A 72,089-nucleotide genomic window follows, 5' to 3' on the forward strand; every position below is an offset into this window, starting at 1 on the left:
CAGTCTTAGGAACATATTAAAATATGTCAAATAGAGACACATCTAGAAACGAGTTTTGTAAAGGATATCTGCATATGAGATCACATTTATCAGTGTGTTATTTACAAGTTGCTCAGTTGGCTATTGCACAGTTGGTTATTTTATCTTTATTTCTCTACTAGAGTAATGTTTGGTATTTGAGAACCATTCGAGACTACTACTTGCAGTATAGATTTGTCTTTAGGTTTTAGACTAAGGCCCCACATTGTGGAAACACAGAATTTTGACTGCCGTGGAAACACAGTGAAAAGAAATAATGCTTTTAGAGTAGAGCGACTTTTTGTAGGATACAAAAAATTGGAGTTAATGGAGTTGCTGAAATGTCCATCATTACATATCTTAATTTTGGATAAGGACTTGAATTTCTCATGAAAACATGGTTACAAAACCCTTGACAGGCTACATGTTATGAGAGAGCAGAAGATAAAAGATAGAAGGTTATGGGAATATAAACTCATGACAAACTTTGACACACTCCAAGGGGGGTTAAATCTGTCACATGGTTTTATGTCCTTTTACAACAACTAGACACCATGTCACTAATCAAAGGGACCATAAACTCAGAGAACCTTCCTGTAAACTGATATTTTTTTTTAACTTATCTATTTATTTGTATGGACTGCTTTCCATCAATTGTGCATCAAACACTCTATTCCTGTATAAATGTGCATGCCTTCAGATATTGTGTTATACCAGCCTGATGAAGGGAACTGAGTAGTCTCGAAAGCTTGCAATCTGTCATCATTTTTGTTAGCCATTAAAAAAGATATCAACTACTGAGGAATCTTTACATTTCTTATCCGCTGGCTAATACGGTACAAAGATATATTTTTCTTATATAGACATACATGTAACATTTACTTTAACATAACTTTGCCTGTGATGCCTTAGAGAGCTAGAAATTGGATTGATAGGTTCCTAGGAGACTTGACAGTGTTGTACACCATGTTTTAAGCCAATTTAAGCTGTGATTCATAACAAACTTGTTTGACCCAAAATGAGTCTTGGAAATGAACCACCTAAGCCCAAAGTTAAATGAATATTGAGAGGTTTGCCCATCTCTAGTCATAATCCCCACTTGCAGAGCAGTCAAGATTAGGGTTGAGCGATCGTGTTCGGAAAAAATCGGATTCTGATCAGCGATCAAGAAAAATTCATGATTGCGATCGGAATCCCGAACACAATCTTTTTAGGTGGGATCAAGATCGGTGATCATTTCCCACAATGCTTTGCTAGCTAGTCTCCCATTTATTCTAATGGGAGACTAACTAACATCTCTAGTAGCTACTTACCTGAAGAGATGGCTGGTCCGGTGCTTGGTCTTCTCGTTCTTCTTCACCTCGCTGTTCCCTGCCTCCCAGGTTAGGAGAGTGTGGGTGGGTTAGGAGAGTGTGGGTGGGTACTGGGAGGGGAGACGTCACGGCTCCCTGCCCTGTTCTCGCCCACACTCTCCTAAGCTACAAGCCCCGCCTTCCTAGCTCTTTAAACACTAACCTGGGAGGCGGGGGCAGCGAGACAAAGAAGACCGAGAACACCGAGCACCGGACAAGCCATCTCTTCAGGTAAGTGGACACCAGGGGGGACTAAGTAGCCAGAGGATTAAAAAAAAATCCTCTGGCTACTTAGTGATTAAAAAAATTCACTACAGAGCATGGATTCTAACAATTAAAGCGTTCAATTGTTAGATTCCATGCTGTATAGTGAATAGGATTGCTTTTAAAATCCAATCTCCGATTAGTAAAAAAATCCCATTGACTTGCATTGGGATTGAGATCGGGTTAGAATAAAAAATGATCGGAAATTGGATTTCAAAATCGATCCTGAAAAGTCAAGATCGGCTCAACCCTAGTCAAGATGTTCCTGTCATTGCTCAATTGTAATTGACAGGGAGTCATCCAGCAGGAAGTGTATTGCTTAATGCAGAACAGTAACTGACCCACTATGTGATTGCTCTCGCTCAGGCCAATAAGGTGTAACAAAGCATGGCAACATTTCAATTTACAGATATGAAGGTGAGAAGAAACAACATTCTGCCCTGTTGCCGTTGGAGATTGGAAGATGTCCATTGAAGAGAATGTGGAGTAACCCGTTTGGCTATTTTATAAGAATATGGCTCACTGACTGAGTCATCAGTGCCTCATAGTTGGCTGTGGTAGAGGGAGGGCTGCCTGCAAGATATTATTGAGTAATTCATGCAAGACAATTTAAGGATTTCCAGAGTCGGAAATTGTAACAAAATTGACTTGTGCCAAACCAAATATCCAGTTTTCTAATCCCCATTTGCGATATAGTATTATAATGTGATATGCTGTTTGGTTGTCTTGTAAATCACATTCTTTCGAAGGTTTTGATAGCATGGTGCAATATTGCATGAGTCTGTATCCAAATTTGATCTAAGTTAAGGGTATACACTATCTATAATGTACCATTAATGACCATTACGTGGATATGTATGGAAAATACAGTGTCACATGGTAGAGTTTGCTCATCTGCAGCTGCTGTTATTTTTTCATACTGATGTGGGTATTAGCTCATTTTTCCTTCTTCAGCACATGCATTTATAAGGAAGTCAATTCTTGCAAACTGTAACTCCTTAGAAGAACTCCCACAGTTTCCCTTATGTCCACCACAGGACAGAATTCTTATGTGAACTTATACTAAGGTTATAATTTGTGCTGACTTTAGTACATTCTGTTTCTCAAACTACCTTGAAAAATTCTAAAAATCTGAAATCCGTAAGCCTCCAACATTGTTCTTCACAGTAAAAAACAATCTTCAGAATATCATTGTTTGTAGGTAAACCACACATTTTTTAAACAATAGATATGATTCCTCACTGAGATTTAGATATATTGTACCGAATAAGAAGGAAAATTATCAGCAGGGTTTAACAAAAAAGGTTCACAACAAATTGTATTGAAATTAGTACAAAAAGACATAAAGGTGAAAATGTATAAATGAATGAAAATTATCACATGCAGCTTAATCAGAAAAAGAATAAAGGAAAGGAAATGTATAATTTACCAGTAAAGTAAATATGAATATTATACATGGAGAACACAGCTTGGTACGGAATTGATTTAAAATGAATTATACGTCCCTCACCAGGCGCAGACTGCGACTGCGGTTGCGAAACCAAATGAGTGCTGTTAGTGGCAGATCGCAGAACTCCATGCTTGTTGGCCATATCTACACCACTATCTATTATTCTACTGCAAAATTAAAAAACAACTCAAGCATTTTACTTTGAAACTTTCCCCACAAATAAAATGCCTTATTCACACTTGTATGTACAAACACAACTGCATTATTACCAGAAGTGTACTGTATTGGGTGCTGGAGCTCAAAATTATATTCCCTCTTTGAAGCAATAAAGCAATTTATCGAAGGAAAAATATGGGTCACAATATACAGTACTATTTTATGAAATATTCTGTGTATGTATTAATAAAATGTGATACGCGCGTATCACATTGAAAGCAATAGGGAAAAAAACAGCCCATTCATTTCTATGGGGAGCGCACGTATGCTGGCTCCCATAGAAAGCAATGGGATCTATTTTAATGCCGCTGATTCAAAACATGTTACATGTTCAAAATCAGCAAGCATATATTCCGTGTGAAGGGGCCCTAAGGCTAGGTTCACACCTGTTTAGGGATAACGTCCCCTATTCAGCTTGAAAAATGCAGCTAAATTAGTCTTGCATGCAGACATTTCTGTCTGTATTTTTCGGGCGGAAACCTGGCGGACTCCATTACAGTCTATGAGGACCATGGATTTCTAAGGTTGACCACTTTTTAAGTGGTTAATTTTTGGCTCCTCAAGTGGACCTAAACAACAGAAACTTCAACACAGGTGTGAACTGAGTATATTTTTTAGAACTGAGGTCCTCGGTGTGAAGCTGACCAAGGGCAACATTGGCAAGGAGTTTGTATATCCTCCCTGTGTTTATGCATTATTTTATGTGAAGAGAATACATATCCATTACACAGCACACAAGAGTAAATTAGGTCTAATGATGACTTTTAGGGCTGCCATCAAAAAATATATCAAAAAAATTATTTGCGTACCTGTCTATCCATTAAACATACATTTTGGACATATTTGCACAAACTATTTCAGATTTACTAAACTTGTCAAAGATTCACACACTGCAAACTTAAAGAGGACCTTTCATCAGATTGGGCACAGGCAGTTTTATATACTGCTGGAAAGCCGACAGTGCACTGAATTCAGCGCACTATCGGCTTTCCCGATCTGTGCCCCGGGTAAAGCGCTATCGGTCCCAGTAGCTCTTTACAGTCAGAAGGGTGTTCCTCCCCGCTCACGCAGTACAGCGCGATAGGTGCTGCTGGGCAGAAGGACGTTCCTGACAGAGTGTCGGGAACGACCTTCTGACTGTAAAGCGCTACGGTACCGGGACCGATAGCGCTTTACCCAGGGCACAGATCGGGAAAGCCGATAGTGCGCTGAATTCAGCGCACTGTCGGCTTTCCAGCAGTATATAGAACTGCCTGTGCCCAATCTGATGAAAGGTCCTCTTTAAACTAAACAGTCTAAACATGTGCAATTTTGGTGTACATTTTAAGTCTCACAACCTTTTACTGAACAAGATGTAAGTGTCCAAAACACATAACAAATGTGGTAAACATTAAATCGGACAATTGTTTTGCCACAAAGTATACCACAATTCTAGTGCATTTAGATTAATAAATCTCTCTTTGCAATACTTTTTATAATTCACTGTTACATTGTAGCCATAATCTGGTCTCAGAGTTTGTGCCAAAAATTTGAAATAATAGTGACAAAAATATTCTGGAAAATTCTGCAAATATGAAGTCTTTTTCCCAGAAAAGACAGTGTAAACTTAAGACAGGTAGTCTGAAAATGCACCAGATTTATCACATTGGCTGATGCAGGATGATAGATCTGGCACATCTTAAGGCTGAAGCTCTACATTACAAAAATGCGGAAACACAGCTTTCTCTCTTGCAGATTTTGTTGCAGTATTTTGAGTTAAAGCCAAGAGTAGCTGCAAAACAAAGGGTTATATATAGAAAACTCTAAGGGTAAGTTCAGACTGAGTTTTTTGGACCGGAACCTGAGGCCAGGTTGCCGCGACTGAAAGCCGATGCACTACACTCCGCTCCGGATTAGGCCCAATGAATGGGCCTAGTCGGGAGGAGGGAGTGTCTTCAGGCCGAATCGCGAGGCAAAACAGCCTGAAGAATGAACACCTCGCTTCTTTTTTCCGGGAGCTGGAAGAAATAGCTCCCAGAAAAAAGACCTGAGAGGCTCCCATTGATTTCAATGGGATCCGTCTTTTTGGTCAGGAGTTTGAGGCGGATACGGCCTCAAAATCCTGACCAAAAAACTCCATGTGAATTTATCCTTATACTACCTTCTGCTCAATTCACAGCTGGTTTTGGCTCAAAAAATGCAACAAAATCTACAACAAAAAAAGCTGCATTTCTACAACGTGGGTCCTCAGCCTGAATGGGATTCTGGCTAATCCCATCCACACATTGCAGAAAAAAATCTGCAGTGGAAAAGCTGCGTTTTGGAAAATCTCTGCATGTCAATTATACCTATGGACACGCTGGTGTTTTTGCTATAGGTACAATATTGGCAGAAAGTCTACAGAGAAAAACTCACTTTTTGCTACAGAAAACATACTCCATATATTTCCGTTCATATTTGTGCCATTTGTGTAGGGGTTATTTGTAAACTACACACAGCTGTTGACATTTTAGGGGTTTCAGTAATTTTCTAAAACACTTTAGGGATTTCGATAGTTTGCAAAGTATTGTATTTACCTTACATTCCCGTAACCTATATCTTATCAATTCTGTTAAACTGAGACCTGCCAATAATGATAGTTTATTTCCTGGCCATGATCTAGTGTATAAGTACGCAGCTAGGCACATGGCTAAATAAAACAGTCCCTTTATTGCGTTACATCCATCATTATATAAACGCTTTGACTTCTATGTGCGCCTGTTTTGCCTGTGATTGTCAAGCCTTCCCTTTTCTGCTTTTGATTTCATTGCACTGAAAATCCCAATGGAAATCATTTTACGATGGAAACACATCTGCTGTGTGCAAGCAGTTCTATCACCATGTGTGCACACAAAACATTTGGTGAAACCAGATTCACAGTTTTAATAGATTATCAAACTAGAAATAGCTAATCTACTATTCTCTTATATTACATTATACCAGAGTAAAATTAATAGATTTAATTAATTCAGTCTCATTTATATACATTCATTTTATTTTGTTCTTAATAGGAATACATAGAGACATTGTGAATATATACTGATTAATGAATTGACTGGTATTCGTATAATACAGTGCTGTTGTCTTCATCTATGGACAAACCTTGGTATAGGTATACAGATGTTTAGAAATTCTTCACCATAGGAAGCATACAATGTTGCAAAATCATAGGCACCTGTTCCTTCCTAAAGATTATCTGTCACCCAATATAGATGCATACGTTTAGTTAAGGATTCCATTTTCCCTTGATACTAATTCAATACAATACAAAATCATTGTTTTGAAAAGCTGGTCATCTTGTGAACCAAACAGTAAGGATCATATTTACAATTTTGTATGTCAAAACACAATTTTATCAGTATTAGTTTACCCAACAGGTGTAATGTTATATGTGACTATAACATGTGACATCACTGTGTGTTCATATATTGTATGTGGCATATCAATCTCTTGATGTAAGCAAAGTTGGTCATACTCCGAATCCGGTAATTTCTGTCTATTTAGAGTACACGCACACGCCAAACTGACCATGTGTGTGTATGGGGACATTTTTATATAGAATGTATCTGATCAATGAATGGTGCTTGTTTAGTGATATAGTAAGTAGAGATGAGCGAACAGTAAAATGTTCGAGATTCGATATTCGTTTCGAGTAGCCCCTCAATATTCGACTACTCGAATCGAATATCGAACCCTATTATAGTCTATGGGGGGAAAATGCTCGTTTCAGGGGTAGGCAACGTTCGATCAAATTATACTTACCAAGTCCACGAGTGAGGGTCGGGCTGGATCCTCCGAGCAGTCTTCTCCTTGCAGTGTCCCCGTGGCGTCTTCTGGCTCTTCATTCACTCTGCCAGGCATCGGGCCTGGGCAGAGCCGACTGTGCATGCCTGCACTACAAGCGGACATGCGCAGTCTGCTCTGCCCAGGCCCGATGCCTGGCAGAGTGAATGAAGACGCGGAAGACGCCACGGGGAAGCTGCACGGAGAAGACTTCTAAAGGTAGGAGAAGAACCAGCGTTGATTGGCCAACTGTATAGCATTCGGCCAATCAATGCTGGTTCTGCATCGAACTTTTACATTCGAACAGCGAGTGATACTCGATCGAGTACGAGTATTTCAAATACCGTAGTATTCGATCGAATACCTACTTGATCGAGTACTACTTGCTCACCTCTAATAGTAAGTATTTATCTAAAAGGGAACAAAAAAATATTGCGCACCATACATATCAAATTAGGAAGAGTGTGAGAAGGAGACAACTTACAACTTGTAGGGTGTAATAACATAAAGCAGCACCAATAGGGGCCCTATATTTATTTTCTGTTAAGTGGACCACAACGCTCTATACATGACAATATATACACTATTCTAAGTAGACATGGATAAAACGTTCTGCTGTATTCAATTTACCTTCTTTATGTCATAAGAGCTGGTTTAATTATTCCATGAACCTTTCACCTCAACATTCCACTGTATAATTTATGTTTCCTGATACAATCCAAGCGTAATCTTATGATTAATGTGCTTCATTCATAATTTGATCAATGAAGTAGAATGCATTTTTTTTTCCTACATGATTTATGGACTTTATTCCATTATGTGTATGATTCCTGTTTCTGATGTATGCAGTCAGCAACGTCTTAAACTCCTGATGATGCCTTGTTAAGAGTAGAAGGTGAAGGACCCTAGCCTGAGGACAAGACCATGGGTTAATTGTAATCAATTCACCTGCCACTCAATTAGATTTTCATCAGCAAGCACTTGTATGGGTAACGTGGTTAGTCTGCTAAGAAATCTTATGTGTGATTACATATTTTGCTATTTGTATATTGCACACAGAAAGAGAAATGTCATTTTTTTACTGTAAATTCTGAAAAAAAACATTTTTTTTGCTTTTATCAAACAGAGTATCTGGCATAAAACATGGCCTCTTGTCTATCTTAACTATGTTCTGTACAAGTGAACACAATAAACGAAGTCACGTGCTAATGAATGATTAATATTTCAATGGTGCTGTAACAAAAAGATGCATTATGTGTAACACAATAAGAACAATGAAGTAAGGAAAGCTAAATAATCATTCACCTACTTACAATTGTTGTAACCGTGCTATCACATCTGCTTCTCGTGCAATGGGTGAGCTGTGACAATGGCAGGCACTATTCTTTAGAGTTATACTTCAAATTCTAAAATTTTACTAAGCCTTTTTTTCTCAGAAATGCAAAATATACTGAAAACTCATCGACAGTAGAGTCTACATCTGACATACAGTATAACCATCACAGTGACCTGTGTCAATATATTAATTTTTCAGTATACAGTATAAAATTATTATTTAAGGATGGTTCTTGAGCTAGACATCTCATTGCATGATCCTAGAGATCTCAAGGATTGTGTGACAACCCCTATTCACAGAGATTGTCCATGAATTACTATAGGCAAGCAAGTTGCAGGCATTCTCTTTTCGTATTGGTAAATGTCAGGATTTGGCTGTGATTAGAGATGACATCACGCTGTTCGCCATGTTCAATTCGATACAAACACAGCGTGGCAAATGCACTTAAAATTCGATTCCCCTCCTACATTCCCTGGCACTTTTCCTGCACCAATAACAGTGCAGGGGAGGTGGGACAGGAACTACGACAATGGAGGCCATGAAAAAAAAATAGGAAAAAGCCATTGGCTGCCGAGGACATGTGACCTCTGATTCAAAAGAACAGGCGGCATCATCTCCAATTCATTTGCGGCTTGCACTTAGTTGCACTGAGACAGACATCTGCTGAGGGCTAGATAGCTTTTAGATTCTGCTAGGCAGGAAATCAAAAGAAGAAGAACAACAGACTTTTAAGAGCTACACTGCAGGGAGACGCTCAATCCAGCTTTGTGTACCCACAATCGCCAAAGTGGGATACACAGCAATTAAACCAGGCTATATCCACTCAACTCATCTCAACTGTGGAATAAGCTAAATGGGATACACTGAAATTGTCAGCCTATATACCCTATATACACTTAATCCAGGTTTCACCAGTGTGTAACCCCCCACTACCACCAAAAACTAAGTGGGATATACATTCTAATTTTCAGGCTATATACGCTTAATCCAGGTTGTAACGGTGTGTACCCACCAAAAATCAGTGGGATATACGTTATAATTTTCAGGCTTTATACACTTAATCCAGGTTGTAACGGTGTGTACCCCCCCCCCCAAAAAAAAAAAACAAAAAAAAACTAAGTGGGATACACTTAAATTGTCAGCCTATATACCCTATATACGCTTAATCCAGGTTTCAACAGTGTGTACCCCACCAAAACTAAGTGGGATACACTGAAATTTTTCAGCCTATATAACCTATATACACTTAATCCAGGTTTCAACAGTGTGTACCCCACCAAAACTAAGTGGGATACACTTAAATTGTCAGCCTATATACCTTATATACGCATTATCCAGGTTTCAACAGTGTGTACTCCACCAAAACTAAGTGGGATACACTGAAATTGTCAGCCTATATACCATATACATGCTTAATCCAGGTTGTAATAGTGTGTACCCCCCCAAAAAAAAAACTAAGTGGGATATACATTCTAATTTGCAGGCTATATACGCTTTATCCAGGTTGTAACAGTGTGTACCCACCAAACCATCAAAACCATCTAAAAATGCTCAAGGCTACCGGTAAGGGACGTGGACGAGGCCGGGGGCGAGGCCATGGGAATGCAGCTGGGGAGCAAGGTCACAGGTAAGCCACAGCGCAGCCTGTGCCTACTCCTCAGGGGCAGTAAGCATTGCGCTACTCCATAGTCTCCGGCTTGATGGCCACATTAAGAAGGGTGCAGGGCACAAACTTAACTAGGCCCCAGCACCAGGAACATGTGTTACAATGGCTGGCGGATAATACTTCCAGCACATTCTCCACCAGCCAGTCAGCCTCTACCTCAACTCCTCCTCCTACACAACATTCTGGTCCGCCTTCCTCCCAAAATGCCCAATCTTCCAAGCAGAGTAATCCCACCTTTCCCACCTCCCAGGAGCTGTTTGCCGGTCCTTTAACTGTCCCTCTCCCTGTCCATTCATTTCCCGATCCACAGAGCTACCAGACGAGTTTCTGTGTCCAGATCCCAAACACTGGAGCCTCCTCCATCTCCTGTTGATTTTGTGGTGATTGATCAGCAACCCACTCTCAGTGACGATGACGAGACACAGTTGCCATCAGGGCAGCCTGTTGCCATGTGTGGTGTTCAGGAGGAGGAGGTGAGAGAGGAATTGGAAGAGGAGGTGGTGGACGACAAGGACACTGACCCAACCTGGACAGGGGGGATGTCAAGCGGGGAAAGCAGTGTCAATGCGGAGGAAGGTGCAGCACCAAAGAGGGTAGCTAGAGGCAGAGGCATGTACAGAGGCAGAGGTCAGCTGCTTCGCCGAAGCCAGGCCACACCCAGAATGGCCCAAGATGTTCCCTGTCATAGCCAGCCCAGTTCCTCAATGGTGTGGAGATTTTTCAAGGAATGCGCGGAGGACAAATATAGTGCGATTTGCACAATTTGCCACTCGAAACTGAGTAGGGGCTCTGAAAAGAGCAACCTTTTCGACCACTTCCATGCGCCGTCATTTGGAATGGAAGCACCGGACTCAGTGGGAGAGAGCAAACGCAGGACAATCATCATCCGGCGTTGCCGCCACTGCCTCTCCCACTGTTGCCAGTGCTGGCACTGCAGTCCAGAGCACCAGCCAGGACACCGCAACATCTGGCTCCGACACTTTGGGGACTTCTCCCTCTTCCTCCCCTGTTTCTGTCTCAGCTCCTTCTCCTGCACCATCATGCGCCTCTTCCCAGCAACCCGGCATCTCTCAGACATTTGAGCGCAGACAAAAGTGCAGCGCTACCCTCCCACATGCACAAGCCGAAACTCCTGGTCCAGGAGATGTTGCCATTCCGGCTTGTGGAAATTCAGGCCTTCCGTGACCTAATGGCAAGTACGGGACCTCGCTATGCTATCCCTAGCTGTCACTACTTCTCCCGGGTGTGCCGTCTCCGCTGTGCACAAAGGTCTACTTGACCACCGACGCGTGGACAAATGCAAGCAGACAGGGACACTACATTTCACTGACGGCACACTGGGTGATTGTAGTTGAGGCTGGGACTGGGTCAAAAACTGGGCTGGTGTACCTCGCCTCCCCGCCTATCATTCCTGGCAGGGGCTCTGAAACAACATCCTCCTCCAACGCTGACGCCATTAAATTGACCACTACAAGCTGGAAACGTTGCAGCACTGGCGTGGGTAGACGTCAGCAGGTCGTGCTGAAGCTCATCAGCTTGGGGGACAGACAGAACACTGCCTCTGAGGTGAGGGATGCCCTCCTCGATGAGATGGCAATATGGTTTGAGCCGCTGCACCTGGGCCCAGGCATGGTCATGTCTGATAATGGCAGGAACCTGGTAGCAGCTCTGGAGCTTGCCAGCCTCCAACATGTTCCATGCCTGGCCCATGTCTTTAACCTAGTGGTGCAACATTTTTTAAAGACATACCCAAACGTGCACGAGCTACTGGTAGCTACTAAAGTAGATGTAGGCGTTGTTGGAGTTTTGAGGTTAGCAGCAGCTAATATGAAGTACGGAAACTACAAACTGAACAACCTCAGTAAGAAGCCAGTGTCCAACATCTGGTATTTTATACTATACATTCTTTGAGGACCTTACTCTAACATACAGGTTAAAGGGGTTTTCGAGAATTAGAAAAATAAGTTGGCTTATCTTCAAAAACAGAACCATACATGTTGTTTCCGGCATTGCATCCCCATTGACTTTAATGGAGTTAAAATACAGCACAGTAAACAATGCAAAAACAGGGGTGGCACTGAGAGAGAAGCCATGATTCTTTAATTCTGGACGACCACTTTAAATGAAAGCTCAACTAAAACTACAAAGAATTCTGACTGGCCCAAACGGCATCTTGAATCTGATCTTCCCGAAACAGCTGCAAGGTGTGCAGCCTATTGAGAAGCTCGCTTTTTGAGTTTCCGATAAAGGTGTCAGACAAAAAGGCTGGAAGACCTCCAAATCCATCCCTTAAAGTATACAGGGGAACATGGAATAATCCCATCACCTCCAGGCTATGATCTTTCGCACACACGCCTTCTTTTTTTGTGGCCTTCATTTCAGCCAGCTTCAGCTCCTTTGTGTAGAAGTGTGTGACCAACTTCTGAGGATGCTCTTGGACCTGAGAGCTCCGATAATCTTCGTTGCCTGCTGCCTGCTGCCCTCCAGCATGCCCAGAAGGGGTGAGCCCTGCCCAGCTTTGCGCCCGCCACTGCCCCGGTCCCCAACGTGGAAGTGCCGCCACATTCAGTCTCAGGGCAACCCTCAGCCTCGTAAACAGCCGGCTGATGGCAAGACAAGCAAAAATGAAAATACATGTCTGCTGGAGCCGAATTCGGCCTGACCATGGAGCACCACCGCAGCCGGGCATGCCTCCATGCAGGTCGACCGGGGACCGACCCTTAAGCCCGCCGACAGGCACCTCACTATGGAGGTTGGCCAGGGACCGACCCTTAAGCCCGCCGTCTCGAGTATCCACAAAACCACTCGGGAAACTGATGCGTCCATCGACGCATGATAATCAATACAACATATCTGATAGGGACCCGATCAAACAGCTTGGCATTGGAGGGGGCGTACAGCATGAGGTGACAGGCATGCCTAAATCACTCCAGTTTCAGGGCTTCCTCTCGGGACAGCACAGTGGGTAAATGTAGTTGCGGCTTGGACTGGGTCACAAACTAGGTCGGTGTACCTCGTCTCCCCGCCTAACATTTCTGGCAGGGGCTCTGAAACTACACCCTTCTCCTCCTCCTCCGCCACCGTTAAATTGACCCCAACTACTAGCTGAAAACGTTGCAGCACTGACGTCAGCAGGCCGTGCTGAAACTCATCAGCTTTGGGGACAGGAAGCACACTGCTTCCGAGGTGAGGGATGCTCACTAAGCTGGTGCAAGGCTCCACTCACACAAAGGTGCAAAACTCTGCTGGTGCAAGGCTCAACTCAGTTAAAGGTGCAACGTTTAGATGGCTTCTTTCCAAACCAAGGGTGATTCCTTTCTATAAGATCTGATGGACGTTTCCAGCCCTGATTATCCTGGTTGAACTTGTTCAGTAATAAGGCCAGTTCAGCATAAGGATCTTCTACGTTAGGTTGTCCACACACACACACACACACACACACACACACACACACACACACACACAGTGTGAGTACTGTTGGATTTCCCATTGCCTATTCCATCTGTGTTTGTCACGGGCAACGTGATTTAAAGGGGTGCATGGTAATGTTTGTTTAGCTTAAAATTTGTGTTTCTGTCCACACAATTGGGGAGGAAAGAATGTTTCCAACTATTTTTCCACTGTCTGAGAGGTTGCATTGAGTGTGTAAAGTGTGTAGTTGTTAGGCTGTGATAGTGGGGTAATACAGGGACCTTGGCATGTTAGATGCACCCAGGCATGCTCCCTCTGCTGTCCCAGTTGCATTCCAGAGGTGTTGTCATCATTTGCTGAGGTGTCATAGTGGACTTGGTGACCCTCCTAAGTCGAATATTGGTTTTCCCCTAAACGAGTATTTTTTCCCCATAGACTATAATGGGGTTTGATATTCGGTCGAACAGTCGAGTTTTGAGGGCTACTCAAATCGAATTTCGAACATTTCACTGTTCGCTCATCTCTAGCTGTGATATTGTACTACAAAATTGTTCCACCAAGGCATGGAAGTCATAAGACTTTAACAGCGATTTCCATTTAATATTGCGATGTGATATAGGCTAGACTTCCTGTATCTGTTATGACACAGGAAGTGCTGTGCAGACAAGCAATCTGCCTGTTACTTCAGTGTACAGGGTTACCTAAGACTTAGCACGCTCCTTCTTGTGCAAAATCTAGACTGTGCTGGAGCAATTTATCACTAGAGATAAATTGCTGTGAAATTGCTATCAGAGATTTCACAGTGATTTGTCTCTAGCAATAAATCTCTCCAGCAAAGTCTAGGTCTAGCCCTAGATTTAATGGGCATTAACCCTGAAGAAAATTGTATACACATGGGTAAATACAATGCAGCTAAATGCAATCTATTGTTCACAGTATGCAGCCTTATCAGACTTAGAAAAGGCCTACTGTTTAAGTACTGTTCAATAGGTTTACTCACTGAAAGTCCATAAACTTCCTTCTTCTCATATTCACTTCTTTTATTATATACAAGTATCTTAATTTCTAAGGACATTCAAATGTATTTTCTGACCATACATGTATATAAAGCCTTTGTTCCTTAAAGGCTGTTCCAGTTCTCTTCCAGGCCAGTTACAACTATTTCCACCAACCCAGCTATGAACGCTTTCTATAGGGGAGAAGGGAATAAGCAGCTGACGGACACCTCTGTCAAAGCTTATGTCCCAGGGGACGAACACACCAGATATATGAAAATCCAGCCTGCCTGATCCTGGATTCGCTTGATTTAGACCATCAAGTAGCAGGAGACTCACATATACAATATATCTCTCTAGGCTGCGCTGATGAAGTCCAAAGAGACAGAAACGGTGCCGTTCGTAGCTGAGAAATTGATTTGGTTATAACCTCGCATCATGCAGTGAAGGCTTCTGGGAAGTCGGGCATGTTGTTCAGGGTGCTTGCTATAGAGGGCAGCATAACAGAGGCACTGTCTCCCTGTTTACATCTTGGGAGACAGATTTGCATATTCTTCCCATGTTCCCTTGCAGTGGAGCAACTATGGCTGTATAAGTCTCCACACACCTGAGAAGGTGGTCTCTCCCTAAGGATAGACGTTATCCCCACAATCTCATACACAATATATGTCAGTGAATTCTAATATTATACCAAAGGTGTATAAATAATGTTAGATTTATTTTTCCTTTACACACTATTCAAAGGATGATTTTCAACATTGTTGTCATTGTGTTAGGAACTCTGTTTACTGAAATACCACAAAGGAGGAAGACGAGAGACAACAGTAGGTGAGTATAATTGTCTTTTGTGTGCTGATAACTTTTTTGTTTTGATCTGGTCATGCAGGTTTCCAGGATCATTTATATTACTTTGCTCATATTGGACTCTATCAATGATCATCTGTTTTTAAAATAAGATTGTCAGAAACAGAAGTTTTATTTGATTAAAAACAATTATTACCCCAATACCCACTGACACCAGGGGCACTGGAAAAAGCCAGGTAATTGCCACAACGTGACGATCTGATGTAATGGATAGGAACTGGGGTGGCACCAGGCTGTTATTATGAGGCTGGGAAGAATCATAAACTCGGTCCTTCCAACTCTAGATATGATGGCAATGACTGCTTGGTGCTTCTGGATGTTATTAAAAAAGGTGGGTCCACATTTTTTTTGTTCAGTTATTTATTAATTAAAAAAAACATTTTACCAGGATGGGGAAACTTATGGTTTTGGGGATTTCAATAGACAATATTATCTTAGAGGGTTAGCCTAATGCAGAAACTATTGTTTGCTGATTAATAATAATTGTGGCACATCTCTGGTGCACAGGACTCTTTCAACAATTAAGAGTCCTTGCACTTGGAAAGGTGAAAGGTGCACTTGGAGGTCCTTCACTACGAGAAACCCGAGACCACATACGGCAGTGCTTTACCATTGTTTTTAGACTGGAGTGGCATTCAGAGCCTTTAATTTATGCCAGCACATCTGGCACTTAATACATTTTAATGATATATGACACCAGACCTCTAAGGAAGCCAGACAGAAAAATGCTCCAGGTGGCATTTTTGTATCGGGCTCCCGTGTCATACAGCTCCAGAGCGGATCCAAGTATTTGTCGTGGATTTGTAATGTTTCAGGATAAAAGTTGTTTTTAACAGACTGGGAACACTCTTGGTGTTGGATTCCAAGTTTTTTTTTCATAAAGCTCGAAAAAGAACACAAAGAGACACCGAGCACAAGCCTATAGTGTAGTAAATTTTTGAATAAAAAATAACATAGAATTTATATGAATTGGGCCAGATGGCCTCTCACCTGTAGTGGTTGTGAAAAAATGTCCACAACCACGTAAATAACTTGTAAATAGGTGAAAGGGAGCAGCACGTCTTGCCAGTACCGGATTACCAAAGGACAACCAGAGATATGAATGAAGGAAAGGCAGAGATGACAGCGCTCACCAGTCAGTAGGAACGTTTATTGAACTCAAAAAACAGGCAGTTTTTTTTCATGCTCCAGAATTGGTGCACCATGTATGCCATAGCAGATCTCATAGAAAACTATAGGCTTCATTCTGGCTTCAGTTTCCCTCTAGATTTTCTGTACCATGTTGGAGGGATTTGAAAATAATGCTGGGCATTAATGAATGATTTAATCTCTGCATGTTACGTTCAGGTACATCCCTTCACTCAGTCACAAAAAATATAAACAATATGGAAGTGTAGAATATTAAGCAATGTATGTTCATGGCGCAAACCTATTGGGTCACCAATTTGTTTAAACAATATCAGGTGGTGTTCATGACATACTCTCAAAGGGTGTTTTTCAGATGATAGGGAGCCGTCACACGGAGTAAACGCTCTGCTCATTCTGAACGTAAACTCGTTCAGAGTGAGCGGCGTTAAAACAGATCCCATTGATTTCTATGGGTGCCGGCATACGTGCGCTCCCCATTGAAATCAATGGGAGGCTTTTTTATCTATTGCTTTCAATGTGATACGTGTGTATGTCGGCACCCATAGAAATCAATGGGATCTGTTTTAACGCCGCTCACTCTGAACGAGCTCACGTTCAGAATGAGCGGAGCGTTTACTCCGTGTGAAGGCTCCCATAGTGTGGAAACTGGAAACAATGCGATCAATGGGATGTTCTATTCAACAAGTCACAAAGCTACAAAAAGGGTAATAGTTCATATACTGAGGAACACATTGCATCTTGTTTTGTTCAGATTGCTTTATCCTAGCAATAATTACTACAGAGTAGCTTCATAATGCAGTCTCCATTGGAGCATTGAACATTGCTGATTTCATTGCTCCATATGACGTCAGCAATGTAAAAAGGTATAGTTAGAATTTTAGGCATTTCATATTATGGCTCTGTACACATTAGAAGTAGAGGAAATACATGTGCTGTACTTGTTCTTTTTAGATTACAGTAATGTATTAATATCTGCATTGATATCAATAGGTATCGCACAGTCATCACAATTCCTTTTGTGACTCCAAGTGGTTAATTAACACATGTTGTGAAGCAAATGAGAACAGCTGTAATACATTTAAATGGCTGTATGAAAGTGAAGGTGTTACAGCAGGTCAGTCAACATACTCATTCATCTAGAGGCACTAAATATTCCATTTTTATTCTGAATCTCTCTGTGCCTGGAGGCTATAATACACAATGCTGAGTGTGTTAACTCATTTGCATGCATTCGGAAAGTCGGAGGGAAAAGTGCTACCACAAACTGTGTAAACATGTTGATTCTTTAGGGTGAGTTCTTATGAACCTAATAAATGTAACTAATTAAAACAATTAACAACATGACATAAGGGTGCTATTACATGTTTGCGACTTTGCCACAGTAACCACACACAGAGATCACCAATAATGCCCATTCTGTGATTTCCAGTTGCAGGTACAGTTACAGTCCAGCAATTGGTCTTTGGTCTTGGTTACTAAAAATAGCATGTCATCGATAAAAGCTGTGGAATAGAGGATCTAGTTTCCTACTTTCAGACCTTAGATAAGGGAGTGTTGATGTACTGCTTTTCGCAAATTTTCTAATATCAAGCTGATGAATCTGGATAATAAGGGGCAGCCTTGCCATGTCCCACTCTCATTCCCAATCCCATATCAATGTTAAATTTGGTAATGGCGGCTCTCGTTAATCCAGTCAACCATGCTGAAAGCCTTCTTGGCGCAGATGAGACTCGGTCTTGGCATGGTTATGACATGTAATAATCTTGCTGATTTGTCCTTCCTTTCCCTCCTTGCTACAATATTCATATATAAAAACTGAGAGGAATGATTTGAGTCTACTAGCCAGAATCTTTGCCCAGTCTTAAAAATACAGCTAAGGGCGAGTTCACACCTGTACCTGGTCTCCGCTTTAACCATTCTGGCGGGTATCCATCTTCTGCCCTGAGAAACTGGACAGGAGACGAAAACCCGGTAGCCAGTTTTCAAACCCATTCCCTTGAATGGCCTCTGTAGCGAAACCGTTTTTGTTTTTTTTTTAACCAGACAAAAAGTCCTACATGTACAGTTAAAAAAAAAAGGTTTCGCTGCGGATAGGCAGAAGACACACACGGGCGGTCACTTTGAAAACCCATTCAAGTGAATGGTTTTGAAAGCTGACCACCGGGTTTCCGTCTCCTATCCAGTTTCTCGGGGCAGAAGACGGAAACCCACCAGAATGACTAAAGCAGAGACTGAGCGCAGGTGTGAACCCATCCTTAAGCAAAGTTAAGCAACTGCCTATAGTCACCGCATGATAAGCGGTCTTTCCATACCTTGACTATTAGAGGAATGTGTGCCTCTTGAGATTGTCGGCGTAGAGACTTGCCCATTAAAAGGGCATTACATGAAAGGGAAAGATATGACAAAACCTACTGGAATTTTTTGTTATAGGACAAGGGAAGGCCATCTGGACCTGGGCTTTTCCTTTTGAGCAAACTAGTAGTGACTCATGTTATTTTCTCTATTGAGATAGCGGTTAACAGTGTGGAGGCATCATCATCTAATAGGGATGGCAGGTTTAGATTGGCTATAAACTTTTCTAAACTGTTATTTTTTTCTACTTCCAAAGAGTGAGCTGATGAGCTGGAGTTTGTTGTACAAATTAGAGTAAAATTATAGGAAAGCTGAGGTCATGCCTGGTGTTTTTTGTGTACTTCACCAGTATTATCCTTGATTGCCGTGATAAAGTATTTTTCTTTTGCCTTGCAAAGCATGGCAGCCGTATGTTTTCCAACTTTATCATAGAGTGCATAGAGCAGTTGCTGGTGGTTCAGATAATGTTTAGCCGCTTTGCAGTTCAGGATATTTTTTTTAGCTTTTCTCTTAACTTTATAACTTCACATTGTCCTTGCGAAACCTCATTGTGTTTCCTGATGTGTTCTATAGAGACGATCTGAGTAAGGAGCGAGTTTACTTCTGTCTGGGATTCTCTCTTAATTTTGCAGGCTAGATAGATGAATATTCCTCTAATATAGGACTTAAGAGTCTCCCATATCATCAACGGACAGGTTTCTGGCTGTACATTGACATCAAAATAGTTTTTCAAGTGTTTTGTAACTGGGATTCATTCAGTCTCTAACACCATTTCCTAGGAGGTAATGCTTATAATGTTAAGGTTATGCACACTAGGGCATGGTTAGGGATTGGGTTCAATGCGTGCCTAAGAAGTATGTGGGATCTGTTCTTTCAACAATATTATATAATCCAATGTTTGGAATGATTGTCTCTTATTTGAACAAAAGAGGAGTCCTTAACTGTAGGGTTGTGATCAGTGGCGTAACTAGGAATGGTGGGGCCCCGTGGCGAACTTTTGACATGGCCCCCCCCCCCCCAAACGACACCAACGCCGAAGACCTCGACCGACCCCCTCCTCCGCACTCTATTACGTCCCTTAGTAATCCCTGCACACAGTATTATGTCCATTAGTGGCCTCTGCACACAGTATTATGTCCATTAGTGGCCCCTGCACACAGTATTATCCCCCATAGTGGCCCCTGCACACAGTATTATGCCCCATAATGGCCCCTCCACACAGTATTATGCCAATAGTGGCCCCTGCACACAGTATTATACCCCATAGTGGCCCCTGCACACAGTATTATGTCCCCATAGTGGCCCCTGCACACAGTATTATGTCCAGGATCGGCAAGTAAATAGGGCCCGTAACAGCCAATTTTTAAAAAACAAAAACAAAACGCAGCAGTAGCGGCTGTCACCGGGCCCCCTAATGGCCCAGGCCCTGTGGCAGCCGCCTCCGCTGCCTCTATGGTAGTTACGCCCCTGGTTGTGATGTCTTCATGCATCTATTAAACCTAAATTATTAAGCTCCATTTGTAGTTTAGCAAGTGCATTTTGTGAAATCTGGAAGGATTTCTTTGAAGAATCAAGGGAATGGATTTAAGACTAAATTCAGAACTCCACCTAGAATTATTTTGCCTTCTGCGTACAGTTTCAATGTATTTAATACATCTAACAAGTAAACCAAGTACAGTAATGGTATGGTAGTGCAGACAACAAATGTATCTATTAATTATAGTGTAATAATCATTGAAGAAAGATGGGATACATAGTCTTTAGAGATGAGCGAACACTAAAATGTTCGAGGTTCGAAATTCGATTCGAACAGCCGCTCACCCCATTATAGTCTATGGGGAACATATACTCGTTAAGGGGGAAACCCAAATCCGTGTCTGGAGGGTCACCAACTCCACTATGACACCCCAGGAAATGATATCAACACCCTGGAATGACACTGGGACAGCAGGGGAAGCATGTCTGGGGGCATAAAAGTCACTTTATTTCATGGAAATCCCTGTCAGCTTGCGATTTTCGCAAGCTAACTTTTCCCCATAGGAATGCATTGGCCAGCGCTGATTGGCCAGAGTACGGAATTCGACCAATCAGCGCTGGCTCTGCTGGAGGAGGCGGAGTCTAAGATCGCTCCACACCAGTCTCCATTCAGGTCCAACCTTAGACTCCGCCTCCTCCGGCAGAGCCAGCGCTGATTGGCCGAAGGCTGGCCAATGCATTCCTATGGGTATGCAGAGACTTAGCAGTGTTGAGCCAGTTCTGCTCAACTACACCGTGTGCCGGTCAGCCCATCTGATATAGCAGAGCCGAGTGTGCACACTCGGCTCTGCTACATCAGATGTAGCAGAGCCGAGGGTGCACTAGAACCCTTATGCACACTCGGCTCTGCTACATCAGATGTAGCAGTGCCGAGGGTGCACTGGAACCCCTGTGCAAACTCAGCTCACGCTAATAGAATGCATTGGCCAGCGCTGATTGGCCAATGCATTCTATTAGCCCGATGAAGTAGAGCTGAATGTGTGTGCTTAGCTCAACTACTCCACCGGCGTAGTTGATCTAAGCACACACATTCAGCTCTACTTCATCGGGCTAATAGAATGCATTGGCCAGCGCTGATTGGCCAGAGTATGGAATTCGACCAATCAGCGCTGGCTCTGCTGGAGGAGGCGGAGTCTAAGATCGCTCCACACCAGTCTCCATTCAGGTCCGACCTTAGACTCCGCCTCCTCTGGCAGAGCCAGCGCTGATTGGCCGAAGGCTGGCCAATGCATTCCTAAGGGAATGCAGAGACTTAGCAGTGCTGAGCCAGTTCTGCTCAACTACACCGTGTGTCGGTCAGCCCATCAGATGTAGCAGAGCCGAGGGTGGACTAGAACCCTTATGCACACTCGGCTCTGCTACATCAGATGTAGCAGAGCCAAGTGTGCATAAGGGTTCTAGTGCACCCTCGGCTCTGCTACATCTGATGTAGCAGAGCCGAGTGTGCATAAGGGTTCTAGTGCACCCTCGGCTCTGCTACATCTGATGGGCTGACCGGCACACGGTGTAGTTGAGCAGAACTGACTCAGCACTGCTAAGTCTCTGCATTCCCATAGGAATGCATTGGCCAGCCTTCGGCCAATCAGCGCTGGCTTTGCCGGAGGAGGCGGAGTCTAAGGTCGGACCTGAATGGAGACTGGTGTGGAGCGATCTTAGACTCCGCCTCCTCCAGCAGAGACAGTGCTGATTGGTTGAATTCCGTACTCTGGCCAATCAGCGCTGGCCAATGCATTCCTATGGGAATGCAGAGACTTAGCAGTGTTGAGCCAGTTCTGCTCAACTACACCGTGTGTCGGTCAGCCCATCAGATGTAGCAGAGCCGAGTGTGCATAAGGGTTCTAGTGCACCCTCGGCTCTGCTACATCTGATGTAGCAGAGCCGAGTGTGCACACTCGGCTCTGCTATATCAGATGGGCTGACCGGCACACAGTGTAGTTGAGCAGAACTGGCTCAGCACTGCTATGTCTCTGCATACCCATAGGAATGCATTGGCCAGCCTTCGGCCAATCAGTGCTGGCTCTGCCGGAGAAGGCGGAGTCTAAGGTCGGACCTGAATGGAGACTGGTGTGAAGCGATCTTAGACTCCGCCTCCTCCAGCAGAGCCAGCGCTGATTGGTCGAATTCTGTACTCTGGCCAATCAGCGCTGGCCAATGCATTCCTATGGGAAAAAGTTTATGTCACAAAAATCACAATTACACACCCGATAGAGCCCCAAAAAGTTATTTTTAATAACATTCCTACCTAAATAAAGGTTATCCCTAGCTATCCCTGCCTGTTCAGCTATCCCTGTCTCATAGTCACAAAGTTCACATTCTCATATGACCCGGATTTGAAATCCACTATTCGTCTAAAACGGAGGTCACCTGATTTCGGCAGCCAATGACTTTTTCCGATTTTTTTTTTTTATGCCTCCGATGTCGTAGTTCCTGTCCCACCTCCCCTGCGCTGTTATTGGTGCAAAAAAAGCGCCAGGGAAGGTGGGAGGGGAATCAAATTTTTTTGGAGTTTGCCACGTGATGTTCGATTCGAATCGAACACATCGAACAGCCTGATATCCGATCGAACATGTGTTCTATAGAACACTGTTCGCTCATCTCTGATAGTCTTCTTATCACAATGCCATCTAACTACAGTATGTTAATCACCTATGGTTACATAAACTAGCAGGGGGAAAAGCAGATACGGCATACTGACCGTGGCGGCAGGAGCCGGTCTTCATCATCCAGCATAGAAAGCCAAGAAGGTACTGCTACTCGGAGAATCTACGATGAAGAAACACGATACTTACAAGCTCAGTTGCTGTACTCCGTAAGGTGTCTGTGGCCCAGATCTCCAACAAACATTTATTACTGACATTCCTTTTGCGTTGGAGTTCTCTAAGTCCTTTATAAGGGTATATGCCGTGTTTAACTGTGCTTTTTGGTTGGTGAGATGCTGTGCCATTGCTTATAATGGGAATTCGATGCATGTATTCTCCAGGGTCTCAACGTGTCTCCCTACAGACTGCACCTCAATCTCAATATGTTCAGATAAGACAAGGGCAACAGCTTTAGAGAGGGCTCCTCATTACCTGGTATGCTTTCCATGTCAGAGTCCTCTGCAGCTTCTCCTGTGCTCATGTCCTCAGCCACCATCTTGTGTGCAATAATGGGAGATTGTAAATTTTTCTTTTTGAAGAATTACTGTACGACTGTTTGCTGAAGTATCATAGAGTCTCTGCTGACCTTGACCATTTTGACCAGATAGTCGAGGCTAGACAGAATTGTTTCAGCCCTTCTGTAACAGAGCTGCAGGTTCTAGCCTCCATCACGCTCATCGGTCAGGCTCCATCCCCAAACTATATGTTTTTTTAATCAGAAAATGTAGTGGTATATAGATAAATCTCAATATATCAACACTTTATGAATGGAAAGAAAAACACTTTTGAAGTTTTGGTCAGAGAAGTTATCCCACTAAAAATAACTAAAGACTATAGCTCAGGCAGAAACTTATCCTTTCTAAAATACCATCCAGAAGGCATCCAACTGGCTCCAAATTTATTCTGTAGCAGGACAAGAAATGGACAGCCATTGTAACTAAGAACTGGTATTAGCATAAAGAAGAACAAGGAGTCTTTCAAATGATGATATGAACCCCACAGCGACCTCACCTCAACATCACCAAGTCTGTCTGGGATAACATGAAGAAATGGAAGGTTTTGAGTAATCTTAAATCTGCAAAAGATCTGTGGTTAATTCTCCAAGATGTTTGGAACGATTTCCTTGTCAAGTTCCTGCGTACAAGTGTACCTAGAAGAACCGATGGTGTTTTGAAGGCAAAGGTTCTCCCACTAAATATTAATTTAATTTAAATTTCTCTTTTGCTGATTCACTTTATTTTGCCAATTGACAAAAATAAACTATTAACGCTATTTTTGAAAGCATTCTTACTTTGCAGCATTTTTCACACCTGCGTAAACCTTTTGTGCATTATTTACTATTGTATGTGTGTGTCTGTGTGTTTGAAACTACCAAAACTATACCATAGGAAAGGGGATTACAATAAACCCATTTTAGTAACTAAATAACCTTCCCTACATTAGTTCCATAGTAAATCAGACATATTTGTTATTGCCATAATTATTAAGAAGCACACAAAAAACTAACACAAATATTTATAGTAATCAATAAATGGCATAAAAATAAATGGCACAATTTTATTTAGACTGTAAAATATTGGAGTCTGATACTATTACTGTATACAGGGCCTGAATACATTCAGCTACACCCTTTTATAGAGGTCATGCCCCTGAAGACTGTCAATAACTTTCTATGTATGGACACAGCAATGTCCAAAACCCAGAGAGCGTTCCTATTGGAAGGTATTGAATTCATATGACATACCAATGTTTTTGAATTTCAGTTGTTTATCTACAATCAAAGCAAAGGTTGTACAAGTGTCCAATGATCTCCTAATGGCTAAATCCAATGGTGACGTCTCTCTTCTTATTCTTCTGGACCTCTCTGCAGCTTTTGACACTGTTGACCATCAACTCCTCCTCACTATGCTCCGCTCAGTCGGCCTCAACGACACTGTGCTCTCCTGGTTCTCCTCTTATCTCTCAGACCACACTTTCAGTGTATCATTTGCAGGCTCTGTTTCTTCCCCTCTTTCCCTTGCTGTTGGGGTTCCTCAGGGCTCAGTCCTAGGCCCCCTGCTCTTTTCTCTCTACACAGCCCCCATTGGACAAACCATCGCCAGATTTGGCTTCAGGTACCATCTTTATGCTGATGACACCCAATTATACACATCTTCCCGTGACATCACCCCTGCACTCATACAGAACACCAGCGACTGTCTCTCTGTTGTCTTAAATATCATATCCTCACTCTATCTGAAACTAAATCTCTCCAAGACTGAACTATTACTGTTTCCACCATCTAACAGATCTGTCCCTGATATATCCATTGTAGTCTCAGGCCTTACTATAATTCCTAGGCAGCAGGCCCGCTGCCTCGGGGTCATGTTTGACGCAGGCCTTTCCTTCACCCCTCATATTGAATCAGTCACACGTTCATGTCACCTCCACCTCAAAAATATCTCCAGAATATGCCCTTTCCTTACCAGAGAGACACTAAAGACACTTATTGTCTCTCTGATTCATTCTCGCCTTGACTACTGTAACTCCTTACTTATCGGTCTTCCCCTCATTAAACTCTCCCCTCTACAATCTATTCTGTATGCAGCGGCAAGGCTTATCTATCAGTCTTGACGCTACAGCGATGCCTCTGGTCTGTGCCAGTCACTACATTGGCTGCCTATTCATTATAGAATAAAATATAAAGTTATCACCCTCATCCACAAGGCTCTCCATAATGCTGCACCTCCATACATGTCCTCCCTCATCTCTGTCTACTGCCCAACCCGTGTTCTCCGCTCACTCAATGACCTAACACTTACATCCTCTATTATCAGAACTTCCCATGCTCGTATACAAGACTTCTCCAGAGCTGCACCACTTCTCTGGAATGATCTACCTCAGACAATCAGATTAACTCCCAATTTCTACAGTTTCAAACGCAATCTAAAGACTCATCTTTTCAGACAAGCCTATCACAATTTCTAACGTAAACCCTTCCATGCTATAATTAGAATCCCCAAAATGTAACCCTCCTCTGTCCCCGCTCCCACATTTCCCCACATGATATGATTAGAGATGAGCAAACACTGTTCGGAACAGCCGTTCCAAACAGCACGCTCACAGCACGCTCCCATAGAAATTAATGGAAGCGGCCGGCACGTGGGGGGTTAAGCGGCCGGCCGCCGGCAAAGTCTGTGTGCCAGGTGCTTCCATTCATTTCTATGGGAGGGTGCTGTTCGGATCGGCTGATCCGAACTGTGTTCGCTCATCTCTAGATATGATGTCATCTCATGCTAACTTTATAGGTCCAGGCTCCATCCACATGCTAAAGAACACGACTGTTGACGGCTCATAAAGTTTATGTTTGTGTAATGACAGTAACCTCTATTACAAAAATGTCTGATCTCTGCATAAGCAATGCCACCCCTGCTACCTCTTGTGTCACCCCCTCTACCTCATAGATTGTAAGCTCTTGCGAGCAGGGTCCTCAGACCCATTGTGTGAAATGACTTTCTTTGTAATGTATCTGTCTGTATCTGAACCCTACAAATTGTACAGTGCTGCGGAATATGTTGGCGCTATATAAATAAAATTTATTATTATTATTATTATTATTATTATTATTACAATGGGCATAGGCTTTGCACCTGCTTATGTAAACTTGTACATGGGTCTTTTGAACACCATAAAATAGACAATAGCCACCAACCTCTAAGTAGAAATTTTGTTTTATATTATCAATTTACTGATGAACTTTTCTTTCTATGAAAGGGGAATTAATGGCTTGGCTCAAAATCAATGACTATGGTCTATCCCATACACATCACTGCTTTCCGTCCAAGACTGAATTCTTGGACCTCCTTTTTTTCCTTGACAGTACAGAGTAGTTACTCACCAGTAGCTATTCTAAAACAGCTTATGGAAATTATTTATTGTACTACCACAGTGCCCAATTGGTTGAAAAACTTAACTTTTGGTCAGATCAAGAAGATTTGCAACACCACAAACTTTTTTGAATATGCAAAACTCTTTGAAGTGAGATTTAAAAAAAGAAAATCCTTCCGGTATTATAAGAAATGCTTTAAACCCAATGGGCTTGTCCCAAAAACAATGTCTGTCCCAAAGAAGAAAAAAGAACATAGGAAATCAATACACCCACAATTCTGTCACCACCTTTAACTCAAGACATCAAAGAGTTATAGACATTCTGGGGAATCGCTCAGGTAGATGCTTGTAGCAGTGCAGGAAACAGGGACACAGAGACTGGGTTGCACACAAGTTCAGGCTTTATTCACTTGCAGTGCATTAATTGCCTTTGCAAAGGCACAAAATAACCAAAATCAAAAACCTTCTTGGCTGAGAACTCACTTAAACATAAGGAACTTTTCCCTGACTATACAGGAGCCTGGCTATCAGACTCCAACCTTGGCAACAACGGGTGGCACAGTACCTGCTTTGTAGATTTGGTCTGGACAGGTCAGCTCTGTCTATGTGGTGCCACACACCTAGTCCTCACACGCAGACTATTATCAGGCCTTGATTACCCAGCTCACCACCCTGGTGTAGGTCTTTACCGTACACCCTTTAGGTGCCTGGCTGGAATATACCTGTTTTCCCAGACCACACCCTTCACTCTCTCACAACATATTAACATGACATTGGCAGATCCTAATAAAAAACATTCTCCTAAAAGAGGATATCTCTGAATCCCCAAAAATCACCTACAGGAGTTCATAAGCTTATGTAATATCCTGGCTCCTTATCACTTGTTCTACAAGGAAAAAAACAAAATTTCCAACAGGTTTCTGAACTTTACAGGCTCTTTTGGATGTAGAAAACCTAGATGCTTTTGCACTGCAAGCATTACATTCCTACATTACATTACTGTATGCCAGCTGGTTTTGTGACTTTTGGGTTCGCCTTTTCACAACGGAATTGTGGTGGAGTTGTGCAGGGGTCAAGACCATTGGCTCCTCCAAATTTATCATCATTTCTGCCAGAAATCCCAATATTAAAAAAAGGAGCAAAACAAAGGTTACACTGTAGCCAGCAGCAAGGGAAAACCTCTCATGTATAGTTGCGTTGACATGCAGCTTCGTCAGGGTTGTACTCCTGGATTCTTCTCAGTAGTGCCAGCTATCTCCTGATTTTTTTTCGATCTCCTAGTTTGTTTTGTCTGTATTCCAAAAAATATTATCAATAGTTAACATATGTGGTCTGGATTGTTTGATTCTCTCTAAGGCCCATTTCACATCTGCGCATGGGTTTCCGTTCATGGAGTCCACTTGGGGACCCCCCAAATGGAAACTTAATCCACTTAAAAAAGCGGTCGCCTTAGGAAACCCGCAGACCCTATAGAATATAATGGAGTCCATGTGGTTTCTGCTCGGTTTCCGCATGAAAAATGCGGAGAGAAAAGTGCTGCTTGCAGGACTTTTCTCTTTGCATTTTTCATGCAGAGAAAATGGAATGGCCCCAACGCAGATGTGAACCAGGCCTAAACATTATGGCCCACTGATCAGCTATTTGGAGCACAGTGTGAAGAGCAATACGTAGAAGGCTCCATACACTGTGAAGTCATTACTGTTCATCTCTCCTTCACGTGAAGATCAGGTCAATTTCCAGGCTTTGATTTAAACAGAATCTTCCAGAAGTATATTTGTACTGTTTTTTATTATTTAAATTATTTTATAACATGACCTTTTATATATGACATTATAAATCAAAATTTTACGTTACTGTGTGCACGTGTAGAGATTTTCACAAACTAATTTTGCAGACTCGGCCCACATCCATTGAGTGCTATCTTTCTGAGTCTTCTTTTAGAATGCTTTCTTTCTTGGCAGATAATGCAGATCTTACCTCAAATTCTGTAGTTTTTATAGTGCTAAAAGACTTCAAGTTCTAAGATCTTATCTGCACAGTATGAAAGAAACAGTGTCAACCTACACAGAGCAAATCTTGTCCCGCTGCCAATACTGTTAGCTTAAACATTAGATGTTGACCCATATTTCAAGACAGAGATCAGCCCCTCATCCAGTAAAATAGGTGGAGATATCTTACAGAATATTCATTTCCAGACAATGAATCAGCAGATCATATCAGTTCAGAGTTGCATTGGAAGTACTGTACAGTGGATCCTTGGCAGTGTTTAGGCCAAGGCTCATGACTCCATTTATTTTTAAAGGGATCCTATGAATCACACACAATTTTTTTCTAGGTACCACGTCGGAATAGCCTTAAGAAAGGCTATTCTTCTCCTACCTTTCGCCGTCTTCTCTGCGCCACCGTTCGCCTACAATCCCAGTTTCTCTTGCTATGCAAATTAGCTCTCTTGCAGCATCCCCAATTCTGAGAGAGATCTCTCTCCAGCACTCCCTCCATCTTCGTCTGCACCGTCCTCTTCATCCATTTCTTCCGGCGGTGGCTTGTAACTTCTAGGCCTCGGACAGAGTAGACTGCACATGCCCACAGGCCACTAGAAAATGGTCGCTTAAAATACTGTGCAAGAAAAAATTCTTAGAAAAATTTGTGTGTAAGTGATAGGATCCCTTTAACTGTTTTGTATCTGAAAGTGAAAGTACACTATTCTCTAACACAAATATCCCTTAAAGTAATATGTAAACCTCACTTCCCGAAGCTGGTGCAGAGCTGAGAGGGCCTATGATGATATCTGCTGGTACATGCTAATGGTCTTCTGGCCAGACGGGGCTTGGAGTGCCCACAAAGTTGTCAAAGGAAAAGAGACCCAGGAAACTTGTGTTTGCAGTACACTCATAACTTTACTGGTGCAGTAAGGCAACCCACAACTACGAAGTAATAGAGATGCAATTCTTACAATACAGGTCCATATTGAGACAGGGTAAGCTTGGTGGATGGTGGTTCCAGAAGCCTGCTCTTCAATCTGTCTTTCTCTTTCAATAGTTGCTAGTCTCTTTATTTTTCCTACCTGGGAATGCCCTATCCACCCCATGGTTCATTTGAGTCAATGCTCTTGGCTAACTCTGAAACTTCTCTTTTGGCTGAAGGCATGGCTGCAGAATACTTGTAGTGTTCTTGGTACCAGATCTGCTAATACGTGACTTTTCTCAATGGAAGCTGGAAGCTCTAGAAGTTGGGTGAAGACTAAGTGTCTCCTCCTACAATCCAGAACTTGGCTAGCTGGACTCGTCCATTGCTCAATCTCCTCTACACACAGAGGATCAGCCCATTTAAGGGGGAATGCATAAGTTCACTATAAAACTATATGGGAGGAATATGCAAATCTGTCTCCCAAGAGGTAAACAGGGAGACAGTGACACTGTTATGCTGCTCTCTATGGGAAGCACCCTGACCATCATGCCCGACTTTCCCAGAAGTCTTTACTGCATAATTTGGTTATAACCAAATCAATTTCTCAGCTACAGACGGCACCATTTCTGTCTGGTTGGACGTCATCAGCACAGCCTAGAGAGAACTGATTTGGTAGAAATGAGAGACTGAGAGACCAGATTATGGGGATAACATCCATCCTTAGGGAGAGACCACCTTTTCAGGTGTGTGGAGACTTATACAGCCATAGTTGCTCCACTGCAAGGGAACATGGGAGGAATATGCAAATCTGTCTCCCAAGATGTAAACAGGGAGACAGTGCCTCTTTTATGCTGCCCTCTATGGGAACTATGGCAACTATGGCTGTATAAGTCTCCACACACCTGAAAAGGTGGTCTCTCCCTAAGGATGGATGTTATCCCCATAATCTGTTCTCTCAGCCTCTCACTTCTACCAAATCAGTTCTCTCTAGACTGCGCTGATGTCGTCCAACCAGACAGAAACGGTGCCGTCCGTAGCTGAGAAATTGATTTGGTTATAACCCTGAATTATGCAGTAAAGACTTCTGGGAAAATCGGGCATGATGTTCAGGGTGCTTCTCATAGAGGGCGGCATAACAGAGGCACTGTCTCCCTGTTTACATCTTGGGAGACAGATTTGCATATTCCTCCCATGTTCCCTTGCAATGGAGCATCTATGACTTTATAAGTCTCCACACACCGGAAAAGGTGGTCTCTCCCTAAGGATGGAGGTTATCCCCATATAAAACTATATATGTAATGAACAGATATAAGACACATACATAACAAACAGTTTACCTACAGTTTAGCAGTGTCCAGAGGGATTATGTACATAACTCTGTAGTATTTGAATGGAAGTATTAACCTCCTTCATTCAGATACAGAAGGAATGGTAAAATGCAAAGTATCTAAATCCAGTTATTAGAGTTTATAATATACTGTATCACATGAATGGAGTGAATGCATGAAAAAGAGCTGTAATAGAAAGGAAGTATTACCCTGGCATTTGGCAATGACTTCAAGTTCAAAAGCTCTGCCAATGTATTTATTTAGTGGTATATATTCCATTATTCATATACTGTTGCTATTCTAAGCTATACAATCCATTTTTATAATGTGCAGTGCTATGCACAGAATATATACATGTACTTCAGTCCCTGCCCTACATTCCAGTATCAATCTAAAAAAAGTGTTGTCTCAATTGACAATGAAATGTAGTTAGTCCAATTTCTCTGACCCCTGCTGATCAGCTGTTATTACAGCAACTTAAGGTATCATACATTAACATACATTCATATGTGTAGCTAAGCTGTACATGTTACTATGAAAATTAATGGTTTTCTATGAGTTATTTCCTCTATATGGGAGAAAACTGTCTCTCTAATGCCACTTATAAGTAGTTACACTGTAAGTAATTTTTGACCCATTAAAGATCCTTATAACATGCCTAAAGATTTTAGTAAATGTGGTTGGGTCCTTCTCTAAAATGAAGACACACCAGTCTGCGAACAGAAGTTTTGTCAATACAGAGCAGGGAACTGATTCCTGGGGTACCAGATCTTTGCAGTAGCTCCTATGGCTGATATTGCGCTGGTGTAGTTATGCATATCATTGTCTAGAGCAGTGGTTCTCAACTTTTCTAATGCTGAGACCCCGCAATACAGTTCCTCATGTTGCGGTGACCCAATTCAGTGTGGAATGTGCGTCCATAACAGCATGCGTTCCAGCTGAATAGCGCTGCTGCAGACATTAGCGCGGCTTCTCAGTGGCTAAAGCCATCGTAAATATGTATTTTCTGATGGCTTTAGGCATACTTCCCAACTCTTGAAGATTAGAAAGAGGGACAAAATATGCGTCACGCGCAGCGCAAATTTAGCTCCACCCACTTTTATGTTGACTCTGCCCATTCTCATTCATTTTTCATGTGCTCCCACACAGTGTAATCCTCCTACAGTCACCCGTACATTATATGTCCCCTCGCCATCTCTCCCCCAGTTTCATATAACCCCTTCATCTGCCCCCAGTTTCATATCCCCCCTCCATCTCTGCCCCCAGTTTCATGTCCCCCCATCTCTGCCCCCAGTGTCATGCCGTACCCCCCCTTCATCTGCCCACAGTTTCATGTCCCCCCATCTCTTCCCCCAGTTTCATGTTCCCCCATCTCTGCCCAGAGTTTCATGCCCCTCCATCTCTGCCCCCAGTGTCATGCCGTCCCCCCTTCATCTGCCCACAGTTTCATGTCCCTCCATCTCTGTCCCCAGTGTCATGCCGTTCCCCCCCTTCATCTGCCCCAGTGTCATGCCGCCCCCCTTCATCTGATGCTTCATTATGTTCCACCTTAATATTTAAAACAAAAAAAAAACTTATACTCACCTTCCAACGCTCCCCCACCGCTCTCTATGCAGTCTCGCTTACTCATATAGTTGTAGGCGCGATGTGACGCTTGTGACGCTTGCTTTAATCGCTTGTGTGTTCAACTCATCGGCGTCCTCCGGGCGCCGATCAGTTGAAACCAGGACATACTTCCCACCGACCGGGACGGTTGGGAGGTATGCTTTAGGTGACCCCTGTGTTTTGGTCCTTCGACCCTCGACGGGGTTGCGACCCACAGGTTGAGAACCGCTGGTCTAGAGCATTCTGAAAGTTTCTCATATGCATGCCTAGACTTTTAGACATTATTAGGGTATCACTGGATAGTCGAGACGGGGGTAAAGAGCTGTTATTTTCTTTCTGTCTGATATGTATAGTGAATTCACAATTCTAAATCTGATAGAATTATCCGAGTCATATAAAAAATAAAAAAAAAATTCTGTCACATCTAAACAACAGGCTTGGTAAACCCTGAAGAAGAACAATCTCTCAAGGAAATGTTTTACCTTGTAATTTTTTTTTTTTTTTTCTTTCAGAGAATTTCTTCCCACATTTGTAAGATGGATTATGGCTTTCTGTAACTCATGTGCCAAGCAATCATGCCCTCATCTATTACTCCCTGGTTGAGAGAGTTCATGATTATACATACTGTAGAACAAAAGTAGCATAGCAAAATCCTGCTTACTTCTTCTGGATTATATGATTGATCATATGATTGTTTCAATACCATGTTGTTTGATTCTAAGAAAAACTTACAAAAGTCGTAATACAGGAGATCTGATAAAAGATAACACTCTTGTTATGTAGTAAAAAAAAATATGTAGTAAAAATATAGTAATAAAGTAAAATTCATTTGTACATTAATCAATACCACACATGCTAAAAGACACATAATGTATTACTGCATATCATGTCAAAATCTAAACAAGACAATGGCAAACCTATCAAAAGAATACATAAGTACAAATTTTTCCCTATTTTTGAATAATTTGCTTGGAAAAACTAAAAACTAACAACAATATTTTTTGTTGTTGTAAACAATGTTTTATTGAATTTTCAATATGACAACAACAAAGAAAACAAAACAAAAATCATATATATCGTTGCAAACAAGAAGTGTGTTGGTACAAACACAGATAAAGCATACAATATTTTGATACAATTGATAGAAACTAAAAAAAAAAAAAAAAAAAACAATTTTGCAACAATGACTTGGGTAGCAGCACATACTGCACATACCACCATCAGAATAGAGATGTTAGCTTCAGATAACAAAAATGATTACTCTCTCTGCAACTATGCAATACCTGGGAAATAATTTAGATACAAAGTAATTCACAATATATCTCTCCCATGAACTCAGTGGATCCATAACAAGTTGACTATCTTTCCATTCTCCAGTAAACATACTTAAAGGGATCCGGTCAACCTAAGCTGGTCCCAGCACCAAGTAATGACCTTTCCTTTGGTGCCCCTCACCAACACTTCTATTGGTTAAAAGTGAAGTTGTTATGTTTTAAAGTCTTAGATCGGAAGAAAAACAAATTTACTTTACTTTACTTTACTAGCCATGTGTGAGAGGCACAGTAGAAAAGGTCATTACTTGCTGCTTCATACACTGACGCCAGTTTTGGTTCCCTTTTAGGAAGCAAAGACAATTCCTGGGACATCTAGAACCTGTTCAGCTAGACCTTTACCCTGCGGCAACAAGATCACTATGGGCCTACATGATGAGGTCCCTAATCTGGTGAAAAGTTTGACCCATATCTAACAGCAGACAACTCACAAGTAGAGTGTCGAGCGCACTTGGATCTTAGCAATTTAAGTACATGGCAAAAATGGACAATATATTTCAGTTTCAAGTATCTGAGTTCCATGGGATATGATAAAGTTGCATACTAACAACAGGGTTTGAGCCTCATATAAAAACTAGAGATGAGTGAACAGTGGAATATTCAATATACGTTTTGAATAGCCCCTCAATATTCGACTTTTCGAACGAATATCGAACCCCATTATAGTCTATGGGGAAAAAAGCTTCATTTCAGGGGAAACCACTCTTCGACTCAGGAGAGTCACCAAGTCCACTATGACACCTCAGCATATGAGGACAACACCTCTGGAATGCAACTGGGACAGCAGGGGAAGCAGGCCTGGGGACATGCCCAAGTCCCTGTATTACACCACTAATAATGCAGGAGCTGACTTTTTCCATAGAAATGCATTGACCAGTGTTGATTGGCCAAATGCCATACAGTGTACAGCATTCGGCCAATCAATGCTGGTTCTGCTGGAGGCTCATCTGTGAGGAGGCAGAGTCTAAGATCAGTCCACAGCAGTCTCCATTGTGGTCCGATCTCAGGTATAGCAGAGTTGACACAGCTCTGCTACATCTCAAGTGTAGCAGAGCTGTGTGCTCAACTCTGCTATACCTGAGATGCAGCAGAGCTGGCTGTGCGTTGAGCTCTGCTACACCTGAGATGCAACAGAGCTGGCCGCGTGCTGAGCTCTGCTACACCTGAGATGCAGCAGAGCTGGCCGTGCGCTGAACTCTGCTACACCTGAGATGTAGCAGCGCTATGTCAACTCTGCTATACCTGAGATATAGCGGTGTAGCAGTCTCATATGAACCGAATCTCAAATCCACTCTTCGTATAAAGTGGAGGTCACCTGATTTAGCCAGCCAATTAATTTTTCAGATTTTTTTTCTATGCCTACATTGTCGTAGTTCCTGTCCCACCTCCCCTGCACAGTTATTGGTGCAAAAAAAGGTAGGGAAGGTGGGAGAGGATACAAATTGTTAGTGTGTTTGCCACGTGGTATTCGATTGGAATCGAATATCTCGAGCAGTCTGATATTCGATCGAATACCAATTCGATCGAATGCCGTTCGCTCATCTCTAATAAATACCCTTCAGATAACATGAGGTGAATAGCACTAATGAAGGAGGCAAGCTTGATCATGATCATATATGCCATGATCAATTAGGATCCAAAATTATCCCAAACATCTTTTTCTAGATTTTTGAAATCCCTTATATCCTCAAAAGAGACTTCACTCCAGAGAGTTATCATTGAACTAGGAAATCTTCCACTCAGACACAGTGGTGTATGAAGATATATTTTAAGCAATACTCCTTAGGAAAAAAATATTAAAACACCACAAAACATTTACATGGTTTTCCATGTGGTCTAAGAAAAAAGGCAGGGATCCCCAATGACCAGGATCACTTGGTACCAGACCATCCCAGTCATTGGGGACCTTTGTATGCCCCTAAGTGTTGGCTGATGCTCCTATGCTAAGTGTAATCTGCAATATAGGAGCATTGCCCAGCACATGATACTTGTCCACGGGACCCATTTTTGAGAGCAATTTCCTGGTGTAGCCTACTGTAATGTCTCCAAGAAGTATGAGGAGTCAGGGATGAAATCCAACAGCAACTTGGTTTATTTGCATCTCCACACATAGATCTGCAACTTCTTCCCAGCCATGTACAAGCAACTCCCCATCTCCTCCCTAGTTCCTGTTCCCATGAGTCCCTGCTCTTAAAGAGACAGGACTGCTTGCTATATATTACATCACCCCCCCCCATTTTTTTTTTTTTTTAACATTACATATGTACAGTCAAGCTAATGTGTATAACAAACAAAACAAACAAAACAATACAAGTTACACATCAAAACACTATTCACAGTCCTGAATACAGTCTGATCAAACAGAAATAGATTCCAAGACCCTGGCTACACCTCCTCAATGAGTCTGGATGGGGCTCTTCATTATCTGGTGGGATACCGTCTAGAAGAGCCAGGATCACTGCTTACTGATGAGCTGGCTACGTCCTGTTGACAACCACCACTATCAACAGCCGCTCCATCAGTCACAGAGAATTCATCAAAGTCGTTATTTGGTAATACTTTGAAGTGTGAGGCATTCCTAGTTATGGAGTGTCCATCTCGCGCAGCTGTGACCATGCTTTCTTTCTTGGCCATTACATAATAGCCCACTGGATCATGCACTGGAGTTGTCTTATTATTTCGTTTTTGACGAACAACCACTTTATCACCCAACTGAATAGCAGAGGGCCACGCACAACGTCTCTTAGCATAATGTTTCATTTTGTTCTTGTGTAAGTCGGTTGGTCTAATACTAGACTCAGTTGGTAGGGCATGTGAAACCACATCTGGAATACATATGGGAGGAGTTTGGCCAAACAAGAGTTGAGCTGGAGCAGCATTAGTTGTCGAATGTGGTGTACTTCTGTAGTTGTGCAGAAACTTGTACAAGGCCTGTTTCAGTGGTATATGCTCCAGAGTGGCTACTTTGACTTGCTTGCCTAAGGTGCGCATAAATCTTTCCATAATTCCATTTGCTTTGGCAACAATGTGTTACCTCCTGCGAGTGATCCCAAGATATTCAGAAAATTGTACAAATGTATGTCCATTAAATGGAGGTCCATTGTCTGTCTTGATATCTTGAATATTCATCAATAGTCACCAGGATGTATTGCCCATTAGCTAGTGGACCATAGATATCCACTGCTACTTCCTCCCAGGTGGCCGTTGGTAGAGGAGACATTTGTAAGGGCTCAGGATGTGTTGCAGGAGTGATTACCTGGCATGTATTGCAATGTTATATCATGTGTTCCACCAAATGATCCATATTTGGGAACCACACCTTTTCTCGAAGAAGTTTTTTAGTACTTACAATTCCCAGATGACCTTCATGAGCAATCTGTATGACTTTGTTACGTAATACCTTTGGAACCACCAATTTTGTACCTCTGAGAATGAGGTGCTCCTCAGTGACTGATAGTTCATTTCTGACACTGGAGAATGACTTTAGCTCCTTAAGGTCGATTTCAAGATCTGGAAAATCTGGTTCTCTGAATTTCATTCCATTTCCCATTCCAGATAATGTGCATTAAAGCTTTGTGACTTGCCACAAAGTTGATGTACCATTCAGTTGCATACCTTGGTCTTCTTCTGAGGGATGTCTAGAAATGTAGTCAGCTGGATTACTGTATTTTCCAGGCCGATGAACAATTTTGTAATTGTAATCTTGAAGGCGCAGACCCCACCGTTAAATTCTTGTTGGCATCTTGGCTCTTGGGTTTCCAAATATGGAGAGGAGCGCTTGATGATCAGTGACTATAGTGAAAGAGGCTCCAGAGAGAAAAAGATAAAAGTACTCACAGCCCCAGACAACTGCCAGGCTCTCTTTTTAAGGTTGAGAGTATTTTTTTCTGTATTTGTTAATGCTCTGCTGGCATACGCAAGGATAGAGGGGTCTGGATTGTTGGGTAGGTATTGCATCAGAATGGCTCCCAGCCCCACCGGACTTGCATCCACAATCAATTCAGTATGTAGAGTAGGATCAAAGTAAGCCGTGGTTGTTGTTGAACAGGGTTCATTTTTAATGGCATCAAACGAGCTTTGACACTCTGGAGTCCATCTGAATTCACAGCCTTGTTTTGTGAGGTCCCTCAGTGGGGAGCTAATGGTAGAAAAATTCTGGATATATCTTGCACAGTAACTGGACATTCCAAGAAAAGAGCGAACTTCACTGACATTCTAAGGAACAGAGGCCATTTTTATTGCATGTACCTTTTTTGGATCAGGCTGTACTCCTGCGGCTGAAAAAATGTGACCCTAAAATTCCAACGAATTTTTGTTAAATTTACATTTCTCTTTGTTTAGAGTGAGTCCCCGAGATGCTAAGCATTGAAAGACATCATGTAATGTATGATTGTGTTCAGCTTGGGTTTTCCCAAAAACCAGAATATCATCACTGTAATTGAAAGCATTGGGGATATGTTGGATTACACTTCTTATGGCATCTTGAAAAATTTCTGCAGATGAACACACCCCAAATGTCAACCGTTTGTATCATCTAAGGCCTACATGTGTGTTACCAGGATGTATTGCCCATTAGGTAGTGGAACATAGATATCTACTGCTACTTCCTCCCAGACGGCCATTGGTAGAGGAGACATTTGTAAGGGCTCAGGATGTGTTGCAGGAGTGATTACCTGGCATGTATTGCAATGTTATATCATGTGTTCCACCAAATGATCCATATTTTGGAACCACACCTTTTCTCGAAGACGTTTTTTAGTACCTACAAGGCCTTAAGTATCCGGACTCTGGAGCCAGTTCTAGCTGATGATAACCTTTATTAAGGTCCAGTTTGGAAAAGAAAGTTGCTCCATTCAGTAAATGAATAATGTCATTGATTGTGGGAGAGATGTGTCTTTCCCTCTGGATAGCAGCATTTGGCAGGCGCGTGTCAACACAAAGTCTCACCTGGTCAGGATTTTTGGGTTTTGGAACCACAACAATTGGAGAGACCCATGGAGTGGGGCCAGTGACAGTTTCAACAATATCATCGTTTTCTAAAGACTGGAGCTCCTTTTCCACTTTTTTTTCTCAGGTGAAATGGGAAGCGCCTGTGGGATTGCGCCACGGGGCGAACATTTTCATCCACATGAAGATGTACTTGGAAGTCCTTCAGTTTTCCAAGTCCATTAAACAAAGAGGGAAATTCATTCAGCAGAGTTTGCAAATCCTTTTTGGCAGGATCAGTTATTGTATGGATATTCTGTATGAGACCCAAATTTAAGGCAGTATGGTAATTGAGAAAACACCCTCCAGAACCTTTTAGGATGTAAAAACTTGTTTTTTGCATCTTGTCTTTGTAGCTGATTTCAGCTTCAAATTTTCCCACAGTAGGTAATGGAGTCAGAGATCCATATGGGAAGATTTTAGTCTGCACGGTTTCCAAGACAGGCTGTGTCTGCAATGTCTCATATGTATCACTGCCTACAATGTTCACTGAGGCCCCAGTATCAATGGTGAAAGTAATATCTGTATTGAGTACAGTGATAGTAACACTTGGAGACAGCACAGATTTAGGTGTAGAAGTGATGAAAACATAGTCCTCACTTGTGGGGGATGTTCCCTCTGCAGCCTGATGCAGGACTTTTAAATTGTCCTGTTTAGAGTGTAAGGAGACTTGGGCAGTGCTGATCTGCACACCGCTGCAAAATGGTTCTCTTTACCACACTTGCTGCAGGTTTGTCCTAATACTGGACATTTGCTTACATGAGGAAAGTCTTTCCCACACCGGTAACATTTTTTTTGTTTCTGGGTTGATGTATCTGCAGTAGTTTTATGCTTGAGATTATGCACATGGATGTCATCCCCTTTTCCATTGAAGTGGCCTGCTGATCTGCTATTTCTATGGCCCAAGCCATTTTGAGAAGGTTATGCAGAGAGTAGGGTTGAGCCGATCTTGACTTTTCAGGATCGATTTTAAAATCCGATTTCCGATCATTTTTCATTCAAACCCGATCTCGATCCCAATTCCGATCCCAATGCAAGTCAATGGGATTTTTTTTTTTAATCAGAGATCGGATTTTAAAAGCAATCCTACCCCCTGGTGTCCACTTACCTCCAGAGATGGCTGGTCCTGTGCCCCGTGCCTTCATTCTTCGCCTCGTTGCTGCTCCATGCTGCTTTTCTTCCTTTGCTGCCCCCTCCCTGCCAGGTTAGGAGAGTGTGGGCGGGTTAGGAGAGTGTGGGCGGGTACTGAGAGGGGAGATGTCACGTCTCCCCGCCCTGTACCCGCCCACACTCTAAGCCACAAGCACCGCCTACCTAGTGCTTTAAACACTAACCTGGGAGGCGGGGCAGCGAGGCAAGAAGAAGGAGGGCACTGGAGCAGCCATCTCTAGAGGTAAGTAGCTGCTAGAGATTTAGTTTAGCCTTCCATTCGAATGAATGGAGGCAGCCGGCGCGCAGGGGGTTAAGGCTGTGTGTCGGCTGCTTCCATTCATTCCTATGGAACTGCAGTGGAGCCTTCACACTGAATATACATCCTATACTCAGTGTGAAGGCTAAGCAATGCATTGTGGGAAAAATCACCGATCTCGATCCCACATAAAAAGATCGTGTTCGGAATTCTGATGGCGATCGTGAAATTTTCTCGATCGCCAATCGGTATCCGATCTTTTCCGAACATGATCGCTCAACCCTAGCAGAGAGTAATCCTGCTGCAGTGCTTTGCGTCTTATAGTTGATGATGTGCAAGATACAATAATTTGTGTGATAATTTCATCATCCACATCAGTAAATGCACACCCTTGTGCCAGTTCTCTTAAGCGTGTGACATATGTGTCCATGGATTCTTCTGGAAGCTGTTTAGCAATCCTGAACTTGTATCTCTCATATCTGATGTTTTGTTTAGGGTTAAAGGGATTCTACCATTAAAAACTTTTTTTTTGTAGATAAGACGTCAGAATAGCCTTTAGAAAGGCTATTTGTCTCTTACCTTTAGATGTGATCTCCGCCGCGGTGCTCCTTAGAAATACCGTTTTTTACCGGTATGCAAATTGATTCTCTCGCAGTGATGGGGGCGGGCCCCAGCGCTGGAAATGCGATGCAGGCGTCCCCACTGCTGCTTGAAAACAGGCTCCAGCGACGCCTCTATCTTCTGCTGCATCCTTCCCTTCTTTCTTCGTTTTTCTTCAGCGTCACCTCCGATGCCTGCGCAGTTGGCTCTGCCAGTGAGACACTAGTAGAGCCGACTGCGCATGCCCGCGGCCATCGTTCCGATGCCGCAATTACGCGTATGTGCAGACGGCTCTCCTAGTGTCTCACTGGTAGAGCCAACTGCGCAGGCGTCGGAGGTGATGCCGAAGAAAGAAGGGGAGGATCCAGCAGAAGATAGGGGTGTCGCTGGAGCCTGTATTCGAGCAGCAGTGGGGACGCCCCCATCGCATTTGCAGCGCTGGGGCCCGCCCCCATCGCTGCAAGAGAACTAATTTGCATACCGGTAAAAAACGGTATTTCTAAGGAACGGCGCGGCGGAGATCACATCTAAAGGTAAGAGACAAATAGCCTTTCTAAAGCTGAGGCCTTTCTAAAGGCTATTCCGACGTCTTATCTACAAAAAAAAGTTTTTAACGGTAGAATCCCATTAAAGTAATCTGTTAAGGCTTTGACGCAGCCGCTGTAAGTGTCAGTATCAGCAACAGGTAGGGTGCTGTAAATGTCATATACCTCTGTGCCAGCATGGTGCAGCAATAAAGCTTTTTCTTTTATCTTCTTTTATACCTATTGCTTCCAGAAAGTTCTCCAACCTGTGCATCCATTTTCTCCAGTTATATGCCAGGTTATTGCTATCAGTTGTATCAAATTTTGGGAATACATGCATGTAGTCTGCCATCTCTCTTGTATTCAGCAATGTAGTATAGAAGATAATGTGCAATGGCCTGTGTGCAGGTTTGTCTGGACTATGCAGATAGTAGTCTGTACTCACAGCAGCAGAACTCTCATCCCATCCTCATCGCCAGTTGTAATGTCTTCAAGAAGTATGAGGAGTCAGGGATGAAATCCAACAGCAACTTGGTTTATTTGCATCTCCACACATAGATCTGCAACTTCTTCCCAGCCATGTACAAGCAATCCCTCATCTCCTTCCTAGTCCCTGTTCCCATGAGTCCCTGCTCTTAAAGAGACAGGACTGCTTGCTATATATTACATCTACCTGATTACTGATGCAGTTCCCAAGATATCTTGTGACACACAGGATGTGTGCATCTTCTATTCTTCTCCCAGAGCAATCACTATGATGTTCATTGGTCCAGGGAGTAGCAAAGAAGATGCTCACATCCTGCATCCAAGAACAACTTCCAGGAACTATAAATAGAATGTAATTGTAATTATAGTAACAGTATGAGGGGGAGGGGGGACTATTACTTGTGACGGCACTATTAGGGCTCAATTACAGCAATAGTGCCCCAAAGCCCCCCAACCCCCCTTTCCCCCCCGTAGTTACTAACATTACCTGTGGGGGTGAGCACAGTTAATAACAGTCCACTAACACAAAGGTAATGTTATGAACTGGGGGAAACTCTATTACTATAATAGTAGTGCCCTCACAGGTTATTGTCCCCACACATACAGGTAATATTAACTGTGAAGGCACTATTAAAGTTATTAAAGTTCCCCCCTACAGTTAATAACAGTCTCTTGCAATACACAGGTAATGTTACTATCTGGTGGGGCTGGCGCTATTATAGTAATAGTGCCCCATGAGAGAAGGTCTCCTCTGGCTTACCCATATGTTTATTAAATGATCAGTCCATATCACCCAAAGATTATGCATGATATGTAGAGAGATCTCCCTTAATAAAGTACTGTATATACTCAAGTATAAACCCACCCGAACGTAAGCTGAGGCCCCTAATTTTACCACAAAAACCTGGGAAAACTTATTGACTCGGGCATAAGCCGGGGGGGGGGGGGGGGGAGAGAGAGGGGAATGCAGCAGCTACTGGAAAATTTCAAAAATTAATATAGATACCATTAAAATTACATTAACTGATCACCGCTCTTTACATGAAAAATTAATTGACAGGGCTGCAAATGCAGAAACATATAGGACAGATATAGGACACATATAGGACCTGCTCCATAACTCGCAGCTCTTCAATTTGGCCCAGACACACAGCCACAAAAGTGACAGCATCTATGGGTATGGACCCATTGAAATGTAATAGTCCCTAATTTTATCCACCATTACAGATGAAAAGTCTGGTCATGTGTATTACAGTTTAGTAACTCCATGTGCCTCAGGTTCATAGCACTTAACCCCATCATGTCCCTCACATTAACCCCCTGTGTGCCTCACATAAGGGTTACTTATATGTGAGAGACATGGAGGTAATAATTATTACATTAAACATTATTAAGGCACTTTATTATTACCTCCATATGTCTCACATATTAGTAACCCTTATATGGGGCACACAGGGGTTAATGTGAGGAACATGATGGGGTTAACTGCTATTAATGTGAGGCACATGGAGTTACTAAAACTAACTTAATAACCTCAAATGCCTGACATTAATAGGAATTGTAAACTCAGTATGTACCTGTGTGTTTTACTTTCACTTTCAGCTCTCCTCGATGCAGACACAGGAGCAGGGACCTGCCGCCTCCCGGCTCTTGCTAGTGTAGGGGGGAGTGTCCTATATCATTACTGTAGCAAAAAGCCGGCTTATACTCGAGTATATACGGTATATAGAAATGTGTAAATGTAATCATTAAATACACACTTTATTGTGTTTTCTTATGAGCTGCCCAATTGCCCCAAACTTTTTCCATCACCTAAATCCCTGCACTCCACTAGGCCACAGGAAAAGTAGCCTATATGAAGATGGTCCTTGGTACAAACAAGATTGGGGTCCGATGCCTTAAAGAGTACATGAGTTTTCATCAAAAGTTGAAATAGCTGCAGGGTCTTGCTGGGCAATCTGTTCTCTGGCTGTATAAGCCTTCATACATGGAGTCCTATCAGCATATTTTTCATTTGTCACTGAGGTGGGGGCATGTTCAATAAAGAGCACTCTGCCCCACCTCCCTTATTCATTATTACTAATACTGGTTTCTTTACATGCAATTCTGCAAGGAGTGCCTGAAAAATAGCTTAGGAGTATGATTTACTTGCTGTTGAATGCATTTCTTAGCCTTGCATTTCAGCAGATTAGTAAACTTCTCTGGGCCTAGAGCTTTACATTGTCATTGTATCAGTGGATAAAAATTGGTCTCTTTGACTATTCTTTGTTTTATTTTTCTTCTGAGAATATGGAAGTCAGTTTTGAGATCTGTGCGCAAGGACACAACTTAGGGATTCTACTTGCTACATTCCCATACATTGAGCTACTGTAACAGATGTAGAGAAGTGTTAGATGTAAAATATAAATCTGTTCTCCTTTAGTCCCATGACCAGTTAAAGTTCCTTTCTATAATGCCTTTAGTCGATCTGCTAAAAAATGGCGTCACAGATTGGGACACTTTATATAGTGTTCAGGCGTTCATTAGATATTCCACCTATCCTATCAGCTTGCAGATCGGAGATTGACCATATATTGTGCTGTAGATGGGACTAAGGAAACACAAGTTTACATTCATGTTTTTACATCCTATGAAAGGCCAGTTGAGAGTTCTTCACTTGCTATACAGTATTTGAGGAGAGATGGCACCAAGATGTACTGATGTACTGTAATACCAGCTATAGCCCCCACTGTGGGATTATTAAAGGATTATCTTATCTTATCTTATACAGTAAAGATGTGCCCACTGCCCACCTTTATCTTTCATGGTAGCTGGACATAGCCATATTTATGTATGACACAAAAAGCTGCTTTTCTAAACATACCATGGTTTCATGACAATTTATCACAAAGTGATATGCTAACTATCCTATTTGTGTTGTTTCATTGCCTTTCAAAGCTTTTGTTATCATGTCATATTGTGTTGAATTGCTTTCAAGGCAAATTGGTTTGTTTAACCAAACTGGAGACCACGTACATGTGGACAGATATATATGCCAGTAATAGTGATTTACCAGACGTAACAGGAGATTTAGCAAAACTGTCTCAAGTTTAAGACAGTATAACACTAGACTAGACAGGCAGAAAGTATGCCAAATGTATCACAATAGTACATGCTGTGTGATAGATTTGGCATATATTGCTTGACATGTTAGATACTTTTCCTTATGCCACATGCCCAGTTTACACCAATATTTTGGGCTAAAATAACATTATTAATATATTTTGTCATTTTACAACATTTTATTCTAGACACTTTTGTAAACTATCTACAGAGGGGTAAAAAAAAATCTAAAATACTTAATAAATCGCATAATAATTCTGGTGTCTTTCAAGAATGACATATTTTGCTTAGTTTGCTGAAGACCCTCCCCCCAAAAAAATAAGTTCCCCACATATGTAAACTGCTAGTTATTTAACATAAAACAACTTACTGCTCCATGCTTACACTTGTGTTACCAAATCCACAATGACTGAAATACTTTTTATCCATCTTCCTAGGCTGTCTAACAGTAAAAGTAATGAATATTATGCTGTCCAATATAAGACATCTTTACTAGAGATGAGCGAGTACTGTTCGGATCAGCCGATCCGAACAGCACGCTCGCATAGAAATGAATGGACGTAGCCGGCATGCGGGGGGGTTAAGCCGCCGTCAAAGCGGAAGTACCAGGTGCATCCATTCATTTCTATGGAGCGTGCTGTTCGGATCGGCTGATCCGAACAGTACTCGCTCATCTCTAATCTTTACTGAAATGTGCATGGTTTTCACGGGTTATACATTAGGGGTAACCAGAACAATGTACTATTGCTATTTCTGCTAACCACCTGTATGCTTATTGCCTGCCATGTATAGGAGTGTCTCAATTTTAGCTTGTAATTTTTTAACAGGATGGAGAATGAGAGTTTCAGAATGGCGCACGATAAGCAAATAATACAATTAATTATGCACAAAACAGATAAAAGATGCTGCTTTACAAACATTCACAAAAGCTGTTAGAGCTACAGGGAGAAATAATAAGAAGGATTTATCATTATAAGTGCTATTATAAGCCTTTCAATCCATGCAAAAAAATGTAATGTAAGAGATAATAGAAAACAGCACTTTCCACAAACATGTAAATAAAATGTTTTCTACGAATTCAGTAAAAACATTAGCAAAAAATTATCATCTATGAGGTAGGTGATAAATGGTAGATCTTTGCGGAATCTTGGTTTTCTTTCCCCTAACAGCACGGCTTTAAGGATGAGTAGTGTGGAAGGGATAAGATGTAGTTCCCATTGGTACCATTTGGGTTGTCGGTGACTTTCTGATACATTTCTTAGAAGACAAATTGAAAGAATGTGTTGGGATTCTTTTTTTTTTTTTTTTTTTTTTACTGTGTTCACCATACTTCATACATTTTGTTCTATTTCTTAGGATTGGTTGGTTTGGCTGTATCAATAGCAAATAAGGTTTTAATTATTTTTATTTTCTGTTAAACAATATTGGGAAAAGAGCTATTTAAGCTGTGTTTAAATTGTATTTTTTTAATACTTTACAGTATTTTATTTTGTAATTTCTTTTACATTTGTATTTAGTCCCAGTATGGGACTTGAACACTAGGAAGAACAATTGCTAGTTTACTACATTGCAATACTTTTGTATTGCAATGTGCCACACTAAATGAATCTGAAAGTAAATATATATGGCTCTGCCTCTGGTCTTATAGGTTTACTTATGATGGTGATGCGGGAGTTTTCAGTAGCCACATCATCATCATGACAACGCATCAGCACCCCATAATCGTCAATAGGGGAGTAAAAAGAGACCCCTTGGATGCCTCAGTCATCATTGATAGTGACATGTAAGAAGTTAAAAGACTGTGAATGATGTTTTCATCACCTTCATTCAGTACAGCAGCATGTCAGCTGTGTGCTAGAGTCAAAAACCTCTTCTGATGGCGCCAGCTCACTTCTTTAGTTTTCAGTAGAGATGAGTGAAGAGCGTTCAACCGAGTACATGTTCGATCGGATATCAAGCTGTTCGAGATGTTCGATTCGAGTCGAACACCAGGTGGCAAACTCACTAAAAATTTGATTCCCCTCCCACCTTCCCTGGTGCTTTTTTTTGCACTAATAACTGCGCAGGGGAGGTGGGACAGGAACTACGACAATGGAGGCATTGAAAAAAAAAATCGGAAAAAGTAATTCAGGTGACCTCCAATTCATACGAACAGTGGATTTAATATCCGGTTCATATGAGACTGTGAACTATGTGATTGTGAGACAGGGACAGATGTACAGGCAAGGTTAGCTAGGGATTACCTTTATTTAGGTGGGAATGTTACTCAAACAGCTCTTTGGGGCTCTATCTGGTCGGGATCCCTGTCAGCTTGCGATATGCGTGAGCTGACTTTTTCCCATAGAAATGCATTGACCAGTGTTGATTGGCCGAATGCCATACAGAGTACAGCATTCAGCCAACCAATGCTGGTTCTGCTGGAGGCTCGTCTGTGAGGAGATGGAGTCTAATATCGGACCAGAATGGAGACTGCTGTGGACCAATCTTAGACTCCGTCTCCTCCGGCAGAACCAGCGTTGATTGGCCGAATTCTGTACTCTGTATGGCATTCGGCCAATCAACGGTGGTCAATGCATTCCTATGCTGAGATGTAGCAGTGCTGGCCGTGCGCTCAGCACTGCTACACCGGAGATGAAGTAGAGCTGAGTGTGCAGTAGGGTTCAGTGCACACTCAGCTCTGCTACATCTCTGATGCAGCAGAACTGAGTGTGCAGCAGGGTTCAGCACATCTCTGATGCAGCAGAGCTGAGTGTGTAGCAGGGTTCAGTGCACACTCAGCTCTGCTTCATCTCCGGTGTAGCCAAGCTGAGCGCACGACCAACATTGCTACATCTCGGCATAGGAATGCGTTGACCAGCATTGATTGGCCGAATGCCATACAGAGTACAGCATTTGGCCAATTAACGCTGGTTCTGCCGGAGGAGGCAGAGTCTAAGATCAGTCCACAGCAGTCTCCATTCTAGTCCGATCTTAGACTCCGCCTCCTCACAGACGAGCCTCCGGCAGAACCAGCATTGATTGGCCGAATGCTGTACTCTGTGTGGCATTCGGCCAATCAATGTTGGTCAATGCATTCCTATGGGAAAAAGTTAGCTCGCGCATATCTCAAGCTGACAGGAATCCCAACGTAATACAGTGACTTGGGAATGTTAGATGCCCCCAGACATGCTTCCCCTGCTGTCCCAGTTGCATTCCAGAGGTGTTGGCATCATTTCCTGGGGTGTTATAGTGGACTTGGTGACCCTCCTGAGTCGATAGACTATAATGGGGTTCGATGTTCGATCGAACAGTCGAGTATTGAGTGGCTACTCGAATCGAACTTCGAACTTCGAACATTTCACTGTTCACTCATCTCTAGTTTTCAGGATCTTCATGTTGTATTATCACCTCATTTTACATAAACAACCTCCCACCCCATACATAATAGTAAAATGGAAAATCCAGAAGAAGGTAAATGTACATTAGTACATTAGCTTATTCAGCAAAGTAAAATGTACTCCTATATGCACAGATGTGTCTACCCTTAACTTAGCTCATAATTGGTTAAATATTGCAGTTTCAATGCCAGTTGGCAATGTGCTAGCTAGCAAAAACCCTTGAGAGGATACAATGCAAAACACAACCAATGGGTGGCCACATTTAGCCAGGGCATAGCTAACCCCTATAGAATTATAGGTGTATTATATTTATAGAATATCACTTTCTGATACAATATTGTAAAATAATATTGTCTCTAAAAGCATATCCTCTTTTTTGATGTGTCTAGTCAAGAGGAAGGGTTAGAAAGGACACATCTGTTTTCATGCTTTAATAAAGAACTATTGGATATATGCTATCAAAAATGTGTTCTCTTCTGCACTTCACAACCCAAAGTAGAGCTTATTGTAGCCTTATGTTACTTTATGACTTGAATTCCCGCTTAAACTTATTGCTTAACCATGTAATAAGGCTGTTTTATGCACCAAAGTGAATGATTGAGATCTTTTTTTTTCCACTGCATAATACATCTCATTGGTCCCTGAAAAATCACATGAACTTGTTGTCATGAGATATAACAAGAAATGAATACAAACTGAGCTGTAATGGTACAGTCCAGCCACTACAGAGTGCACGGGCAGCAGTATGTCCGCAACACTCATCAGCACAGCTATTAGCTGAAGAAGGTCACTAGATCGAAACATTCTGAAGACATTTTACTGTAGCTAATAGTGATTACTTATGTTACACATGTCATTAACAGCCTGGAATTCCAGTCTTATTCAATACATCACCCTGAAATTTGTCAAAGTGTATATATGACCATAACTGGTCCATTGCTGGCACCATATCATAACTTTAGAATTTGCACAGTGTATGGAGACATCCGCTTTTGAGTCTATACCCTTTTCTCAGAACAGCATTAATCATAGAAGATATAGACTAGGATTCAACCTAAAACATAACTTAAACATTACTAAAACTATTAAAATAAATGTCCCATACACTAATGAAATAGATAGATTTGGGTGCAATATGGAACGTCTACTCACAAATATTGTTGAGGTGTAATGTCTTGATGAGGGGAACAATTGGTTATGGAGGTTTCCTGGTTATAGCGATGAAGTAAGAGTTTAATGTTGTAAATATCAGTTTTACATTTTCAGTTTATATCTATAGATTATTACAATTAAAGTTGAATCCATCATTCAATAAGAAAAAGCCATGTATTCTTCATGCCATTGTGTATAGTAAAATTCAAATAAATGTCATATACATAAAGGTTCAAAGGTCCCTATACGTTTCACCTCCAAGTTACAGTAGGTTCATCAGGGGATTAGAATAAGAAATGCCCCATAACCAAGAGGCTACGATATAATACAGCTCTGGAGATGAAGGGTCAGAACTGTGAGAGTCCATTCACATGGAGGAAAATGTTGCTGAATTTGTAGCAGAAAAAGGAACCCATTGAAGTCAATGGGACGCTTTATTTTCAGCACTGAAATTCCACACCAAATTCCTCACCATTTTCCTCTGTGTGAATGGACCCTGATAGTGGTGAATCTTTAAGTTTCATGGTTCTGGCCCTTCATCTCCAGGGCTGTATTATATCAACACTGGAACCCCTTTTGGATGGGACATTTATTTGAAATTACTATATACACTGGTATGAGGGATGCCTGATTTTCTTTTCAGAGGATGGACATGTGATGGATCTGTGATCAGGGATTTCTAGGGTGAGTTTATTTATAAACTTATACTTACTTCATAACCAAGAAACCTGCTGGGCCATTTGTTCCCCTCATCACGACATTGAATCTCAATAATATTTGTGACTACCCATTGTTACATAGTCAATGTTCCATATTATATCCCACTGTATCTGTTTTATTTCCTTAGTGCATTTATATGGGGCATTTCTTTTATTTTAATGGTATTAGTAAAAGTTCTGTTTTAGGTTGCATGCTAGTTGATTCTCTACGAGTAATACTTTGATCCCTAGATTTGTGTTGTTACCTCATTTTCTGTGATTATTATGCCCAAAGTGTCCCTAAGATTGTGGAATAATTGTGGAATAATTAAATGTGTACACCCGAATATGCAGTGTGTAATGGTCACTAGCTGTGACTGTACTTATAGAACCTGTTCCATTGTTTGTTGTATATGGTACATTGCATGATTTCCCATGATAAATCCATAAAGGATTTAGTAAATTGATTCTACAGCGAAATACATTGCGTTTTGTTAATGAAAAGGAATAGGCTAGGAAATAGTTAAACTGTAAGCAGCTATGTACAACACAACCCTCTTTACATGAGACTTGGGAGGTATTTTTCTGAACTGTCTGTGAAAGAACCATGTAAAGCCGAGGGACTCAGGGAATAGAAGTGAGAAGGCACAAAATTGTAATGCTTCCCAGAGTGGTCCATCGCTCCACCATACCCACAGAAGTACTCCCCCCTCCTTTTCCCTTCACCTCCTCCCTTGCTGCTGTGTTTCCACCCCGCCCCCATTGTTCGCTAATGAGAACACATTAAGCTTTTCCTCAATGCCCTGATGTGCTCTTACACTTCTGAATCCTTGCATTGCAATGCACAACGCAGTCCAAGGATTTTTTTAAGTATTATAAAGAGAGAAAATGCTTTCTAGACAGCTCATCTCTCTCTCCCCACTGCTCAGCAGGGATTTAAACGTGCCTGCTTCCACTGAAAGTAAATGCGTGTTTTTGCCCCCAACTAAAAGAGACAACATGCTTCATGCTCACATCATACCTGTATTAAAGATAACATGTGTGCAGCTGTGCAGGGTGTTTGGTTCCACCCTGATAGACTAAATCATCCTTTATTAATGCACATAACAATATTTTGCATTCTATAAAGACTGTCAAGCTAAAGTTGAGTGTATTGCAGAGAGAGCATGTGATTTTGACAGCATGTGATTCCCATGCGATGCAGGTCATGCTTCAAGGATTATGACCTTGCTCTCCTAAAACTTAATAGGAATCTTAGCGGAAACCAATTTGGGCCATGTAAATCCATATGTATTAAAAGTATTGAGAATTCCAAGGGCCATCAATGAGGAAAATGATAATTATGCAGTAATGATTACTATTAATTAGAATATGTTACTAAATAGAATTCAAACTTTAGTTATTCATCTGTATTGATGAGTTACAATGTAGCAGCTACCTTATTTTTAATCCTGATCTGTTTGTACAGATGTTTAATGGGAATAGAATGGCAAGCCAAGCTATAATAGTTTACATGGCTAATAGTAGCCTAGATTCAACAGAATGGACACCAGTGGAAGTATGGATAGAGTCTTAAACACAACATCAGAGGTGGACACAAATATGGACTGAGACTGCAAGTGCTAAATTGGAACTATATTTAGACATAGCCACACTCTACTGATCACCAATTTAGTTCAATCTTAACACAATGTCACCACGTGTTGACAAAACCTTTGTAAGGCCACAATTCACCATTTCCACTGGGTGGTCACCTAAAGTGTTTTATTAATATTTATAACCCACAAAAAGAAAAAACAATGGTGGCACTCACCAATTCCTCCAACAAATTGGGTGATATAGGTGCATTAAGAGATAGGAGTCACATGTGCACTTCACCTTACAACCATGCAATGTGGGAGGGGGGTTGAATCATTGCCCTGGTGAAGTTGGGGGTGGGAATTGCTCCTGTGTTGTAGGAACTGGAGGAGGTGGATGGATCCCATCTGGTGTTGAAACTGTGACTGCCCTGCACCCGTGAGATGATATCAGTACTAGAAAGCACCAGGCAGTGCTGTGTCTCTGACACTGTAGAATGTGGTCTCTGACACTCTAAACATTGACCCAGTGCTCCATGAAAGCTCCTCATATGGACATTTAAAAGGAGAGGCAAAAATGACCATCAAGAAATAATGGTGACTAGGTATTCTCCATGAAACTGTGTGCTGCCATCAGTTGGCAAAACACATTGGATTTCACTAAGTGGCACAGCAGTAATTTGGGCAGGTAGGAGTTAAAGCAAAACAAGGGGGCAATTAAAGCTATAACTTTTACTTTAAAATGCATAAAAAGAAGACCACCAGTCCATCTACGAAAAACAACACGTAGATAGAGCTCAGTGGTATCAAAAGATTATGCCGTGCTGGTATGCACGGCTTCAAGTCTCATAGCAACAATAGATATACCTAATACAAGGGACCATTCTTTATATTGTCAAACCATTTGTTATCTGACAGATCAGAATGATACAAGATTCTTTACCCAGTACTGTGAGTTCAAAGAGTAGAAGATGAACAATATGAATAAGTGCTTTGGTGATTCTCTAATAAGTATGGACCATGCAATATATTTATAGTCTTGTATGTTTAATAATGTTATACACCCAGGGCTGAGTGTGGTTCTTTTCCCTGTCTTCTCTTAGTTCCCCTGATGAGTCTTTGTGACTAAGGATGAAACAAGATAGGAGTGATAGGGAAAAGTAAAGTGTATTGTTTATGGTTCAGTTGTGGGACTACCCTTGTAAATGTGGGAGCTATTTTCACTTGGGTCACACAGGGTACAGACCAAGGTGTAATAGGGCAAGAATTTAACCACATGGCTTCTGATCTGACAAGCACTACATTCTTGTATCATTTTGATCTTCTCAAAGTTTTATCCACCCCTTTTTTTTTTTTTTTTTTTGCTGGATTAGCTACTGATATATGGGCTCACAGTTTTTGTGTTTTTTATACACTATTTTGTTCATTCCACTGCTATTTAAATGTTGCCAAATATGCTAGCTATGCTATTTCATATGATTACAGAGAGACATAGTTCCTACTTGTGTATCTTCATGTCCATCTGTTTGTAGATATTGAACCTTGCCATTGATTTGTCATTTGCTAATGTAAAAAAAAAAAAATCCCATGCAGGAGATGACTACACGTAGCTCTTGATACCAAAACCAGAAACAATGTCTGCCAAGTTTTTTTGGATGTTGGGGCTGCACATTGCATAGAACTATTGCAGCTACCACCAGCTACCCTCTTCCTTTGATGCCACCCTGGCCCAGTTGCCAAGTGTGATCTATAATGGAATCATCATTGGATTCCGTATCACCTTCCTCACATTTTTGTGACTCATGGCAATGGGATTCCAGTTTGCCTTCACAATTAGTAATTGATTTCTCCCTAGTGACCCTACCAGCACTATCAGCAACAGTATACCTCCTGCCTTTATTACTTTCACCAAACACTCAAGTCTTCAACCTCTACCTCCTCAACATAAATATAATATATAATATATTATATATAATGCAGATTTATTTTTTTTTAGATTTACACAGGCAAAATCAGTGCTTTGCTGATGTTTTTAATGTAAAAGTATAAACTCTCACCCAAAAATTCCTTAAAAATTAAAAGTATGTTTAAAGCATTCATACATAGATTAAACTGCTCTATTGCACAACAGACAGACAAAATTAGATTATTGGCAATTAAAGGGTTAACTGTTAGTCTGTGTAAACTATCTATCTCTATCTATACCATACAATCATATTGCTATTGCATTCTAGAACGTAGCTGCCTGTGTAATTGCTTGATTATCTAAGATCTCCTAGTGCTATTGCTGGAAATCCTATTGCTATTTTCAGAACTGTGTCTATGATATAGTAAAATGGATCATAAATCTATTTGTATGTTCACCATTACAGTCAACAACTAAATGCTAAGAATGAATGCACAAGCTTTTATACTGCATATGACATCAGCACTACAAGGTCCACCTTAAACTGTCTATTGGCTGAGAGGCTGTCAGGTGGTGCTACAACATCACAGACACTGTCTGAGTCACACACATGGATCTCCTCTGTGTTTCCCAGTGAAACACACGGCAGCAGGAATTTGCTTGCATCGCAGCCATTTATGTTCATCTGAAGCAAATCGCCATTTGTTCAGTTTCATTAAAAACCTAACAATAGTAACTAGAGATGAGCGAACAGCATTCGATCAAATTGGTATTCGATCGACTATCAGGTTTTTCGAGGTATTCGATTCCAATCGAATACCACGCAGCAAACACAGTAAAAATTTGTACCCCTCCCACCTTCCCTGGTGCTTTTTTTGCACCAATAACTGTGCAGGGGAGGTGGGACAGGAACTACGACAACATAGGCATTGAAAAAAAAATCTGAAAAAGCCATTGGCTGCTGAAATCAGGTGACCTCTGATTCATAAGAATAGTGTCGGCCATGTTCGTATCATTTTAGTTTTGGAGAGATAGGGAGAGCTTAGTCTCAGGGCGATACACTTATTTTAGCCTTGTCTAGGCAGGAAAAAATGCTTGTAAAACAGCTCTTTTCAGAGCTACACTGCAGGAACACTGTACACATACAGTGAACCTGCCAATCATGCAGCAGGGTAGCAGCAGGGGACGTGGGCGAGGACTTGGACGTGGATATCCAGCTGGGTATCCAGTCCACAGTCCAGGTACTGGAGAGGGGCTGCCAGCACTCACTTCACTCATCCTCCTCCTCCAAACCCATCCCATTCATGTAACACTTAAAAAATCTCACTGAGGTTACCTCAATAATTTTTTAGGGCTCCCCCAAGGGCCTGCGATGCAATTTTTTAGGGCTCCCCCCAAGGGCCTGCAAATCAATTTTTTTAGGGCTCCCCCACAAGGGCCTGCAAATCAAAAACTAAATCTCTGCCATTTAAAGGCTCAACTCACCTCAAGGGCCAAAAACACTGCTAGTGCATGGCTCAACTCACTCCAAGGGCCAAAAACAATGCTGGTGCAAGGCTCAACTCACCTACAGAGCCAAAAACTAAATCTCTGCTGTTTAAAGGCTCAACTCACCTCAAGCGCCAAAAACACTGCTGGTGCAAAGGCTCAACTCACCCCAAGGGCCAAAAACACTGCTGGTGCAAGTCTCAGCTCACCTACAGGGCCTAACATTCTGCTGGTGCAATGCTCAACTCAATTAAAGGTGCAACGTTTAGATGGCTTCTTTCCATCCATTCCTTTCGGTAAGATCTGATGGCTGTTTCCAGCCCTGATTATCCTGCTTGATCTTGTTCAGTAATGAGGCCAGCTCAGAATGAGGATCTTCTACGTTAGGTTGTCCATGCCCACTAATGTGCATGAAGACCCGATCACAGTAAATGTTCTTATTTTTCTCCAATTCAATCTCTGAATGAACTGCTCTGAAAGATGGCCTAGGCACTGCTGCAATGGCAATCACTGGATTTTCCTGTTCTGGTTCTTGTGTCTTACTTGAAGAAGAGACCATCTTAGTCTGACTGTTGGTTACTTGTGCTGCAGCATTTGGAGTTGGGTCTGTCAGCCTTGTGATGAACTCCTCATTCTGGATCCCATTACTTTCAACAGTCTCTATAATCTTTTGACACTTTGAATTTTGTTCACTTCCAAAGGACTCTGTGTTTAGATTTGGCTCAGTTGCAGCTCCAGAACATGCCTTGGAAGGCAAGGTTTCCTTTACTGGCTCCATCTCAGCAGGATGATGATGATGATGATGATGATGAACCGTGGTTAAATCTGGTGTCGGAAGTGTTTCTGATCTACATCTAAAGTACTGGAGCATGTTGTTTGGACTATTAACACCTGATCAGAACCCTGTATAGGTAATGTAGAGTCCCATATTAGAGGACCATTACCGGTAGTAGTGGGTGCAGCCAATTCTCCACTTTTGCAGTTCTCTAAATAAAAGTTACCCCCAGGACTTGATGCCAAAATGTTATTAATTTCACAATCAAAATCAAGATCAATGTCTGGGTCCTCAATCCAATCCACTGCATCAATCCCACACAATGAGAGTGATGGTTTTGGAACCACTGTTTTAGGAGCTAACAATTTTAAAGGGACTAACACTCTGCTGGTGCAAGGCTCAACTCACCCAAAGGGCAAAAAACTCTGCTGGTGTAAGGCTGAACTAAGTTAAAGGGCCTAAAACTCTGCTGGTAAAAGGCTGAAGTCACCTCAAGGGCCTCAATCTCTGCTGGTAACTCAGCTTATGGGCCTCTAACTTAATTTGGAAGGGCTCACGTTATGGGCAAGAAAAGTGAATTTTTGAAGGTCTTACCACATCACACACACACGCATACACAATGACAGTTTAGGGTGGGGGCTGTTGGATTTCCCATTACCTATGCCATCTGTTGTTGTCATGGGCATCGTGATTTAAAGGGGTGCATGCTAGCTTAAAATTTGGGTTTCTGTCCATACAATTGTGGAGGAAAGAAGGTTTCCAGGTATTCTTCCACTTTCTTAGAGGTTTTTTGAGTGTATAAAGTGTGTAGTTGATAGGCTGTGATAGTGGGGTAAAACTGTGACTTGGGCGTGTTAGATGCCCCCAGACATGCTTCCCCTGCTGTCCCAGTTGCATTCCAGAGGTGTTGGCATCATTTCCTGAGGTGTCATAGTGGACTTGGTGACCCTCCTGAGTCGAATAGTGATTTCCCCTGAAACGAGCATTTTTCCCCATAGACTATAACGGGGTTCGATATTTGTTCAAATAGTCGAATATTGCGGGGCTATTTGAAACGAATAATGAATATCGAATATTTCACTGCTCACTCATCTCTAATAGTAACCTGAATAAACCCAGCATGTTATGAAGCGATTTGTCCATATCTAGTTGTAATAGATCTAAAATGTTCACAGAACCGTACATATGGACTTCTAATGGTTTACCCATGTGAAATCTACAATTGATAAACTGGTTATGCAGATTCCTGATTTTTAGTTTTGGATGGATGGAAGCATATTTCCATCCCTATAATGTTTTCTTGCTGGATAACATTACTTGATTAATTTTCTCCACTCCTCCTCTCATAGGATTGTCTTTTTTAATTTGGTACTGCATGATCTGTATGTGAGTTGAAATTTAGCCCATGTCCACTTTCTGTAAAGCTGCTGCTCTTTCCCATTAAAAATATGCTACAAGACAAGTTTTTTTGTGCAAATTACTTCAGAATTCAGATGCTGTTTTCTAAGTAAATCTCCCCCTCTGTATATTCTGTATAACCAATGAATTTAACAGCTTGAAAAAAAAAGTTAGAGGCAATCAATAAATTATATTTACTAAGGTAGTAATCCTTTTACTTTTAGAGTGTCCCTCAAGTAACTTTTGATATTCTACTAGCATTTGTGTAACTAATACATGTTGCAATATAATATATAATGTAATATACTAAATTAAATAGCTTTGGCTCCTTTCAATGAAATCCTGTACTGAAATCCATTTCTGACCCTTCTATATTATTGGGAAACAGGGAAGCTGAGGCTGGGGATCAATTCAAGCAGCGCTGAGCATTTCAAAATTTAGAACATCTTTCATGTTACATGGGTTCTACCTATAATATTTCTAGACAGTCGAGAGTAGAAGCAGCTACAGCCACTTCTTAAAAAAAAAAAAAAAACAACTTACTGTCTCTCTCTAGACACATTTTGTTGCAGTGAATCCATGCCCTTTCTGTCTTCTTTCCTTTACGCTAAGGGGAGGTCCTACAGTGGAGTGGCTGTGTCTGTGTGAGCGTGTGAGCAGGGTTGGCACCTGACATCTGGTCACGTAGGTAGCCAAGCAAACAGCAAAGTAGCAGCCTAGAGGTGGGACCCAAGAGGTGGTAGGGCATTTGTTCAGTACGGTTGTGCCTATTCTCAATCTCTGTGACGTCAGTGACATCACGTCACATAACCTAGCACTGGAGGCGTTGCCTATAACTAGGGCTTATTTTTGGAGTAGGGCTTATATTTCAAGCCTACTCCAAAAACCCTGCAAGATCAAGTTAGGGCTTATTTTCTGGGTAGGGCTTATTTTTTGGAAAACAGGGTATAAATATGCCAATCCCAACTATGTTTTCAACTGCACTGCTCTACATTTTATAATGTCTCAGATAGAGACTAGGGTTGAGCGATCGGGATCATGAAAGATCAGATGCCGATCGACGATCGAGCAAATTTCACGATCGGGATTGGCTGGAAAATTATCGAAATTCGGATTTTAAAAACAATTCTGAAATCTCAAGATCGGCTCAATCCTAATAGAGACATTATAAAATGTCTCTATTAGGGCTTATATTTCAAGCCTACTCCAAAAACCTTGCAAGATCAAGTTAGGGCTTATTTTCTGGGTAGGGCTTATATTTTGGAAAACAAGGTATAAATATGCCAATCCCAACTATGTTTTCAACTGCTGATATCTCTGGAAATAAGACAGGTAGAACAGCAATTCGGGTCATGTAAAAACATAGAATATCTTCTTTCATAGCACACCACAAGCACTGCTCTACATTTTATAATGTCTCAGATAGAGACTAGGGTTGAGCGTTCGGGATCGTGAAAGATCGGATGCCGATCGACGATCGAGCAAATTTCATGATCGGGATTGGCTGGAAAATGATTGAAAATCGGATTTAAAAAATGATCCTGAAATCTCAAGATTGGCTCAACCCTAGTCATGGGTAGGGTTGAGTGATCGGGGTCGGGAAAAATTGGATCCCGATCGGCGATCGAGCAAATTTCATGATCGGGATCGGCTGGAAAATGATCGAAATTCGGATTTTAAAAACGATGCTGAAATCTCAAGATCGGCTCAATCCTAATAGAGACATTATAAAATGTAGAGATGTCTCATGTCACATTATAGATATCTCAGAACTGTATCAAGTGATCAATATAAGCACAGAGTGTGGCCTATGCTTTTAACTTAGCACTAGAGATGAGCGAACACTAAAATGTTCGAGGTTCGAAATTCGATTCGAACAGCCGCTCACTGTTCGAGTGTTCGAATGGGTTTCGAACCCCATTATAGTCTATGGGGAACATAAACTCGTTAAGGGGGAAACCCAAATTCGTGTCTGGAGGGTCACCAAGTCCACTATGACACCCCAGGAAATGATACCAACACCCTGGAATGACACTGGGACAGCAGCGGAAGCATGTCTGGGGGCATAAAAGTCACTTTATTTCATGGAAATCCCTGTCAGTTTGCGATTTTCGCAAGCTAACTTTTCCCCATAGAAATGCATTGGCCAGTGCTGATTGGCCAGAGTACGGAACTCGACCAATCAGCGCTGGCTCTGCTGGAGGAGGCGGAGTCTAAGATAGCTCCACACCAGTCTCCATTCAGGTCCGACCTTAGACTCCGCCTCCTCCGGCAGAGCCAGCGCTGATTGGCCGAAGGCTGGCCAATGCATTCCTATGCGAATGCAGACTTAGCAGTGCTGAGTCAGTTTTGCTCAACTACACATCTGATGCACACTCGGCACTGCTACATCAGATGTAGCAATCTGATGTAGCAGAGCCGAGGGTGCACTAGAACCCCTGTGCAAACTCAGTTCACGCTAATAGAATGCATTGGCCAGCGCTGATTGGCCAATGCATTCTATTAGCCCGATGAAGTAGAGCTGAATGTGTGTGCTAAGCACACACATTCAGCACTGCTTCATCAAGCCAATACAATGCATTAGCCAGTGCTGATTGGCCAGAGTACGGAATTCGGCCAATCAGCGCTGGCTCTGCTGGAGGAGGCGGAGTCTAAGATCGCTCCACACCAGTCTCCATTCAGGTCCGACCTTAGACTCCGCCTCCTCCGGCAGAGCCAGCGCTGATTGGCCGAAGGCTGGCCAATGCATTCCTATGCGAATGCAGACTTAGCAGTGCTGAGTCAGTTTTGCTCAACTACACATCTGATGCACACTTGGCACTGCTACATCAGATGTAGCAATCTGATGTAGCAGAGCCGAGGGTGCACTAGAACCCCTGTGCAAACTCAGTTCACGCTAATAGAATGCATTGGCCAGCGCTGATTGGCCAATGCATTCTATTAGCCCGATGAAGTAGAGCTGAATGTGTGTGCTAAGCACACACATTCAGCACTGCTTCATCAAGCCAATACAATGCATTAGCCAGTGCTGATTGGCCAGAGTACGGAATTCGGCCAATCAGCGCTGGCCAATGCATTCTATTAGCCCGATGAAGTAGAGCTGAATGTGTGTGCTAAGCACACACATTCAGCACTGCTTCATCAAGCCAATACAATGCATTAGCCAGTGCTGATTGGCTAGAGTACGGAATTCGGCCAATCAGCGCTGGCCAATGCATTCTATTAGCCCGATGAAGTAGAGCTGAATGTGTGTGCTAAGCACACACATTCAGCACTGCTTCATCAAGCCAATACAATGCATTAGCCAGTGCTGATTGGCCAGAGTACGGAATTCGGCCAATCAGCGCTGGCTCTGCCGGAGGAGGCGGAGTCTAAGGTCGGACCTGAATGGAGACTGGTGTGGAGCGATCTTAGACTCCGCCTCCTCCAGCAGAGCCAGCGCTGATTGGTCGAGTTCCGTACTCTGGCCAATCAGCGCTGGCCAATGCATTCTATTAGCCCGATGAAGTAGAGCTGAATGTGTGTGCTTAGCACACACATTCAGCTCTACTTCATCAGGCTAATAGAATACATTGGCCAATCAGCGCTGGCCAATGCATTCTATTAGCTTGATGAAGCAGAGTGTGCACAAGGGTTCAAGCGCACCCTCGGCTCTGATGTAGCAGAGCTGAGGGTGCACAAGGGTTCAAGTGCACCCTCGGCTCTCCTACATCAGAGCCGAGGGTGCGCTTGAACCCTTGTGCAGCCTCGGCTCTGCTACATCAGAGCCGAGGGTGCGCTTGAACCCTTGTGCACACTCTGCTTCATCAAGCTAATAGAATGCATTGGCCAGCACTGATTGGCCAGAGTACGGAATTCGGCCAATCAGCGCTGGCCAATGCATCCCTATGGGAAAAAGTTTATCTCACAAAAATCACAATTACACACCCGATAGAGCCCCAAAAAGTTATTTTTAATAACATTCCCCCCTAAATAAAGGTTATCCCTAGCTATCCCTGCCTGTACAGCTATCCCTGTCTCATAGTCACAAAGTTCACATTCTCATATGACCCGGATTTGAAATCCACTATTCGTCTAAAATGGAGGTCACCTGATTTCGGCAGCCAATGACTTTTTCCAATTTTTTTCAATGCCCCCAGTGTCGTAGTTCCTGTCCCACCTCCCCTGCGCTGTTATTGGTGCAAAAAAGGCGCCAGGGAAGGTGGGAGGGGAATCGAATTTTGGCGCACTTTACCACGTGGTGTTCGATTCGATTCGAACATGGCGAACACCCTGATATCCGATCGAACATGTGTTCGATAGAACACTGTTCGCTCATCTCTACTTAGCACATCTATTTCAATGTTCATTATGTTTCACATTTGATGATGCTATTCTCTATACTATTGTGATAATTCTTGGTTGTCCACAGAACGCTCTTCAAATTATTTTTTATAGCATACATATTTATGTAGTCTAGCCACAGCTTATCTATCCAATGCCTGTCAAACTTATAAGACTGGCTTCACCGGTGAATCGCCACCTAGTCATTGGGAAGTAGTTTTGATAGAAGTGATTATATGCTGCACAGGCCATTCTACAGTTGTACCAGTTTCCTGTAGTATTTACAGTTAGGGCCAGAAATATTTGGACAGTGACATAATTTTCGCGAGTTGGGCTCTGCATGCCACCACATTGGTTTTGAAATGAAACCTCTACAACAGAATTCAAGTGCAGATTGTAACGTTTAATTTGAAGGGTTGAACAAAAATATCTGATAGAAAATGTAGGAATTGTACACATTTCTTTACAAACACTCCACATTTTAGGAGCTCAAAAGTAATTGGACAAATAAACATAACCCAAACAAAATATTTTTATTTTCAATATTTTGTTGCGAATCCTTTGGAGGCAATCACTGCCTTAAGTCTGGAACCCATGGACATCACCAAACGCTGGGTTTCCTCCTTCTTAATGCTTTGTCAGGCCTTTACAGCCGCAGCCTTCAGGTCTTGCATGTTTGTGGGTCTTTCCGTCTTAAGTCTGGATTTGAGCAAGTGAAATGCATGCTCAATTGGGTTAAGATCTGGTGATTAACTTGGCCATTGCAGAATGTTCCACTTTTTTGCACTCATGAACTCCTGGGTAGCTTTGGCTGTATACTTGGGGTCATTGTCCATCTGTACTATGAAGCGCCGTCCGATCAACTTGGCAGCATTTGGCTGAATCTGGGCTGAAAGTATATCCCGGTACACTTCAGAATTCATCCGGGTACTCTTGTCTGCTGTTATGTCATCAATAAACACAAGTGACCCAGTGCCATTGAAAGCCATGCATGCCCATGCCATCACGTTGCCTCCACCATGTTTTACAGAGGATGTGGTGTGCCTTGGATCATGTGCCGTTCCCTTTCTTCTCCAAACTTTTTTCTTCCCATCATTCTGGTACAGGTTGATCTTTGTCTCATCTGTCCATAGAATACTTTTCCAGAACTGAGCTGGCTTCTTGAGGTGTTTTTCAGCAAATTTAACTCTGGCCTGTCTATTTTTGGAATTGATGAATGGTTTGCATCTAGATGTGAACCCTTTGTATTTACTTTCATGGAGTCTTCTCTTTACTGTTGACTTAGAGACAGATACACCTACTTCACTGAGAGTGTTCTGGACTTCAGTTGATGTTGTGAACGGGTTCTTCTTGACCAAAGAAAGTATGCGGCGATCATCCACCACTTTTTTCTTAGAATGTACCCGACTGTTGATTTTGCTACTCCAAGCATGTCTGCTATCTCTCTGATGGATTTTTTCTTTTTTTTTCAGCCTCAGGATGTTCTGCTTCACCTCAATTGAGAGTTCCTTTGACCGCATGTTGTCTGGTCACAGCAACAGCTTCCAAATGCAAAACCACACACCTGGAATCAACCCCAGACCTTTTAACTATGTCATTGATTACAGGTTTACGAGGGAGACGCCTTCAGAGTTAATTGCAGCCCTTGGAGTCCATTGTCCAATTACTTTTGGTCCCTTGAAAAACAGGAGGCTATGCATTACAGAGCTATGATTCCTAAACCCTTTCTCCGATTTGGATGTGGAAACTCTCATATTGCAGCTGGGAGTGTGCACTTTCAGCCCATATTATATATATAATTGTATTTCTGAACATGTTTTAGTAAACAGTAGAGATGAGCGAACACTAAAATGTTCGAGGTTCGAAATTCGATTCGAACAGCCGCTCACTGTTCGAGTGTTCGAATGGGTTTCGAACCCCATTATAGTCTATGGGGAACATAAACTCGTTAAGGGGGAAACCCAAATTCGTGTCTGGAGGGTCACCAAGTCCACTATGACACCCCAGGAAATGATACCAACACCCTGGAATGACACTGGGACAGCAGGGGAAGCATGTCTGGGGGCATAAAAGTCACTTTATTTCATGGAAATCCCTGTCAGTTTGCGATTTTCGCAAGCTAACTTTTCCCCATAGAAATGCATTGGCCAGTGCTGATTGGCCAGAGTATGGAACTCGACCAATCAGCGCTGGCTCTGCTGGAGGAGGCGGAGTCTAAGGTCGGACCTGAATGGAGACTGGTGTGGAGCGATCTTAGACTCCGCCTCCTCCAGCAGAGCCAGCGCTGATTGGCCAGAGTACGGAATTCGGCCAATCAGCGCTGGCCAATGCATTCTATTAGCCCGATGAAGTAGAGCTGAATGTGTGTGCTAAGCACACACATTCAGCACTGCTTCATCACGCCAATACAATGCATTAGCCAGTGCTGATTGGCCAGAGTACGGAATTCGGCCAATCAGCGCTGGCTCTGCTGGAGGAGGCGGAGTCTAAGGTCGGACCTGAATGGAGACTGGTGTGGAGCGATCTTAGACTCCGCCTCCTCCAGCAGAGCCAGCGCTGATTGGCCGAATTCCGTACTCTGGCCAATCAGCACTGGCTAATGCATTGTATTGGCGTGATGAAGCAGTGCTGAATGTGTGTGCTTAGCACACACATTCAGCTCTACTTCATCGGGCTAATAGAATGCATTGGCCAGCGCTGATTGGCCGAATTCCGTACTCTGGCCAATCAGCACTGGCTAATGCATTGTATTGGCGTGATGAAGCAGTGCTGAATGTGTGTGCTTAGCACACACATTCAGCTCTACTTCATCGGGCTAATAGAATGCATTGGCCAATCAGCGCTGGCCAATGCATTCTATTAGCGTGAACTGAGTTTGCACAGGGGTTCTAGTGCACCCTCGGCTCTGCTACATCAGATTGCTACATCTGATGTAGCAGTGCCGAGTGTGCATCAGATGTGTAGTTGAGCAAAACTGACTCAGCACTGCTAAGTCTCTGCATTCGCATAGGAATGCATTGGCCAGCCTTCGGCCAATCAGCGCTGGCTCTGCCGGAGGAGGCGGAGTCTAAGGTCGGACCTGAATGGAGACTGGTGTGGAGCGATCTTAGACTCCGCCTCCTCCAGCAGAGCCAGCGCTGATTGGTCGAGTTCCGTACTCTGGCCAATCAGCGCTGGCCAATGCATTCTATTAGCCCGATGAAGTAGAGCTGAATGTGTGTGCTTAGCACACACATTCAGCTCTACTTCATCAGGCTAATAGAATACATTGGCCAATCAGCGCTGGCCAATGCATTCTATTAGCTTGATGAAGCAGAGTGTGCACAAGGGTTCAAGCGCACCCTCGGCTCTGATGTAGCAGAGCTGAGGGTGCACAAGGGTTCAAGTGCACCCTCGGCTCTCCTACATCAGAGCCGAGGGTGCGCTTGAACCCTTGTGCAGCCTCGGCTCTGCTACATCAGAGCCGAGGGTGCGCTTGAACCCTTGTGCACACTCTGCTTCATCAAGCTAATAGAATGCATTGGCCAGCACTGATTGGCCAGAGTACGGAATTCGGCCAATCAGCGCTGGCCAATGCATCCCTATGGGAAAAAGTTTATCTCACAAAAATCACAATTACACACCCGATAGAGCCCCAAAAAGTTATTTTTAATAACATTCCCCCCTAAATAAAGGTTATCCCTAGCTATCCCTGCCTGTACAGCTATCCCTGTCTCATAGTCACAAAGTTCACATTCTCATATGACCCGGATTTGAAATCCACTATTCGTCTAAAATGGAGGTCACCTGATTTCGGCAGCCAATGACTTTTTCCAATTTTTTTCAATGCCCCCGGTGTCGTAGTTCCTGTCCCACCTCCCCTGCGCTGTTATTGGTGCAAAAAAGGCGCCAGGGAAGGTGGGAGGGGAATCGAATTTTGGCGCACTTTACCACGCGGTGTTCAATTCGATTCGAACATGGCGAACACCCTGATATCCGATCGAACATGTGTTCGATAGAACACTGTTCGCTCATCTCTAGTAAACAGCTAAAATAACAAAACTTGTGTCACTGTCCAAATATTTGTGGCCCTAACTGTATGTTACTGGTTTTCTAAAAGACATTTTACCATAAATTGAGATAATTTAAACAAAAAAAATTTGCATGGCCAAAGGCGAGGATCTGGTAGTGCCACATTCTAAGTGATAAGACTCCAGTAGAAAATGATTTAAAAGTCCTGATCCAATAATATCTCATAGTATCATTACAAAAGTTGAGAAGTAATAGTACTGTGTATAGATGTTGGCCAAGCTTTGTACATTTCATACATCTTCAGATATTATTTACAAACGATCACTCAATTTAATTGCATCCTCCAGATTTTATTATTCACTCATAAAAATAAATTATTCCCTGACTTCTATTTCAGATATGCATTTATTAGACAGCAATGGCATTTAGGGTTTAATGAGAAGCTGTTCCTATATAAATATTTTGCCATTTCAAAATAAAATTACCAAATTGACCATAGAATTGACTTAAATGCTAGAGCTACCAAAAATGTAAAGAAAAAAAAAAGGATTGTATTTAAATTAACTTACTCCTCTTTTTGATCAGAGGGTCTCTTTTTAAGAAAGTTTTTCTCTTACTATTGCAGATCACAATTTGGGAGACAAGCGAATCTACCAAAACAAATTTTGTATCAGATTTGTTCAAATTAGAAGTCAAATTCAATTTTATTCAATTTAATTTTGTCCATATAGAAAGTTGTTTTTTTGGAATTATTTGAACATAACACCACTTTCCCAAAAAAGTCCAAAATTAACTCGTTACATAGTTAGATAGCTGGTGTGGTTGAAAAATATGTCTATGGGAAAGAGCATGACATTCTATACATTTTCAAGCATCAATGCTATTTTTCTCTAGATATTGGATTTTACACATAAATCACACAATTTCACATCATCCCCACTTCCAATGGGTGGCCACACATAGACCCATTTAAGAAATTTAACATATAACATATCTGTCCAATACATATCTTGTAATAACCAGCAAAGAGAAAAAGTACATCTGTGCTTTCTTATCTCAAGGATTTATTCAGTTTTATCTGAGAGGTTCAAAATTACACCAGGGGGGTTGAGACTACTCCATTTTGGCATCAAAGTAATTGCAGTTTTATTTTTAAACACATACAGAAATACCAGAAGAGATTTATATTTCAAGGTACACATTATGTACCAGTCTTAATATTTCATACATTGGCAGTAAAATTATCAAAATTATTAAGTGACTGTGTAGTACCACAACGCTAGAAATCACATCTACACTAGTCAGGAACTGGTGTAAATTTGTAGTATAATTCACAATCGTATTGAGACATGAGCTATAGTAAATAAAAACAGACCAAGGTATCGCCATGCTAGCCTGCCTCGATCCCCATGCTGCTCCATCTATTTTTCACAAAGATGGAAAAAACAGTGGTGCGTCTTTGGTTCAAATATGGGCCTTGTGCCAAAGATGCACACACACCTACATCCATCTACATATTCTGGTTTCCAAGGCATATTTTTTTTTTTTCAATTCAAACGTTTTATTGGGTTTTTCAACATTTGTAAAAGAACATACAAGCAAGTAATAAAGGAGCAATAAGACAAATCAAATAGTAGCAAAATGCCGATACAAAAATTTTACAAACATACTTGTGCCACATAGCAAGATCAAAGAATTGACATACGTAGCATTATCAGCTCAAGAGGATGTACTAAATCTAGCTCCGAACAAGCGGTAGGGAGAAAAGAGAAAAGAAAAGAGAAAAGGAGAGAGTGGAAAAAGAAGAAGAGAAAAGGGAAGGGGGGGGGGAGAGGGGGGAGTGTTGTACGAGCAGCAGGCAGTCTAGTGCCGGTGCAAGAGCCAGGGGGTCCAGGTCTTCACGTAACGGTCATGAGTCCTGGAAGACCAACACATAAGTTCATCGAAACGGGCTATCTGATTGACTTTGTCAATCCATTGGGAGATTGGAGGAGCAGATGAATTCAACCAGTACTGTGGAATAAGCGATTTTGCTGCGGATATCAGGTGAGTGACCAGTCTGTCCTTCCCAGGGGTATAATCGCCAGACGGCAGGGACAGAATCACGGTTTCAGGGGTGAGTTGGAAATACGGGTAACTAACTGCTCGGATCACCTCCTCCACTTTCGCCCAGAACTCCTGTATCACCGGACATGACCACCAAATGTGTAGGTGAGTGCCAGCCTCCGATAAGCATCTCCAGCATCGGTCTGTGGTGTGTAGTTTCTTGGCGTACAGCCATGCGGGAGTCCTGTACCATCGAGAGACAATCTTATAATTATTCTCTTGAAGCCTGATACATGGAGAAAAGCCATGAGAGCGAGACAAGACAGTTTCAACTTCATCATCAGACAGGGAGATCTGTAGCTCGGCTTCCCAAGCAGACACGTAATTCGGCTGGTATGGCCGGTGTGGATCCACAAAGTGGGACTGATAGTGAGAGATCTTTCGGAGCATGGAGGTTTTTGAGATAAGCAGTTTCTCAAGCTCAGTCAGGTGGGATCGTGTCGTGTAGCGTTGCTGCAGGTTACGGAAGGTTGTGGACAAGTTCTGTTTATGCAAAAAGGTGAATGACGTCTCGGGAGCGAGGAAACATACTTCATCTGTAGACAGTAGCCCGTTGGGGGTGGTGATGTCTCTAAGGGTCAGGTTGCGAAACCTAACCCATAAGTCCTTAAATGCTGCAGGGTGCATGCCTGCTAGGTGGGGGATCAGCGACAGTGGAAGTATCGGAGAGGGCTGTGGGAGAAGGTCATCGATAAGGTCCAGCCAGGCTCTCGTGGGGCTGAAGAGCAGCGGGCAAGAGGTGATCGACGTGGTGCGATGTGTGCGCGGGAACCATAGTACAGCATCAAGAGGAGCATCTATGCCTTCCTGTAATAGCATTGCAGGCAACCGTGAGGTGAGGGGAAAAGCTAAATCTGACCACCAGGTCAGGCGGATGGCAGTATGATATTTCTGAATGTCTGGAAGACCTATTCCACCCTGACTCTTCCGTTTGGTCAATTGTAGCCAGGAGATCCTTGGAACTTTATGTCTCCAAACAAAACGGGAAAACAGGCTTCTGAGGGAGGCGAAGAAGGTAGCAGGTAAGGCAATGGGCAGCATTGCCATGCGGTAAATGAGCTTAGGAATCAGGTAACAAGGCATATTATATTGTCAGCACTGAAGGATTATTATAGAAACTCAAGGTGCCCCAAGTTGCACTAACTTTTTCATGAGGCAATGTGAGTCCACCTATAACCAACAATTCCATATGCCTCCTGTTATCTAACATACTGGTGCATCTCAATAAATTAGAATATCATCAAAAAGTTATGGACTGTTGCTCAGTGGTCAAAGGTATTTTCAGATGAAAGTAAATTTTGCATTTCATTTGGAAATCAAGGTCCCTGAGTCTGGAGGCTGCACATGATCCAAGCTGCTTGAGGTCTAGTGAGGTCTCGTTTACACAATCAGTGATGGTTTGGGGAGCCATGTCATCTGCTGGTGTAGGTCCACTGTGTTTTATCAAGACCAAAGTCAATGCAGCCGTCTACCAGGAAATTCTAGAGCATTTCATGCTTCCCTCTACCGAAAGCTTTTTGGAGAAGGAATTTTCATTTTCCAACAGGACTTGGCACTTGTCCACACTTCCAAAAGTACCAAGACCTGGTTTAATAACCACAGTATCACTGTGCTTGATGGGCCACCAAACTCGCCTGACCTTAACCCCATAGATAATCCATGGGGCAATGTCAAGAGGAAGATGAGAGACCCCAGACCCAACAATGCAGACAAGCTGAAGGTTTCTATCATATAAACTGGGTGTTAGGACTGTGCCGCAGATGCGGCCATTGTATCAGGGTCACAGCCTGTTCCGCTGTAACTGGTCAGTCCAGCATGCATAGGGTTAATCCCCTTGCAGCCGATAGAAGGTGTTGGTCTGCTGACTGACACTGGTTCAGCCTATCGACATCTGGCTTGAGCACCTTGGCTGGCTGATCAGTCCCGCCTTCCCTCCATTTAATGAGGCTGGTTTGAACGCCCGGGGCTCTAGCCTCAAACCTCAATTGTATTTTGTGCACGTCAGTGCAAACCTTGGTTGGCAGAGTTCTGCCTTATTTAGGCAGTTAGGGACAATCTCCCCTTTAACTTAAAATTGTGGGTACCCCTTTTCCTAGTTAGATTTTGGGGAATCTCCTACCTAGTCAGTGTGCTACCTGTGGTACTACAACTGCAGGTGGCTGTGGTGTGGGTGCGGCCCAGTACGCTACTGGGAGCACACAGTCTTAGTTTGCTGTTTGTGTTTGTCTTGCAGTGCAGTAACTTCAAGACTTTAGTATTCATTTTAGGGGCTGCTTTGTTCTACAGTGGCACCTTCTGTGAGAAGTTATCAGAGAAGCACTCAGTTGGTGGTGTAGCCCGGCAGTGAAGTTAATTATCGGGCCTTGTTCACACCAGGGTGCCCTGTGGTTCAGTGCCCAATGGGCTCCGCAGGTTATTGTTTAACTATTATTTTTTTTAATATAACCTGCCAACTGTCACACTGGGCTTCCATAACACCTCTGCAGTGCCACAGGCTGATCACCTCCATGCCACATTGCTGCATTGATGCAGTCATTCATGCAAAAGGAGCCCCCACCAAGTATTGAGGGCATTTACAGGACAGACTTTTCATTTGGCCAACATTTCTGTGCTAAATAATCTTTTTACAATTGGACTTATATAATATCCTGAGATAATGACTTTTGGTGTTTCCTTGGCTGTAAGCCATAAACATCAACATTAACAGAAATAAACACTTGAAAAGTTCACTCTGTTTGCAATGCCTCAGTATAATATATACCTTTTACTATTTCAATTGAGTTAACAAAAAATAACTTTTTGATGATATTCTAATTTATTGAGATACACTAGTATTATCCTATTAATATAGGTGAAAGTTTGTGAGTTTGGATGTTTGTGGGTCTGTGTGTTTGGATGTTTGGATGTTTGTTCCTCAATCACGCAAAACCCGCTCCACCGATTTGGCTCAAATTTTCCGCAAACATAGTTACTACACAGGATTGCGCAATAGGCTACTTTTCGTCACAATACCGCACATACTTTTTCCCAGGACCCCCCACAAAAGCCAAACTCACATAACCATCTCTGCAATCTCACACACTTTGGACTATAGCAAGCCACAAAATTCCTATTGCCTTCTACAGCCTAGCCCCTAACCCCAAACAAAATCACATTTACATATACTTTACAACTTTCACCCTCAACTTAACGATACTCCAGGAGGCTAACTCTTCAACGCTTCGGAGCAGCCATCTTTGCAGACCCCCACCGCTCTGACGATCCGTGACCCCGCCCACCCAGCCACTCCACTGTGTTGGCAGGAGCATGCGCATGTTAGCCACCCCCAGAACGTGTTTCCAGCACGCCACCATTTTGCCCCTCCACCGTAGGCCGCAGCACCCGAACCACTCTCTCCAGCCCGCCACACTCCCCGACGGCACTCTCACCTCACTGCTGTTTCGTCTAAACGATCCATCCACCTTCCCTAGGTCTCCACGCCAACAACACTGGTAAGTTGCGATAGCATGCTTGCATTGGGTCTACTTCTGGCCTGTTTACTCCGCTCTACCCTTCCACACAACACCAACACGTTACGCTCCATAATAATATGACCAATCTCCCTTACTGCCCTCTCCATCTATTTATCCTCCGAAACACAGCTCACACTGACTTCAACGTAACTTCACCCCTTCCCCACATACGCCGTTGTACTATGGCCCATGCTGCCGGTGTTACTATAGCAAGCGGACGCCATAACCGCTGGCTATGCGCTCAGCTAACACATTCAACTCCTTGCCAACATAGGCCCTTGCACTATGGTGCATGGCAGCGATTTGGCTATGGCAGGCGCCCGGGAGCCGGACGCCTGCCATAGCCCTTCAGTTGCACAATCTGTCACACTTCACATGCTGCCGTAATGTCCCCGCTTGGTGCCCACACCAATCGTGGACATTACCTTCTCCGGCGCCTACCCCTTACCTGTACCACGCCTCCGATCTGTCCCCTGCTGCGCGTAGGCATCTTCCTGCTGATCTCCGTCGCCTACACTGAGCTAGGCTGCCAGCGTCAGGTTGCTATGGCAGCCGCTAGCTCTCCCACGCCTC

The 72,089-nt window shown here is 42.5% G+C and overlaps 1 pseudogene; it reads right to left on the reverse strand.

Annotated features, from left to right (window-relative positions):
- Positions 1-12,243: 12,243 nt before the first annotated feature.
- On the reverse strand, positions 12,244-23,545 carry LOC142215797 (U8 snoRNA-decapping enzyme-like; annotated as a pseudogene).
- Positions 23,546-72,089: the final 48,544 nt, after the last annotated feature.

This window comes from Leptodactylus fuscus, chromosome 1, assembly GCF_031893055.1.
Source record: "Leptodactylus fuscus isolate aLepFus1 chromosome 1, aLepFus1.hap2, whole genome shotgun sequence".
Lineage (NCBI taxonomy): Eukaryota > Metazoa > Chordata > Amphibia > Anura > Leptodactylidae > Leptodactylus > Leptodactylus fuscus.